The 72,089-nt window shown below is 41.5% G+C and overlaps 1 protein-coding gene and 1 non-coding gene across 2 annotated transcripts; both read left to right on the top strand.

Moving 5' to 3' along the window:
• Positions 1-17,831: 17,831 nt before the first annotated feature.
• LOC126176373 (venom carboxylesterase-6-like) lies at positions 17,832-55,884 on the top strand. The gene is made up of 5 exons (XM_049923529.1): positions 17,832-17,900; positions 26,923-27,172; positions 46,031-46,230; positions 49,260-49,410; positions 55,679-55,884. The coding sequence occupies exons 1-5, from the start codon at positions 17,832-17,834 to the stop codon at positions 55,882-55,884; spliced, it is 876 nt and encodes a 291-aa protein (XP_049779486.1).
• Trnas-cga (transfer RNA serine (anticodon CGA)) lies at positions 35,707-35,781 on the top strand. Its single transcript has one exon. It is a non-coding gene; the product is annotated as a tRNA-Ser (tRNA).
• Positions 55,885-72,089: the final 16,205 nt, after the last annotated feature.

Raw genomic sequence — 72,089 nt, forward strand, 5'->3', positions numbered from 1 at the left:
CCAGTTGTATTGTGTTGAAACTTTGTTGGTAAAGGCTCAGTGGATAAAGTTGAGTGTTGGGACAAAAAACACCATAAATATGTGACAGTAGAAAGACCTGAAATAGTGAGAAGATATAATCACGCAATGGACGGACTGAAAAGAAAAGGGATCGTCTGTCTGATGAAGAACTGGCATCAGACATGAGAGTCATACCAAGAAGAAGAGAAGAATTATGAGCAGCTACAGAGATACAGTTTGATTCCATTGATCATTTGCCTTTGCTGCAAATTTCCAAAACGTACAGGGCGTTCTAGAATTCAGTGCAGAAAATGTAAAGTACATTTATGTCTCCAAAAGGACAAATTTTTTTGCAGTTTCATGCGAAACTTTAAAATCAGTGTTTTGACCATTGTTGTTTAAATAAGAACTGTAATTTGGAATTGTTTTTATTGTTTCTTTTGTTTTAAAGGGAAATAAAGAGTGGCATACTTGATCCATAGTGTTAACTTCCGTAATGTATGACATGAAGCTCGAGACCTGATGAACACAATTGTGTACATTAAATATCTAGAAAACTAGAGATCAGGTGAAATTTTTTCTTACAAAAATATTGTCAGGAGAGTCACTTGAATGTAAAAATGATGTCAGATATTTTTTTAATAATTAAATAAAAATCAGGTCTGAAAGGGTTAAATGACGATTGCATCAGTAGTAGTATAGGCTGCTATTTGATCTCTGCCTTTGAGGGAGAGCATTAACGCGTGATACGATGTAGTGGAACTTACAACTTGTGAAACGTATTTATGGACATTATCTTCCTCACATGTCCACCCCCTACATGCATACTTTGCACCATGCATCTATGACAGTAAAATTGAGACATATAGGTCGCACATACTTAAGTATCTCACGAAAATGTTGTCTTTTACCTGTAGGTAGATCCCAAAATGGATCAGAAATAGCTTCGTTATTCATTTTACATTAGATAAAAGAACTAATCAGCAACAGAATACAACAGTAACTATGTAATGGCTGTATACTGCTGTAGGCCCTACACTGTATTATTATTATTATTAGTGGCTGGGGTCAGACACAAAATATTGCTAACCAAACGTCTTCGAATCCCTATCATTTTATATATAATGAGACATTTTAGCTTGGTGGATGCTAAACGAAGGTGCAAAGAATGGATGAAACAAATGTCGCTAGGGAGAGGAGTGGTGCAGAGGAAGCATGCTTTTTAACAAGTTTCTAGCTTGAATATGGATAGTTAGCTTTCTTACCTGAGAAGGAATTGTAGATAGCTTACACGATGCACAGACAATTGTTTCATCATTATGTAACAAAAGGTTGTTACAAATAAGCAGCCAATCGTCTCATTCAATCACTAGTTTCTCGTTTAATAAAATCCTATACTAAGTAATATCATTTACCTTTCGTCAATTTAAAAATAAAACAGTGCGAAGAAAATCCTTTTTCATTCTAAAGTTCAGTTAGGTGACAATGTTGACGATGGTGATAGGCGTTGGTGGTGGGAGTGGGAGTGGGGGGGGGGGGGAGAAGGGAGACACAAGCTACTATCTGATGGGTGGGAACCACTGTTCTAAACTGGTAATTTTAATTCAGTTTATGCTACTTTCTTTCTGCAGGCCGAGGGCGTGCTGGTGACTGTCCAGCAAGGAAGCCTGCTGGGAAGTACGGCCACGAGCGTCTACAACACGTCCTACACGGCCTTCCTGGGAATCCCGTACGCCGAGCCTCCCGTTGGAGAACTGCGCTTCCAGGTGAGTTCTGTACTGACAGTCGTATCCCAGCTTGTAACCGGGGGTGCTCATTCTGAATGATCTCTATTTAGCAACCTGAATTCACGTGCTTGGCGATTTACAATAGTCATTCAGGAGGAGAATGGGTGTAATCGCTGTTAGACTGGTCAAGATTTAGTTTTCCATGATTTCCGTACTTTAGGTGAAAGACGCGTTGGTTCTTTCATTGATGCCACATCCTGCTCTGTTCTTGTCAAGTAGCTTCAGTCTGCCATATCAATGTCGATATAATGTTCCGTTTCACACTAACTACGTGTGATGTTGTAACTTTTTCTGCCTAAAACCTTTATGATAAACAGATAAATAATGTTCGCAGACAGGAATACCGCTCCGGCAAATGGAAGAAGACAGCATTTCAAGTGTACCCTCGGGGCGGTCGGAAAGTTTCTAGCCCGAGATAGTTACCGTAATGTCTCGCACAAACAACACCACCTAGTTTTATGGTGGCCTTTTGTGAGTATGCAAGTCAAATTTCGAGACTGCAGCTTCGTTAGTTTTGCCGCTAGGATGCGTTTTATATTGTAGTGTAAGCAAAATGGCGAATATTGAGTATCTTCACTTGAAGGGAAAGACCCCCAAGAAAACTGCGAAGGACATACGGAATAAACTTAAGGACAGTGCTCCGTCTTATCCAACAATGAAGAGTGGAAGATGAGCCAAGGAGCTGAATGGCTGTCACCATTGTCACTGATGAAACAGTGACCGCATTCACAATACGATTTTGCAGGATAGTCGAACAACGTTGCAGCACATTGAAACCACATTTGGAATCTTCCATGGGCATGCCCATGACATTGTTGTGGATATTTTGGAAATGCGGAAAATTTCATCTCGGTGGGTCCCGAAAGACTTGAATACAGAACAGAGATGGGAACGTGGGCAGTGTTGTGAAGAAAACGTCCGCCAATTTCAAGCGTATGAAGACGGCTTTTTTGCAAGGTATGTGAGATTGATGAAACGTGGGCTCACCACTTTCATCCTGAGACAAAACAAGGGTCACAATAATGGAAATATCCTTTATCACCTAAAAAAAAAAAAAAGATCCGGGTGCAAAAATCAGCCGGTAAGGTGACGGCATCGGTTTCTGGGATGCAGAAGGGGTAATTATGGTGGATTATTTGCAAAACAGCGTAACTATCAATGCATCATACTACTGCACCTTCCTGTGCCGTTTAAAAGAGGAGAGATAGAAAAAAAGGCACGGAAAATTGGCGCGCGGAGTTCTTTTGCGTCAGGACAACGAACCTGCGCACAAAGCCCTCGCAACACTGGAAGATCTGTGTGATTGCGGGTTCGAATTGTTACGTCATCCGTCACATTCTCCAGATTTGACTCCAACAAATTTTTCCTTCTCCCAAACCTAAAAAACGATCTCAAAGGACGACGATTTGCCAATGATGATGCAGTGATTGATGGTGTGAATGCTTGGTTGGACTCGAAATCGAAGGCCTTTTCTTTGAATGGTTTGCAGAAGTTATCCTTCAGAAAGTGTCATCACTTCTGTCTCTAAGCTGGTCGTAGGTTGTGTTCCAAAAATGAACAGCATAGAGACAGACGTGATGACACTTTCTGCTGGACCTGTTCATCATTTTGCAGGACAATGCTCAGCGCAAGCTGTTACTGATTTGTTTGACTGATGGGGCTGCTAGGTGCTATACCACCTACTACACTCCACTGACTGAAGCCCTCGTAAGTTCAACTCGATTTCTAAACTGAAGGAAACACTCTACGGCATTCGCTTCAGAACTGCTACAAATTCGTCAGGCAATAGACAGAGCCCAGCTCGAACTGTCAACACAACTGGCACTGCTAAGAGTATCCTTCGACTTCCAGATTACTGGCAACGGTTTATGCAAAATGCTAGTGTCTTCTTTGAAGGTCAGTAAAACTTTAAAACACGATTCTATTTTGTACGAGCTGTAAATAAATATTCGACACTATTAAGGTCCCAACCCACGTATGTGTTGTTGGGACGACTCTAACGGATGCAGCAGTACTGCGCTGCGCGAAATAACGAGAAACTATTACGTCATACTTCTGTACTATATGCGGATCTATGCGAAGAATGTCTTGCTGTCTTCTTCCTACCTAAAATATTCCGAGGGGATGGCTCAAAAAGAACAGAGGGAAAAAATCAGATGAAAAGAGAATGTTAATTAGAACGACCACGGGGAAATATTAAACGCTAAAGTAAATAAGATATACACAACTGCAACCAGTCACTTTTTTCAATAATAATGCTTTATTACATTAACCGGTTTTCGAACCCTGTCAGGTTCATCTTCAGATGATTTCGGGAGGATCCGGGAAGTTACATCATTACTGGCAGTAGCATAATGCTGGGTGCTGGTTCTATGGCAGAAAGATGGGTCACAGTTTAACGTATCGCCATGACTATGGCTTATCTGTCGATATGGATGTAAATTTAGTTTTTACTTACTCCCACAGTATAGGCGGCTTTTTTCGTAACTGTCAGCCTCCATTTTGATGTCCAGAACACTTTCACACGAACTATATTAGTTCACACTTTAGCAGTGACACTTTACCAGCATCCAGCATGCGCTTTACAACTGTTGCTTATAACAAAGATCTTGACAGAGAGATATGGCATAAGCCTACTTTGTACAGAGATGTAATTTGTTGTTCTTTACATGTGTTAAAGTCGATATAAGGGCAAGTTTTTTATCAGAATGGCGATAACATGAGAGAACTAGACAAAATAATAATAAATTACTACAAGAACAAATTTCAGGTGATCTGATATGTTATTTCCACTTGTATGTTACAGGCACTATTTTTTTTTTGTAGCAATTATCATGTTTGGCATTAACATGAATCCCAAGGAATCAATAATACGGAGTTATTGTATCTGCAGTGAGGTGCAGCTGTCTGTATGACTAGAACCTGTATATTTAAATTAATAACAAATCTTCAGATGAACTGTTGGCTTGTTTCTGTTGTTACGTTAACGTGATCTGGAGTATTATCAAGAGCAGATTCTGTTTATTTTAGCTAAAGGTATATGTATAAGAGTTAAAGTGATTGTAATGGATTAAAGCTGATTGAATAGCTGTACATTTAATATTTTAAAAAATCGTGAACAAAAATTCTTTAACTGTTGACTTATTTTTATTCTAACATTAGAGTGATCTGGGATATTCTGTTAGTTCCAGCTAGAATTAATATGTATAAAGTACCGATTTATGTTAGCAATGGAAGGGCTTTAACATTTAGAGATATGGTACATGTCTTATTCTGTGGTAGTATATTAAATTGACACCGGTGTGGTTAGGATGTAAGGAAAGGGGGGGAATGGGTCATTGGGAGGGGGGGGGGGGGGTTGGGGAGCCAGTGTAGGGTTCGTTGGGTGGTTACTTGTTTTGAACTAGTAGATCTTCAAAGTTCTGAAGGAAAAATTTGTTTCTCAGTTCAGTTTGATCATTGAGTAGGTAGTCAGGTGCTGTATTTGCGTAGATAAATATTTCAGTTTCTTCAAGAAGGTCAAGTATTGTGCCTTTGTTGGCAAAATGTAGTTCGGAGATTCTGTTCTATGTTGTTTGCAGAATGATTGTGTTGGGCAAGATGTGTGGCAAAGCTGGACTTGTTCAGGTTGTTAAGACGGTGTGCATCCATGTGTTCTTTAAATCGTGTTGTGAAGCTTCTACCAGTTTGTCCAATGTAGAAGCTTGGACATGAGTTGCAAGTGAGCTTGTATCCACCTGACTTTTGATATTTTTGTATAGTGGTTTTGGTGCTGTGTATGATTTTATATTGCACTTTTTTGTTGGTGAAGAAACTTATTTTTATGTTGTATGTCTTGAAGAGGTTGGCAATTTGGTGAGAAATCTTCCCTAGGAAAGGCAGGCTTACAAATGTGGTTTTCTTGTTTGTGGGTGGTTGTTCAGCAGTTGGTTGATTTAGTTTTGCTGTATGGATTAGTTTATCTATTATTGCAGAGTTGTACCCATTGGTGGAGGCAATTGATTTAATAATTTCAGTTTCTTTTTGTCTTTCATTTGTGTCCATTGGGATTTTAAGCATGCAATTCACCATTGTTCTGAAGAATGCTTTTTTATGTTGGTCTGGATGGCAAGAGGATTTGTGTATGGTAACATTGGTGGTTGTGGCTTTCTGAAAATTTGGAATTTATGCTTCTGATTTTTATTTGAGATTGTTAGATCAAGATAGTTAATGCCTTCTGGTGTTTCATGTTCTACTGTGAATTGGATTTTATTGTGTATTTTATTAAGTGCTTTGGCTAGATTATCTATTTCTTCTGTTGCTCCATTGAACAGAATGTGTGTGTCATCAACATAGCGTTTGTAATAAAGCAGCTTATCTTTTAGTTGGGTTTGGGACCTGAAAAAGTTATTTTCAAGGTTATTGATATATATGTCTGCTAGCAAGCCTGCAAGACTACTACCCATTGCCAATCCATCTTCCTGAATGTAAAACTTGTTGTTGAACAGGAAGTAGTTGTGTGACAATATGAGTTCCAGGATCTCTATGAGTTCATAGATTTAAGCTCTACTCATTGTCCCATGTTTCAGTAAGTTATTCCTTATTAAACTAATTGTTTCCTTGATGGTTATGTTTGTATATAGGTTCACTATGTCAAGAGATGCAAATTTAGCTGTGACTGGGATGGGGATATCTTTTATACTATTGATGAGCACATAACTGTTTTTAATGGAGTAGTTATTTTCAAATACATATGCCTTGCGGATAATATCATTAAGTTTTTTGGTGATTTTATAGCTTGGGCTATTGATAGGGTTCACAAAGGGACATATCGGACATTCTGGTTTGTGGATCTTAGGCTGTGATCTCAGTTTTGTTGCTGAAGGGTTCATCACTATACAGTGCTTTGCTTCTAATGGTGTCAACAAGAATTTGCAGTTTTTAAGTAACTTTTTAATTTTATCATGGAATTTGAGAGTAGGGTCATATGCTATTTCCTTTATATTATTCTTTCTGAAGAATTCACAAGTTTTGCTAATATAGTCTGATTCATACATGACAACAGCTGTGTTACCTTTGTCTGCTCTGACAATGAGGGCATTTTCAACTGAAAGTTTCTTATTTATGTCACATAATATCTTATGTTCGGTATTCATCTTATGGTACATTTTGTTCTGGTGAATGTTTCTCATAATGATGTTGTTTGCCTTATGCGCTACAGCATTTTGTTCATTGTGTTTTTGTTTAGCTGCTGTACATGCAGTTTTTGTGTTAACTATGAGGTCTTTAATGTTGCTTTTATTAAGTGGGGGGGGGGGCAATGTTGTGCTTAAGGCCTTTGTTTAACAGCTTTAATTCATTACTACTGAAGCATATTTCTGTAGTATTTAGCACTTTATCAAAAAACTTATGTTCCGTTTCAGAAGAGATACTCGAGGACCTCACTGCACTCTTTGAAATTAGAGCATTTATCTTTTTCTCATGTCTATGTAAGACGATAATACATTCTTTGTTTACATATATATTGACATAGTCTAAGAAAACCATGAAGACATGAGCAACAAGTTTATAGCTAAGTTCTAAGTGCATATTATAGAGCTTTGAATTGAGCAGATATTTCTTTTTGTAAAGAGACTTGATTTCAGTTTTTGACCAAATAATTTCACATCTTGCTTTTGCTATCTTGGCTGACATACTTTGACTCGTTATTTTTATTCTGATATAATTTGGAGTCACGTTTTCTGAGAGGCATTTTTTGTTAAATCTTATTGCAAGGATTGTTTTCGTTAGTTTAAGTTTACATTGCCGAAATTCGCGCATTGTTCTAATTACCTGGGGTGGTATCAACAGATTATGCTTATCCATTACGGATATTTTAGAAGCGTGATTGTATATTAATGTAAATAAGATATACACAACTGCAACCATTCAGTTTCTTCAATAATAATGCTTTATTACATTAACCGGTTTTTGAACCCTGTCAGGTTCATCTTCAGATGATTTCGGGAGGATCCAGGAAGTTACATCATTACTGGTAGTACCACAATGCTGGGTGCTGGTTCTATGGCAGAAAGATGGGTCACACTTTAATGCATCGCCATGAGTATGGCTTATCTGGCGATATGGATGTAAATTTAGTTTATACTTACTTCGACAGTATAGGCGGCTTTTTTCGTATCTGTCTGCCTCCATTTTGATGTCCAGAACACTTTTACACGAACTGTATTAGTTCACACTTTAACAGTGACACTTTACCAGCATCCAGAATGCGCTTTACAACTGTTGCTTATAACAAAGATCTTGACAGAGAGATATGGCATAAGCCTACTTTGTACAGAGATGTAATTTGTTGTTCTTTACATGTGTTAAAGTCGATATAAGGGCAAGTTTTTGATCAGAATGGCGATAACATGAGAGCACTGGGCAAAATAATAATAAATTACTACAAGAACATATTTCAGGTGATCTGATATGTTATTTCTACTTGTATGTTACAGGCAGTATTTTTTTTATAGCAATTATCATGTTTGGCATTAACATGAATCCCAAGGAATCAATAATACGGAGCTATTGTATCTGCAGTGAGGTGCAGCTGTCTGAATGACTAGGATCTGTATATTTTAAATTAATAACAAACCTTCAGATGAACTGTTGGCTTGTCTCTGTTGTTATGTTAACGTGATCTGGAGTATTATCAAGAGCAGATTCTGTTTATTTTAGCTAAAGGTATATGTATAAGAGTTAAAGTGATTGTAATGGATTAAAGCTGTTTGAATGGCTGTACATTTAATATTTTAAAAAATCGTGAACAAAAATTCTTTAACTGTTGACTTATTTTTATTCTAACATTAGAGTGATCTGGGATATTGGTAAAGGCAGCTTCTGTTAGTTCCAGCTAGAATTAATATGTATAAAGTACTGATTTATGTTAGCAATGGAAGGGCTTTAACATTTAGAGATATGGTACATGTCTTATTCTGTGGTAGTAAATTACGTTGACACTGGCGTGGTTAGGATGTAAGGAGAGAGGGGGCTGGGTCATTGGGAGGGGACGGGGTTGGGGCGTCGTTGTATGGTTCGTTGGGTGGTTACTTGTTTTGAACTAGTAGATCTTCAAAGTTCTGAAGGAAAAATTTGTTTCTCAGTTCAGTTTGATCATTGAGTAGGTAGTCAGGTGCTGTATTTGTGTAGATAAATATTTCAGTTTCTTCAAGAAGGTCAAGTAATGTGCCTTTGTTGGCAAAATGTAGTATTCGGAGATTCTGTTTTATGGTGTTTGCAGAATGATTGTGTTGGGCAAGATGTGAGGCAAAGCTGGACTTGTTCAGGTTGTTAAGACGGTGTGCATCCATGTGTTCTTTAAATCTTGTTGTGAAGCTTCTACCAGTTTGTCCAATGTAGAAGCTTAGACATGAGCAGCAAGTGAGCTTGTACACACCTGACTTTTAATATTTTTGTATAGTGGTTTTGGTGCTGTGTATGATTTTATATTGTACTTTTTTGTTGGTGAAGAAACTTATTTTTATGTTGTATGTCTTGAAGAGGTTGGCAATTTGGTGAGAAATCTTCCCTAGGAAAGGCAGGCTTACAAATGTGGTTTTCTTGTTTGTGGGTGGTTGTTCAGCAGTTGGTTGATTTAGTTTTGCTGTATGGATTAGTTTATCTATTATTGCAGGGTTGTACCCATTGGTGAAGGCAATTGATTTAATAATTTCAGTTTCTTTTTGTCTTTCATTTGTGTCCATTGGGATTTTAAGCATGCAATTCACCATTGTTCTGAAGAATGCTTTTTTATGTTGGTCTGGATGGCAAGAGGATTTGTGTATGGTAACATTGGTGGTTGTGGCTTTCTGAAAATTTGGAATTTATGCTTCTGATTTTTATTTGAGATTGTTAGATCAAGATAGTTAATGCCTTCTGGTGTTTCATGTTCTACTGTGAATTGGATTTTATTGTGTATTTTATTAAGTGCTTTGGCTAGATTATCTATTTCTTCTGTTGCTCCATTGAACAGAATGTGTGTGTCATCAACATAGCGTTTGTAATAAAGCAGCTTATCTTTTAGTTGGGTTTGGGACCTGAAAAAGTTATTTTCAAGGTTATTGATATATATGTCTGCTAGGAAGCCTGCAAGACTACTACCCATTGCAAGTCCATCTTCCTGAATGTAAAACTTGTTGTTGAACAGGAAGTAGTTGTGTGACAATATGAGTTCCAGGATCTCTATGAGTTCATAGATTTCAGCTCTACTCATTGTCCCATGTTTCAGTAAGTTATTCCTTATTAAACTAATTGTTTCCTTGATGGTTATGTTTGTATATAGGTTCACTATGTCAAGAGATGCAAATTTAGCTGTGACTGGGATGGGGATATCTTTTATACTATTGATGAGCACATAACTGTTTTTAATGGAGTAGTTATTTTCAAATACATATGCCTTGCGGATAATATCATTAAGTTTTTTGGTGATTTTATAGCTTGGGCTATTGATAGGGTTCACAATGGGACGTATTGGACATTCTGGTTTTGTGGATCTTAGGCTGTGATCTAAGTTTTGTTGCTGAAGGGTTCATCACTATACAGTGCTTTGCTTCTAATGGTGTCAACAAGAAGTTACAGTTTTTAAGTAACTTTTTAATTTTATCATGGAATTTGGGAGTAGGGTCATACGCTATTTCTTTATATTATTCTTTCTGAAGAATTCACAAGTTTTGCTAATATAGTCTGATTCATACATGACAACAGCTGTGTTACTTTTGTCTGCTCTGACAATGAGGGCATTTTCAACTGAAAGTTTCTTATTTATGCCACATATTATCTTATGTTCGGTATTCATCTTATGGTACATTTTGTTCTGGTGAATGTTTCTCATAACGATGTTGTTTGCCTTATGAGCTACAGCAATTTGTTCATTGTGTTTTAGTTTAGCTGCTATACATGCAATTTTTGTGTTAACTATAAGGTCTTTAATGTTGCTTTTATTAGGTGGGGGGGGCAATGTTGTGCTTAAGGCTTTTGTTTAACAGCTTTAATTCATTACTACTGAAGCATATTTCTGTAGTATTTATCACTTTATCAAAAAACTTATATTCCGTTTCAGAAGAGATACTCGAGGACCTCACTGCACTCTTTGAAATTAGAGCATTTATCTTTTTCTCGTGTCTATGTAACACGATAATACATTCATAAAAATAAGTTTCTTCACCAACAAAAAAGTACAATATAAAATCATACACAGCACCAAAACCACTATACAAAAATATCAAAAGTCAGGTGTGTACAAGCTCACTTACAACTCATGTCCAAGCTTCGACATTGGACAAACTGGTAGAAGCTTCACAACAAGATTTAAGGAACACATGGATGCACTCCGTCTTAACAACCTGAACAAGTCCAGCTTTGCCTCACATCTTGCCCAACACAATCATTCTGCAAACAACATAGAACAGAATCTCCGAATACTACATTTTGCCAACAAAGGCACAATACTTGACCTTCTTGAAGAAACTGAAATATTTATCTACACAAATACAGCGCCTGACTACCTACTCAATGATCAAACTGAACTGAGAAACAAATTTTTCCTTCAGAACTTTGAAGATCTACTAGTTCAAAACAAGTAACCACCCAACGAACTCTACACCGGCTCCCCAATCCCCCCTCCCAATGACCCAGCCCCCCCTCTCCTTACATCCTAACCACACCAGTGTCAATGTAATATACTACCACAGAATAAGACATGTACCATATCTCTAAATGTTTAAGTCCTCCATTGCTAACATAAATCAGTACTTTATACATATTAATTCTAGCTGGAACCAACAGAAGATGCCATTACTAATATCCCAGATCACTCTAATGTTAGAATAAAAATAAGTCAACAGTTAAAGAATTTTTGTTCATGATTTTTTAAAATATTAAATGTACAGCCATTCAATCAGCTTTAATCCATTACAATCACTTTAACTCTTATACATATACCTTTAGCTAAAATAACAGAATCTGCTCTTGATAATACTCCAGATCACGTTAACGTAACAACAGAAACAAGCCAACAGTTCATCTGAAAATTTGTTATTAATTTAAATATACAGGTCCTAGTCATACAGACAGCTGCACCCCACTGCAGATACAATAACTCCATATTATTGATTCCTTGGGATTCATGTTAATGCCAAACATGATAATTGCTATAAAAAAAATACTGCCTGTAACATACAAGTAGAAATAACATATCAGATCACCTGAAATTTGTTCTTGTAGTAATTTATTATTATTTTGTCGAGTGCTCTCATGTTATCGCCATTCTGATAAAAAACTTGAGCTTATATCGACTTTAACATATGTAAAGAACAACAAATTACATCTCTGTACAAAGTAGGCTGATGCCATATCTCTCTGTCAAGATGTTTGTTATAAGCAACAGTTGTAAAGCGCATGCTGGATGCTGGTAAAGTGTCACTGTTAAAGTGTGAACTAATATAGTTCGTGTAAAAGTGTTCTGGACATCAAAATGAAGGCAGACAGATACGAAAAAAGCCGCCTATACTGTCGGAGTAAGTAAAAACTAAATTTACATCCATATCGCCAGATAAGCCATAGTCATGGCGATACCTTAAAGTGTGACCCATCTTTCTGCCATAGAACCAGCACCCAGCATTGTGGTACTACCAGTAATGATGTAACTTCCCGGATCCTCCCGAAATCATCTGAAGATGAACCTGACAGGGTTCGAAAACCGGTTAATGTAATAAAGCATTATTATTATAAAAATTGACTGGTAGCAGTTGTGTATATCTTATTTACAATAATATACAGTCACGGTTCTAAAATATCCGTAATGGATAAGCATAATCTGTTGATACCACGCCAGGTAATTAGAACAATGCGCGAATTTCGGCAATGTAAACTTAAACTATCGAAAACAATCATTGCAATAAGATTTAACAAAAAATGCCTCTTAGAAAACGTGACTCCAAATTATATCAGAATGAAAATAACGAGTCAAAGTATGTCAGCCAAGATAGCAAAAGCAAGATGTGAAATTATTTGGTTAAAATCTGAAATCAAGTCTCTTTACAAAAAGAAATATCTGCTCAATTCAAAGCTCTATAATATGCACTTAGAACTTAGCTATAAACTTGTTGCTCATTTCTTCATGGTTTTCTTAGACTATGTCAATATATATGTAAACAAAGAACGTATTATCGTCTTACATAGACACGAGAAAAAGATAAATGCTCTAATTTCAAAGAGTGCAGTGAGGTCCCTGAGTATCTCTTCTGAAACGGAACATAAGTTTTTTGATAAAGTGCTAAATACTACAGAAATATGCTTCAGTAGTAATGAATTAAAGCTGTTAAACAAAGGCCTTAAGCACAACATTGCCCCCCCCCCCACTTAATAAAAGCAACATTAAAGACCTCATAGTTAACACAAAAACTGCATGTACAGCAGCTAAACAAAAACACAATGAACAAAATGCTGTAGCGCATAAGGCAAACAACATCATTATGAGAAACATTCACCAGAACAAAATGTACCATAAGATGAATACCGAACATAAGATATTATGTGACATAAATAAGAAACTTTCAGTTGAAAATGCCCTCATTGTCAAAAAAATGGCTCTGAGCACTATGGGACTCAACATCTTAGGTCATAAGTCCCCTCCTCATTGTCAGAGCAGACAAAGGTAACACAGCTGTTGTCATGTATGAATCAGACTATATTAGCAAAACTTGTGAATTCTTCAGAAAGAATAATATAAAGGAAATAGCATATGACCCTACTCTCAAATTCCATGATAAAATTAAAAAGTTACTTAAAAACTGCAAATTCTTGTTGACACCATTAGAAGCAAAGCACTGTATAGTGATGAACCCTTCAGCAACAAAACTGAGATCACAGCCTAAGATCCACAAACCAGAATGTCCGATACGTCCCATTGTGAACTCTATCAATAGACCAAGCTATAAAATCACCAAAAAACTTAGTGATATTATCCGCAAGGCATATGTATTTGAAAATAACTACTCCATTAAAAACAGTTATGAGCTCATCAATAGTATAAAAGATATCCCCATCCCAGTCACAGCTAAATTTGCATCTCTTGACATAGTGAACCTATATACAAACATAACCATCAAGGAAACAATTAGTTTAATAAGGAATAACTTACTGAAACATGGGACAATGAGTAGAGCTGAAATCTATGAACTCATAGAGATCCTGGAACTCATATTGTCACACAACTACTTCCTGTTCAACAACAAGTTTTACATTCAGGAAGATGGACTTGCAATGGGTAGTAGTCTTGCAGGCTTCCTAGCAGACATATATATCAATAACCTTGAAAATAACTTTTTCAGGTCCCAAACCCAACTAAAAGATAAGCTGCTTTATTACAAACGCTATGTTGATGACACACACATTCTGTTCAATGGAGCAACAGAAGAAATAGATAATCTAGCCAAAGCATTTAATAAAATACACAATAAAATCCAATTCACAGTAGAACATGAAACACCAGAAGGCATTAACTATCTTGATCTAACAATCTCAAATAAAAATCAGAAGCATAAATTCCTAATTTTCAGAAAGCCAACAACCACCAATGTTACCATACACAAATCCTCTTGCCATCCAGACCAACATAAAAAAGCATTCTTCAGAACAATGGTGAATCGCATGCTTAAAATCCCAATGGACACAAATGAAAGACAAAAAGAAACAGAAGTTATTAAATCAATTGCCTCCACCAATGGGTACAACCCTGCAATAATAGATAAACTAATCCATACAGCAAAAATAAATCAACCAACATCTGAACAACCACCCACAAACAAGAAAACCACATTTGTTAGCCAGCCTTTCCTAGGGAAGATTTCTCACCAAATTGCCAACCTCTTCAAGACATACAACATAAAAATAAGTTTCTTCACCAACAAAAAAGTACAAAATAAAAGCATACACAGCACCAAAACCACCATACAAAAATATCAAAAGTCAGGTGTGTACAAGATCACTTGCAGCACATGTCCATCCTTCTACATTGGACAAACTGGTAGAAGCTTCACAACACGATTTAAAGAACACATGGATGCACACCGTCTTAACAACCTGAACAAGTCCAGCTTTGCCTCACATCTTGCCCAACACAATCATTCTGCAAACAACATAGAACAGAATCTCCAAATACTACATTTTGCCAACAAAGGCACAATACTTGACCTTCTTGAAGAAACTGAAATATTTATCTACACAAATACAGCACCTGACTACCTACTCAATGATCAAACTGAACTGAGAAACAAATTTTTCCTTCAGAACTTTGAAGATCTACTAGTTCAAAACAAGTAACCACCCAACGAACCCTACACTGGCTCCCCAACCCCCCCCCCCCCTCCCAATGACCCACTCCCCCCCTTTCCTTACATCCTAACCACATCGGTGTCAATTTAATATACTACCACAGAATAAGACATGTACCATATCTCTAAATGTTAAAGCCCTTCCATTGCTAACATAAATCGGTACTTTATACATATTAATTCTAGCTGGAACTAACAGAATATCCCAGATCACTCTAATGTTAGAATAAAAATAAGTCAACAGTTAAAGAATTTTTGTTCACGATTTTTTTAAATATTAAATGTACAGCTATTCAATCAGCTTTAATCCATTACAATCACTTTAACTCTTATACATATACCTTTAGCTAAAATAAACAGAATCTGCTCTTGATAATACTCCAGATCACGTTAACGTAACAACAGAAACAAGCCAACAGTTCATCTGAAGGTTTGTTATTAATTTAAAATATACAGATCCTAGTCATTCAGACAGCTGCACCTCACTGCAGATACAATAACTCCGTATTATTGATTCCTTGGGATTCATGTTAATGCCAAACATGATAATTGCTATAAAAAATACTGCCTGTAACATACAAGTAGAAATAACATATCAGATCACCTGAAATTTGTTCTTGTAGTAATTTATTATTATTTTGCCCAGTGCTCTCATGTTATCGCCATTCTGATCAAAAACTTGCCCTCATATCGACTTTAACACAAGTAAAGAACAACAAATTACATCTCTGTACAAAGTAGGCTTATGCCATATCTCTCTGTCAAGATGTTTGTTATAAGCAACAGTTGTAAAGCGCATGCTGGATGCTGGTAAGGTGTCACTGTTAAAGTGTGAACTAATATAGTTCGTGTGAAAGTGTTCTGGACATCAAAATGGAGGCAGACAGATACGAAAAAAGCCGCCTATACTGTGGGAGTAAGTAAAAACTAAATTTACATCCATATCGACAGATAAGCCATAGTCATGGCGATACATTAAAATGTGACCCATCGTTTTGCCATAGAACCAGCACCCAGCATTATGCTACTACCAGTAATGATGTAACTTCCCGGTCCTCCCAAAATCATCTGAAGATGATCCTGAAAGTGTTCGAAAACCGGATAATGTAATAAAGCATTATTATTGAAAAAAGTGACTGGTTGCAGTTGTGTATATCTTATTTACATTAATATACAGTCACGGTTCTAAAATATCCGCAATGGATAAGCATAAACGCTAAAGTAATGTGACAGTTATTAGTATTGGTTAAGATAATTGTGGGGGTGGGAACAATAACGAAGTGAGAATTTACAAATAAAGCATTATTTGCAACAAGTGAATCGGACCAGTACTGATTATGATTAATAGGGGATACAGAATGTATACAAAGAAGGAGGACACCGTGAGTTGAACCAGGCATGTTTGGTGCAAGGGAGAGCGTCACGGAAATGAAGAGGACCTGTTTGACAAACGCTCGAAGATAGCTACCAATTTACGAGTGAAAGCCTAGATACAAAGCTTCAAAAAAGCAGTATTAAGAGAAGAATCCTGAAATATACTTCAAACTCCTACTTATCGCTGTCTCAGGAACTACAAAGACTAAACTAATAACAACAGGCATGTAAGCAGTTTTTGTTCCAGCTCTCCATACTCGATTGTAGCAAGAACCAAGCATGTGGTAAGTGCTTAGTACCCTTGCTATTTGGTTTGCAGAATACGTATAGACTCTACAGATGTAGACAGCAACCAGTCTAATATCGGATGAATATATGAAGAGTGCTTTGTCGAAGAATGGAAGGTAAATTTATTGTAGATTCGAAAAGGACGGTCTCGGTTTTCGGGACAGCACCACCGGTAATATTAGTCGCAATTAGGAAAAATGAATTCGTTGATTTGAGGAAGGCGTTTGGTCGTATGGAGTGGAACAGGATGTTTTCTAGCCTTAGTCAAGATGGTATAGGCTACAGGCATAAAAAGATGATCCAATTTTCTTCATGCGAAGACGACTCAGGGCGCCCGCATAGACGGAGGAGGTGAAAATCTGGACAAAAGTAAGACAAGATGTACCATTGTCACTGCAGTTATCTAAGTCATCTATTGGAGAGAGTTTAAGAATTGAATGTTGAAACTGTTCGTCACGAATAGGAACTGAACCACAGTATCTACTAACGCAGTGCAGCAACAGGGTATACAAGCAGGTGTATATACCATTTCGATGACTAAGACGAACTGCGGGAAGATGAAGCCATAAATCGATTGCAAATAAAGTAAACAGTAAATAAAACAGAGTAGCAAATTATCATGAATCTAGAGTTTGTTCTCCGTAATAACGAATAGTAACTGAAGCCCTCAAATCTAGCTTCACGAAAGCAACAGTGAAACGCCCTGCACATTCATTCTTCTAAATGGTTTGCTATGTTCCAGCCACGATTTCCGCAAACAGTTCCTCCATTGAAAGAAGTAGGACCGACAATGTTCAGATAATACTGATGATCTCTTGACAGGATCCGCAGCCAGCTGGTAGCTGGGAGGGCGTGCGCAACACCACCTCGTACGGCAGCGACTGCGTGCAGAACACGGGTGACGGCTCCGAGGACTGCCTCTACCTGAACGTCTTCGTGCCGGGCGTACCAGAGGAGGGTGCAGGGCTGCCCGTGCTCTTCTGGGTGCACGGCGGAGGATTCGCATACGGCAGCGGCTCAGACCAGGAGCATGGGCCCGTCTTCCTTGTCTCCTACGGTGTCATACTCGTCACCATCAACTACCGCCTGGGGCCACTCGGTATGACCAACGGTTCCTAAGACGTCTGTATGTTTCGGTGTGGGTTTCGCAACATGTCTCTCACTGCACAAATTACACTCAGCCTTTAGCTTCCACTCATTTACGTGTCATATTGCAAAATCCATTGTTTTGCACGCCTATGCTATCTGATCAGAAGTATTCGGGCATTCCTGTGTAATGTGTAGTTGACCACAACATGTCACAAAAGGTCGACCCGACAGCATAAAATTTGGTAGGAAGTTTGGTAGGAAGTAGAGAAGCAATCAGAGGTAAATAGATGTGTCAGAAGAGCTCAGTAACTTCGAATGTGAACTAGTCATTGGATGTCATCTGAGTAATAAATCGCCCAGGTACATTTTAACCACTTTACAGTTTCCCAGGTTGACTGTCGGTGAAGTGACTGTGAAGTGGAAACGCGAAGGAACAACCACAGCTAAACCAAGACTACACAGACCTCATGTGAAGGGCTTATTTCAATAGTGGTACAAGTCCATTTTTGTTCATTTTGAGATACGGAGTCCTAGAGTTAAATGAGCGCTGAAAAATCTGCAGTTGAGATACCAGAAATATTCAAGCATATGGCTTCTTGCTAGAGATGAAACTTTCTTTCTGTTTCTTTGGATCATTAATTTCAGAATCATTATAGGCAGAAAAGTGGAGGTAATGGACTTGTACCACTATTGAAATAAGCCCTTTATGTATAGACCGTCGGGCATTTAGGAGGGTGATTGTAAAAAATTGCTTGGAATCGTCGGAAGAAATCATTCATGAGATCCAGAAGTGCTACTAGTAGCAGACCAACTAGCACAATGTGTTTAGGGATCTAAAAAAAGTGGAGTAAAATGGTCGAGCATCTCCTATTAAGCTACACATTTCTGTGTGCGATGCTTGAGGTGGGGTAAACGGAGACGCTACTGGACTTTGGATAACTAGCAACGAGTGATTTAGAGCGGTGAATAATGTACACCTGTGAGAATCCAATGGATGGGTTTGGTTTTGACGAATGTCTGGAGAACGTTACCTGCCATCATGTGTAACGGTAACAGTGAACCACAAGGTGGTGTTGTGGTGTGGGGCAAGGATAGGAAAATTCAGAGACAATAATTGTATCGGCACGACAATTACCCTATCATAAAGCAACATCAATGAGGCAATAGTTTGTGGACGATAACATTCCTGAGATGGAGTGGCCTTCCTTGATTCTAGATCTGAGATCAATGGAACACCTTTGGGATGAGTTAGAATGTGGACTTCGTTCCAGACACCAGTGTTCGACATTACTGCCTTCTGTGCTTTCGGTTCTTGGGAAAGAATGTGCTGCCATTCCTCCGCAGATATTTAAGTACCTTTTTGAAAGTCTCTCCAGCCGAGCTGAAGTTTTCATAAAGGCAGAGAGTGGACACACCTCGTCCACTAATAGGGTGTCCTGATACCTTTGCACATATAATGCATGTACCTTTCCACAAATGTCATGCTCACTCTGATCCATCAGAATCGAAGTTACTGAACTAATTTTGTCGGTAATTTGTGGTGAACAAATTGAACAGATATAATACTAAGAAGCGATATGAAATGAAACGGATGCATAAAAACAGTACGAGGGAAGGTGAATATATAACTTAAATTTGTTATAAGGGTTTTGTGAATGTTAATCTGCAAAGGAAATCGCATACAAGTGCTGCCAATGATAGTGTATAGTTTCAGAATTTGGTGTCCTTATCCAGTGGACGTGACAAAAGGTATCGAAAAAATTCAGGGATGCATTGATAAGACTGGAACAGATCGACATACCCCATACCATAGTTAACAGAGATGCATGAGGAACTTAAATGGGAATCTTTGGAAGAAAGGCGACTCGTCAAATTTAGAACTCCTGTATTCGAAGAAGACTGTGCAATCATTTTGCTGGCACCATAGCATATCCAGCGTAGAGAACATTAAATTAACATAAAGAGAGTTAGCAGGGCGCATGCAAGAGGACTTCTGCGAAGGATGGAAAGCAGGAGCACTATACTGGAGAAAGTTGAGTAGTATGAGTGGATTCTGAGCCGTAACTGGGACGTGCCCACATCGTCAATGTCGTAACGTAGAAGTAACGCCAGTTTAAGTGGCAGGCACTCGAGCACCCGTCCTATAGTCTTGGTATTTTCCCATGCGGTTATCACGCTTTCGGTTCCTTAAAAAAAGGCCTTGAAGGGTCGAAGATTCCTGTCAGACGAAAATGGGAGCAGGGAGTTAAGGAATTCTTCAAGGAGCAGGACACAGAATTTTACGAAATGATCAACGTGGTGAGTCGGTGGGATGATTGCCTCAATGCCCATGCCGATTTTGCCTGACTGGCGTACCGATTCTGATTTTTACAGCCTTCAAACGGATTGTTTTTGAATGCCCCTTATATAAAGTCCAGAGTAAGTCAAGATCCGACATTACTTGCATATTACAAAACTACTGTAGCATTTTAAAGGAATGTCATTAAAATGTTCAGAAGTATGCGCGTCCTGACAATAATAAGTAATGCAGACTATAAAAATAAAACTACATGGTTTATTGTCAAACGGGAGACACAGGAAACAGGTCAGTCAATGTACAAGATACCATAACAGTTAAATTAAATGACAAGTTGCAAGACTTCCAACAATTACTAGATTTAGAGAAAAATAAGATTAAATGGTTCAGCTGAAGAATTAAGAGAATGTATTCACAAAATGTGAGGCAACTAGAAATAGCTCTAACATTCATCACTGAAATTAGTAGAACTATAAAAATTCTAAAAAACAAAAGCTCTTGTGGTGTTAATGGAATATCACCCAGAATTCTGGGAAGTAATTCCAACTTAATTAATTAGTAATGCCCTTAGTGATATATGTAATGCCTCAGTGACACAGGAAATTTTTCCCGACAAGTTAAAATATGCAGTTGTTAAACCTCTACACAAGAATGGTGATAAGACAGACTTAAACAACTACACTCCTGGAAATGGAAAAAAGAACACATTGACACCGGTGTGTCAGACCCACCATACTTGCTCCGGACACTGCGAGAGGGCTGTACAAGCAATGATCACACGCACGGCACAGCGGACACACCAGGAACCGCGGTGTTGGCCGTCGAATGGCGCTAGCTGCGCAGCATTTGTGCACCGCCGCCGTCAGTGTCAGCCAGTTTGCCGTGGCATACGGAGCTCCATCGCAGTCTTTAACACTGGTAGCATGCCGCGACAGCGTGGACGTGAACCGTATGTGCAGTTGACGGACTTTGAGCGAGGGCGTATAGTGGGCATGCGGGAGGCCGGGTGGACGTACCGCCGAATTGCTCAACACGTGGGGCGTGAGGTCTCCACAGTACATCGATGTTGTCGCCAGTGGTCGGCGGAAGGTGCACGTGCCCGTCGACCTGGGACCGGACCGCAGCGACGCACGGATGCACGCCAAGACCGTAGGATCCTACGCAGTGCCGTAGGGGACCGCACCGCCACTTCCCAGCAAATTAGGGACACTGTTGCTCCTGGGGTATCGGCGAGGACCATTCGCAACCGTCTCCATGAAGCTGGGCTACGGTCCCGCACACCGTTAGGCCGTCTTCCGCTCACGCCCCAACATCGTGCAGCCCGCCTCCAGTGGTGTCGCGACAGGCGTGAATGGAGGGACGAATGGAGACGTGTCGTCTTCAGCGATGAGAGTCGCTTCTGACTTGGTGCCAATCATGGTCGTATGCGTGTTTGGCGCCGTGCAGGTGAGCGCCACAATCAGGACTGCATACAACCGAGGCACACAGGGCCAACAACCGGCATCATGGTGTGGGGAGCGATCTCCTACACTGGCCGTACACCACTGGTGATCGTCGAGGGGACACTGAATAGTGCACAGTACATCCAAACCGTCATCGAACCCATCGTTCTACCATTCCTAGACCGGCAAGGGAACTTGCTGTTCCAACAGGACAATGCACGTCCGCATGTATCCCGTGCCACCCAACGTACTCTAGAAGGTGTAAGTCAACTATCCTGGCCAGCAAGATCTCCGGATCTGTCCCCCATTGAGCATGTTTGGGACTGGATGAAGCGTCGTCTCACGCGGTCTGCACGTCCAGCACGAACGCTGGTCCAACTGAGGCGCCAGGTGGAAATGGCATGGCAAGCCATTCCACAGGACTACATCCAGCATCTCTACGATCGGCTCTATGGGCGAATAGCAGCCTGCATTGCTGCGAAAGGTGGATATACACTGTACTAGTGCCGACATTGTGCATGCTCCGTTGCCTGTGTCTATGTGCCTGTGGTTCTGTCTATGTGATCATGTGATGTATCTGACCCCAGGAATGTGTCAATAAAGGTTCCCCTTCCTGGGACAATGAATTCACGGTGTTCTTATTTCAATTTCCAGGAGTGTATTGTCCAATTACCTTATTGACATCTTTTTCCAAAATATTCGAAAAAGTAGTGTACTCAAGACTAGTCTGACACGTAGGGAGAAATAGTTTACATAGCATATCACAGTCTGGATTCCAGAAGGACTGCTCCACTGAGACGGCAATTTGCATATTAACTCATCAAACAGGACAATCCTTAAATAATAAAATATCGCCAGTTGGTATTTTTTGTTATTTTTCCAAGGCATTTGGTTGTGTAGATCATGTTACTGTGCTAGAAAAACAGAAGTTTTTGGGAATTGACAGTTTTATGCACATCTGTTTTGTCTCATACTTAACAAACAGAATTCAAAAAGTTGTACTGAATTATTCAAAAAGTGTTGAAAGGAGAGCAAATTTTACTGACTGGGGAGAAATCACAATGGGAGTCCCACAGGGTTTAATTTTGGGCCCATTCCTTTCCTTATACAGAGTCTGCCACAAAAACGATTACACACTTTAGGGAACGAAAAGTGTTATTTACGTGTTTATTTTACATTTAATAATTGAGCACACATCTAGTACAACCTTCAGTGTAGCATATGGCTACTTTAAATGTTCAAAATGTTCACTGTTGGCGGCTATACACATAACAGAACGACGAGCGGTTGCCGCAACTACGTCAGTCAGTGTTACAGTGGAGATCGCTGCACATGTCTCTGTAATCTCCTGGCGTGCGTCGCTTACGTCGATAGGCGTTGTCTCTCACAGTTCCCCACAAGTAAAAGTCCACAGGTGTTAGATCTGGTGACCAAGGAGGGAACTCAATAGGTCCTCTTCGTCCAATCCAGTGCCCCAGAAAATTGTCATCCAGGAAAGCTCGTACGGCTAGGTGGTAATGTGGTGGCGCCCCGTCCTGTTGGTAGAAGACCTCTTCATCAGCTCCATAAAGCGCACGTATACCTGGCAAAATTTATGTGCATAACATTTCCAGGTACACTTCTCCAGTGACAGCAGCATCAAAGAGAAAGGGTTCTACTAAACCCTTAGGTAATAGTCCACACCGCACATGAACCCCTGGTAGATCGACCGCTTCATCCACGTAAACATGTGGATTTTCCGGTGCCCAGTGCACACTGCTATGCCGATTCACGGTTTCATTAAGTTTAAATTGTGCCTCCTCACTCCACACTACCTTCGTCATAAACTGTCCGTCATCATTTACCATTTTCTGATACCATTCGCTAAATTGCATTTGGCGATCAGGATCGTCATCATTAATCGCGTGCAGTCATCGTGGAATGTGAACTTTCCACTTGACAGCTTTCAGTATTCTTCGTAGACTTGTACTGCTAATCCCCACTTCAAGTGCACATTGCGTAGCAGACTTCTGTGGAGAATTAACAAACGTTTCCAACACGAGAACCGGCAAAGAAGAACTTGTTGCTGTAGCTGTCTTCCTGATCTTCCTTTGTGAGTATCACAAATCGCTCCATGCAATTCAAGCTTGTCAATGATGCATTTAATTGTTAGGCGGGTTGGCGGTTCTGTTTCAGACTCCTACCTCCATTGACGTTGCACTTCATCGGCATTATCAAACTTCAAAAACCACTTCACAATACATTTTCGGTATTCAAATGTCAAGCGTGCTCTAGCCATCTTGTTTTCTCAATACAGACATGAAAGTACTGACAAAGAATGTATACATTCTTCTGGCCGACTCCGTACATTGGGTGAGCTTCTACTTACCATTCAACGAGCAGAAGAGATACTTTTTGCAAACTATACTACTATCATAATAAATCTCACTAGAGAGAGAAACTTACAAGATTGTAAATAATATTTTCCAAAGAATTTTGACGTGGTTTTCAGAAAATGGATTCTCTCTAAAATAAAAAAAACACACACACAATGTATTCAGTTCTGTACAATAAACAGAACCACACAAACAGCTGATATAGCACATGACAAGAGTAGATAAATAGGGTAGAATGCTCCAAATTTTTGGGTGTGTATATTGATGAAAACTTGAATTGGAAACAGCGTACTACAGAGCTTCTCAAAAATTAAAATCAGTTACTTGTATTCGTCGTATAGTTGTTGACCTTGGGAACAAACGAGTTAACATCCTGACATATTTTCTATATTTACATTCACTAATGTGTCATGGATTAATTCTCTGGGGTAAGTCGTCACTTAGAAAACAGTAATTATTGCACAAAATAGAGCAATAAGAATCATATGTAGTGTTCACCCCCAGACGTCATGCTGATACGTATTCAAGTAGCTGGGCATTTTAACTGCGCCATCACAATAAAATTATAGTCGCTAATGAAATTCGTCGTAAATAATCCACCGAAATTTGAGAAGAACAGTGATCTTCATATCTAAAACACAAGAGGGAAAAGCATCCTTTATTACTCATTATTAAAGTTGTCAGTGGCTCAGAAATGATTTCAATACGCAACAACAAAAACCTTTGATCACTTGCCCAATAACGTAAAATGTCTGGCAAGCAACTAAGCAAATTTTAAATTTAACTTAAAATCCTTTCGCCCGGCCAATTCCTTCTATTCCATTGACGAATTTCCACTTAAAAACCCGAGGCCAGTAAAAAAAAGTTGTTTTGAAATGTAGTTGCTTGAGTAGGACTAAAATAATAATGTACTCGTTGTGTTCATTAATGTTAACACTAACCATGTATACGTATCGTCTAAACTGAATCGTTATACATCATTTCGATGAAAGTATCATTCAAATGATCTATGAGACACGAAACTAACTACCTAATTAAATAACTATGTATGCTTTAGTGTCCATGACACATGCACAACTTTCTTATAATATAGGCCTACGTACGTAACTTTCGAAGCAACGTGGCAGCACCATGTACCTGCATGGCTGAGGAAACCTCCCCTTATGTCACAATAACGTAAACTTTCCCTTGTTTCGCTAAATAATTTCACCAAATGCCAGAAATCATACCTTTAAAACAATATATATATATATATATATATATATATATATATATATATATATATATATATATATATATACTCCTGGAAATTGAAATAAGAACACCGTGAATTCATTGTCCCAGGAAGGGGAACCTTTATTGACACATTCCTGGGGTCAGATACATCACATGATCACACTGACAGAACCACAGGCACATAGACACAGGCAACAGAGCATGCACAATGTCGGCACTAGTACAGTGTATATCCACCTTTCGCAGCAATGCAGGCTGCTATTCTCCCATGGAGACGATCGTAGAGATGCTGGATGTAGTCCTGTGGAATGGCTTGCCATGCCATTTCCACCTGGCGCCTCAGTTGGACCAGCGTTAGTGCTGGACGTGCAGACCGCGTGAGACGACGCTTCATCCAGTCCCAAACATGCTCAAAGGGGGACAGATCCGGAGATCTTGCTGGCCAGGATAGTTGACTTACACCTTCTAGAGCACTTTGGGTGGCACGGGATACATGCGGACGTGCATTGTCCTGTTGGAACAGCAAGTTCCCTTGCCGGTCTAGGAATGGTAGAACGATGGGTTCGATGACGGTTTGGATGTACCGTGCACTATTCAGTGTCCCCTCGACGATCACCAGTGGTGTACGGCCAGTGTAGGAGATCGCTCCCCACACCGTGATGCCGGGTGTTGGCCCTGTGTGCCACGGTCGTATGCAGTCCTGATTGTGGCGCTCACCTGCACGGCGCCAAACACGCATACGACCATCATTGGCACCAAGGCAGACGCGACTCTCATCGCTGAAGACGACACGTCTCCATTCGTCCCTCCATTCACGCCTGTCGCGACACCACTGGAGGCGGGCTGCACGATGTTGGGGCGTGAGCGGAAGACGGCCTAACGGTGTGCGGGACCGTAGCCCAGCTTCATGGAGACGGTTGCGAATGGTCCTCGCCGATACCCCAGGAGCAACAGTGTCCCTAATTTGCTGGGAAGTGGCGGTGCGGTCCCCTACGGCACTGCGTAGGATCCTACGGTCTTGGCGTGCATCCGTGCGTCGCTGCGGTCCGGTCCCAGGTCGACGTGCACGTGCACCTTCCGCCGACCACTGGCGACAACATCGATGTACTGTGGAGACCTCACGCCCCACGTGTTGAGCAATTCGGCGGTACGTCCACCCGGCCTCCCGCATGCCCACTATACGCCCTCGCTCGAAGTCCGTCAACTGCACATACGGTTCACGTCCACGCTGTCGCGGCATGCTACCAGTGTTAAAGACTGCGATGGAGCTCCGTATGCCACGGCAAACTGGCTGACACTGACGGCGGCGGTGTACAAATGCTGCGCAGCTAGCGCCATTCGACGGCCAACACCGCGGTTCCTGGTGTGTCCGCTGTGCCGTGCGTGTGACCATTGTTTGTACAGTCCTCTCGCAGTGTCCGGAGCAAGTATGGTGGGTCTGACACACCGGTGTCAATGTGTTCTTTTTTCCATCTCCAGGATTATATATATATATATATCGCTGTCCAGTTGCTTCAGTCTCCGCCTCTAATTTCGTCAGAATCGATGGGACAATATTCATTAACTTCTTTCTTCCTCTTTCTATCAACTGTACCTGTTATGTTTCGTTTAGAAATGAGCGTACTATGAAAGTGTTTGGATGAAGAAAGTAATGCCTACACTCTCGAAACATCTCTTTTTAAGCTACAGAACAGCCTCCATCAATGGAGTGTGGACACACGAGTAACAGTGCCAAATTCCACTGCACGCTTCCTGAGCACCGGAGATGATGTCGTTCCCGGCAACGCAGGTGTCAAGGATCAGCACCTGGCGCTGACCTGGGTGAAGCAGAACATCGCCAGCTTCGGTGGCGACCCAGACCTCGTCACCCTACAGGGGCAGAGTGCGGGAGGCATGGACGTCTCATTACATCTCGTCTCGCCTCTTTCCTCAGGTTGGTTCGTAATGTCATTTACGAGACATTCATATCGATCTGGTGGCTTCTGTAAATGAAAAAGGCTATTATAATTGGATTAGTTATTTCCCAGGTCTACCTTTTAATCACAAAGAACGTACGAGGAACAGTACCGTATTTCAAATGTCAAGATATACGGCGTGAACGCAGAGAATGTACGAGTATTTCAAATGTCAAGATATACGGCGTGAATCAGCTAAGCTGTTAACCTCAGATATTTCCAGAACCATTTAAGATATCGTAATTCTGTATTCGCCAAAATAAAATGTGAAACGGTTCTCATTGAAAGATGTATAGTTTCTTTTCATGTCTATATAAAGTACAGAGATATCGGTGTCAGCTTTCTCAAGTGGTAGTAACTGTTGCTTCTGGTATATACCACTAAAAGAGGCAAATTAAACGACATTTCAGGGCTTCACTTTTTAAAATCCGTGTAGTAGATTCGGCAAACTGCGATATTTGGAATTTAGGATTTACCTACCTATTTTGAGCATGAAAATGACTACTATTGTATGCTGAAGTTCGTGATGTTATTACTATTGCAGGGTATTCAGAATAAAGCTGAAAAATTTTTCAGTCTGTTATGCTGGGAAATAATTGTTAAGAAAAAATTCGACAAATTTTGCCGTTTCCAACTTAACTGACATTGAAGTCAGTCATACCTTTGCGTGCACAAATTCAAGTGACCAAACAAAGACGGTGTCGGCAAGTGCGGTCCTCGTTTGGTTTTCTATAACCGACCAAGAGAGCCATATAAAAACTGGAGATGGGACAGTAGAAAGGATCGGAACGCTTGACAGTAATCGTATCTAGCGAGCAGCCTGAATTTACTCGTACAGCGGTCTAGTTGGCTAACTTCAATTATAATTAACTCCGAAACAGCGAATGTATCGAATTTTGTTCTTAACACTTATTTGTCAGCCCAGCCTATCCTGTAGCATTCTTACAAGCTGTGTACCCACCAGGCTGGTGGGGCTCTCCAACTTCACGCATCTGAAAGAGTCTACAAAAGCGGAACAATGGAGGAAAGTTTAATTTAAAACTGGTACTAATCACACTTTATTACATTCGGTTCGACCGACTCACCATCTGGAATTCCAAGGGCGTGGCATCTACGTTAAAAATTGGATGGATTTGTAAAGTGGGAAATAGAGAGAGGGATAAAGACTAATGTGTGATGAGTTTAATGTGAAGATACACAGCGAAATTACAAAATTACATAAGCAATAGCTACAAAAAGAAAATAAAAAAGAATGTGATTGTAAACACTTCCTCAAAACTCCATTTAGGTCACCAATAGTTTGAAAAGCGCAGCGTCTACTGCAGTACACGTTTGCAACGTCCTGTGTCTGCAGTGCTTGAGGCTATTGTCTGCGGTAATTGTCTCGCAGAAGTGTTGTACGGAGGCTGGCGTCAGGCAAGGAATGTTCACTGTGCAATAAGATGCTTAAAGACCAAAGCGCCAGACCACAAGCGTTCCTCAGTTGAAGAAGGAACGAAAATGAATATGTCATAAAGTTACAATAAACACTGAAATTTTAAATAAGTATCTGACTCCCGCGATTAAACTGGCAATAGGATGGCATGGCCCTAGAGGGCAAACTCACTGCCTTATCACTGTCTCTCCTTTCTCTCCCTGGCTGCCTCAACGTCCTCTTTATCTCTCTCTGTCAGAGGGACTGAATCTTCTGCCAGAATGCATCTCCTGGTTGCTCACAGACTCTCCGACTGTTACGATATAGCAGCGTTCTCACTGGCGCTTCAGTCTGCAGTTCCATCCAATGGCTGACCGACATTTCGAGACCACGTCTCTGAGTCTTTGTGCAGGGTAAAAATTTCTCATCTTGTTGCGGCCGGTATGTGGTTCAGGAACTTCCATGTTGTTCTCACTTGTTCACGTTGTGAGAGCTCCCAGCACTGGCTGCCATTTCCCCAGCGAATTGTTCAAGTGTTTGGGTGATTTTTTGTGGTGTCCAGGAAACAACCACACAACAATAAAACCGCATGTTTGTTACGGGAAAGCCTGCGCTTCGTCAGTGTCTGCGAATTATCAGCATTCCTCTTGGTGCCCGCAGCACTTTACACAGGGTAGCACTTACCGAGCAAGGGAAACATTTCAGAATCCGACTACGCGCGGCCTTTCATTCACATGTCTTCACGCTTCTTGCATTCCATCAAACTTCATGCAGGGCATTACTTCTCAAGCAAGCCAGATACTTCAATACTGTCTCGCTTCTGAGAGTCTCATGCACCGTTTGCGACCTACGCATTCGTCGTGTCTTCAGTGCCCAACGACGAATGATTACAGCAGAACTGAGACAGTGTTGATCAGCTCTTGGTGCCAAGGAAATATAACGTAACATAAACGAAAAATCAACAGCTACATGGCAACAAATGAAATGTTATTTCAATAAATTTCTTTTGCCTCTATTATTGCACCATGATGTATTAAAACTACTGATGTTTCAACTGCTGTCATAAGCATCCTTTATCAGCACGATTACTTGCGTGTGGGGTTACAGCTTTATACAGGGTATTTCAAAGTCTTTGCATCAGACGTCTAGTGGTGATCGATAGGACAAGACTTTTGTTACATACAAAATGCTCGTTGACGCTAGGTGCCTTTTATTATTGGTTATGCCCCTGAAAGGCGACAGGGTGTAGACACTTTGCTGTGCGCGTATTCATTGTGTGTTGTCTGTAATATAGTCACCTGCTCCAAGTGAAAGTGGTCAGGTCAAGCAAAATTAAAGTTTCTGATTCGTTTCTAAATTATTTTTATCCGCTTACAGACGCTCATTCCTAAGGGTTTTTGTTGAAAGTCACTCCATCAAATTCCTGCTGTCGGTAGTATCCAGATGCAGCACACCTGGTTATCAGACCACGCTAGACTGGTGAAGTCTAACAGCTAACGTTGAACGATCATTTTGTCTCTAATAAAAGTTGTTCACCATTAAGTCTGACACAAAGACTTTGAAAAACCATGTATATTTTATAGTGGGAGCGGTTGGTTAGGGAGATAAACCTTTCGTAGTGCATGAGTACGATCATCAAAATGATCAGCGAAAGCTTATCATAAATTGAAAAAAAAAAAAAACACTTCCACTGGCGAAGGTGTATCATCACTGACAACTGTTAGAAGCTGTGAACAGTAGCAGATTATTAACGTTGCATCCAACAGTGATACCAGGCATCATCATGAATGTAAATGTCGTCAGTTGGTTATTGTTGTGTCATACTGCAGTGCGGCTATGGTTGACAGCAGTACAGCTATGGTTGAATCAGTTAAGTTCTACGAATGTCTTAGAGTGGAACGGGGAAACTCCAGTTATAATTGTGTCTTCGAGGACAGAGGAAAGTAGGAGTCACTTATCAGAAAGGTAAAATCACCAAAATCTGGACCTAAGAGGAACGGCCATGGCTACAAGTTTTTGGAGAGACATGACGTGCTCCAGGCGAATGGAATAACGAAATTAATACAATGTGCTACTGAAGAAGTTAGGATTAAGTAATATGTTTACGATGAAGAACTGTACGACATTCTACATGATACTCATGTAATGACTGGCCACAGTGGATGTGACCAAAAGATAAAATGATCAAAGTCAAGGTACTGTTATATTAAATTTATCTTAGCTTATATGAGCCTTGTTTACAAAAACATAAAGGTCAGAATAAAGGAATAGTAGTGAATCCCATGCTGTTCAGAGAGTTAAAATTCAAATTTCAAGTCGATTTCATAGACTTACAATCGCAAACAGATGGGGACTACGTATTCGTAACGGTTTTTCGTGACCGGCTCACTAAATTCGTTGTTCTCAGGCCACTGAAGTCCAAAACAACTGAGGAAGTATGTGACAGCATTACTGACATTTTTACAATGTTAGGCGCTCCTCCAGTGTTGCAGTCAGACACTGGTCGAGAGCTCGTTAGCAAAATAATGAGTAGTTTAACTGAACTAGTCCAGTTTTGAGATTGTGTGTGGTAAACCCAGACAAATCCAGGCCACTGGCAGCGTAGAACGAGCAAATCAAGGCATAGAAAATATGCTAAGCACATGGATGCAGAAATGCAACAACCCGGAATGGAACCATGCACTAAGGTTTGTGAAGTTACGAAGAGCTGTGCTGCACGTTTTGGAGTAAGAAGGTCCCCGTACGAAACGATGTTTGGATGCCCTCCTAAACGATGTTTGTCTTCATCAAGTGTACCTCCCGAAGCATTGGCGAACGTTCACTCTGAGGACGACCTCGAAAATATAATAAAATCAGATGAGGGGTGGAGGTCAGAAAGGGACTGAAACGTTGAAGGACAATGACCATAGCAAGTCCCTAGTGCAAAAGGATAACATACCAACAGGAACAGAAATTGAGATCAGAGAGGAAGACTGATTCCAGACAATAATATATACTTTCTAACTGGTTTAGATGGGTCATCTCGCGCTCTTACAAACACAGAACTTTTGCCTACAAGTGCTTAGAAGAACAAACACAAAGAATGCAACAGTGCTTAGGTCGTCGTTTGCTACCAGTGGAAAAGGGATCTACAGTGCGAGTTCCAGTTCCCGACTTCGACCAAAGAAGAGGAGATGCAAGTTGGATCTTGCGTGTCGTTCTGGAGACAACGGCTGATGGTTTCTACCTAACCTGGACGAGAGATAATGTGTTGAACCAGCTTTACGCAAGCTAGCAGGTTGTTTTCAAATATTTCGGGAAGGGAGGATACGATATGCGATTATGACTACGACTGCGACAACATTTTGTTTCACGTCCCGCTTCAGTACTGGCCCTCTCAGAATAATCTCAGAGGAGGAAGTTCCAGCAAAGAAAACTGTTGCTCTGAAGACAATTGGGACGTCTCAGCCGACGGGAAGCGGCCAGAGATCCTCCAGATGCCACTTTTACCACAAATGTCAGACTCTGAGAAGCTTTTGCAAAACGAAAAATGTGTTGTGTAGCTCTAAGTGCTATGGTGGACGTCAGTGCTGCAATAAAAGGATTTTCTATAATATGACAGTTTTAAAACTGCAGCTCATAAAATGCAACTTTCGAAATATGACTGTCCTTTGTTATTGCAACCATGGTTCACATTCCGTACCTCTTGGTAATGAAGGCTTATCTTCACAAGCCATGGTGCACTATCCCTAGTGAATGTATATTGTTTGGCAAAACTGGGATTAATAATCCACTTTCACTAAACAGGTCAATGAAGGTGCACAATTGCCAGTGATTTTATTCTTTCCCTCAAACTTTCACTTCCAGTTAACGTATATATTATTGGGTGCCTAGCCCCCCCCCCCCCCCCCCCCCCCCCGTGTCCGCAGCTCGTGGTTTCGCGGTAGCGTTCTCGCTTCCCGAGCATGGGGTCCCGAGTTCGGTTCCCGTCGGGGTCAGGGATTTTCACCTGCCTCCTCGAGATGACTGGGTGTTGTTGTGTCGTCTTCTTCATCATCATCATTCATCCCCATTACGGTTGGAGGAGGCAATAGCAAACAACCTACGCTAGGAGCAAGTACTAATTGTGACTGAGGGGGGCGCTCATGGCAGAGGCGCCAGCTGGGTCAGTCAGTAGGTCAGGTTCCACTGGGCATTACCTGCACCTTGATAAGTATGGGAAGGGGAGGCTGGCAAAGCTTATAGGGGACAGTGTAGTGGGTGGTGGTGGGATCGCTCATGGAAAAATTCCTGTAGTAGTTGGTGTTAGAGATGCACCTTTTTGTAGATTGAAGTCAGCTGATAGGAATACCTAATTAAAGGAAGTACCTCTAACTAAGAGCTCACATTCAGAGGACGTCATGCTTCCAAGTAGAGAAGCAATTAGCATATTTCATCAAAATATAAGACTAATTGGGATAAAATTAGTGAACTGCTCATAGATGTTGACTCTGAAATTATTGGTATGTCGGAACACCACTTAAATAATTTGACAATTCAGAGGCTTCCTTCGCCAAGATACAAATTACTTGGCTGTTTTTCAAGAAGTTCCTTGTGGGATGGTGGAATGGCTATGTATGTAAAAAAACAGTAATACGTTTGAGTCCATAGATGTATCACGGTACTGCACTGAACATATATTTGAATGTTGTGCAGGGACAGTTGAATTTAGTGAAACGAAAATTCTAATTGTTGTTGTTTATAGGTCCCCTAACTCTGACTTCAGAGCATTTCTGCTCAAGCTAGAGAGGGTTCTTGATTCACTTTATAGGAAGTACAAGAAATTAGTTTTATGTGGTGACTTCAATATAAATTTTGTATATGATGGTGCAATAAAAAGGATGTTGGTAGATCTCATAAATTCATTTGACCTGATTCAGATTATGTTTTTTTCCAACTAGGGTGCAGAGGAAGAGTAGCACAACCATAGACAATATTTTTATTCATTCCTCATTACTAGACGGGAATTCTGTTGGTAAAAGGATGAATGGTCTTTCAGACCATGATGCACAAATTTTAACGCTAAAAGGTTCAAACAAATGTCCCATGTAATCACGAACTATGTAAGAAATGTAATCCAACAGCAATAGAAAGTTTTTTAAACCTTGTCAAGGAACAAGAGTGGCAGCATGTTTATAGTGCCGATAACATAGATGATAAATATAATGGCTTTCCTTAACATATTTCTCATGCTCTTATAGAGTTGCTTTCCATTAGAACGTTCTAACCGGGTTACTAGCAACAAAAGGCAGCCTGGGTGGCTGACTAGTGGGATAAAGGACATCATGTAGAAAAAAGTGGGAATTATATCAAAATCTTAGAAGTGGTCACAATCAAGCGACAGTAGGCCATTACAAGCAGTACATTAAGGTGCTTAAAAATATTATTAGGAAGGCAAAGAGTATGAGGTACGCAAATAGAATAGCTAATTCACAGGATAAAATTAAAACCATATGGTCAGCAGCACAAGGTTGACAATATAAAGCCAGTTTGTAGTAAAAATATTTCTGTTACCGATAAATCTGAGTATGTACAGTATTTAACAACCTTTTCTGAGAATTGCTGGTGTATTAAATAAAAATTTAGTTTCTGCAGGGAATCATATAAGTTTCTTGGCAAATGCCTTTCCGAGATTGATATATGAAATACTCCTCTGTGATACAAACAAGGGGGAGATTGAGTCAATAATTAAATCACTGAAGACTAAGGACTCTCATGGTTATGATTGAGTGCCTAGCAGAATATTAAAGTACTGTGCTGCACCTGTTAGCCCTGTATTTAGCCATATTTGTAATTTTTCCTTTAGGAATGGTCAGTTTCCTGAACGATTAAAGAACTCAGTAGTAAAGCCGCCTTGTGAAAGGGATAATGTAGATAATTTTAGACCTATTTCTATGCCATTAGTGTTGGCTAAAATTATTGAAAAGGCTGTGTTTGTAAGGATAACTGATCATTTTATATCACACGATTTGCTATCAAATGTACAGTTCGGCTTTAGAAGTCGCTTAACAACTGAAAATGCTACATTCTCTTCTCTCTGTGAGGTACTGGATGGGTTAAACAAAAGGTTTCGAACGACCGGCCTATTTTTTGAGTTAACTAAGGCGTTTTATTGTGTTGATCACAAAATATTGCTCCAGTAATTGGACCATTACGAAATACTGGGAGTAGCTCACATTTGGTTCACCTCTTACTTTAGCGACAGACAGTAAAGGGTCATTATTAACGTTGTTGAGAATGGCTGTGATGTGGGGTCTGAGTGGGGTACAGTCAAGTGGAGGGAGCCCAGGTATCAATGTTGGGGCCACTCCTGTTCCTTATTTATGTAAATGATATGCCCTCTAGTATTACGAGTAACTCTAAAATATTTCTGTTTGCTGACGACACTAGCTTGGTAGTAAGCGATGTCGAGTGCAACATTGGCCCGGTTTCAAATAGTGCAGTTCATGACATAAGTTCATGGCTTGTAGAAAATAAACTGACGCTAAATCACTGTAAGGCTCAGTTTTTAGAATTTCTAACAAACAGTTCAAGAAAATCTGACGTTTTAGTTTCACAGAATGGGCATATTATCAGTGAAACTGAACAGTTCAAATTTATAGGTGTTCAGATAGATAGTGAACTGTCGTGGAAAGCCCACGATCAGGATCTTGTTCAAAGACTTACTGCTGCAATTTTTATTCATACGGTATCTAATGTGAGTGATCGTTCGACATGAAAATTAGTTTACTTTGCTTATTTTCATTCACTTATGTCGTATTGTATTATATTTTGGGGTAACTCTTCCCATTGTAAAAGGATATTTTTGGCTCAGAAGCGGGCGATTCGGGCAATAAGTGGTATAAGTTCACGAACTTCTTGTCGACTCCTATTCACGAATCTGGATATTTGGACGTTGGCCTCTCAATATATATATTCCTTTATGTCATTTCTTGTTAACAATATTAGCTTATTCCCAAGAATAAGCAGCTTTCACTCAGTTAATACTCTGCAGAAATCAAACCTGATTTTCAGAATGAGATTTTCACTCTGCAGCGGAGTGTGCGCTGAACTAAAGCTGTGAGGACGGGGCGTGAGTCGTGCTTGGGTGGCTCAGTTGGTAGAGCACTTGCCCGCGAAAGGCAAAGGTCCCGAGTTCGAGTCTCGGCCCGGCACACAGTTTTAATCTGCCAGGAAGTTTCAAACCTGATTTTGTTCGGGCTTCCTTAACTCTTGTGCAGAAAGGTGTGCAGTATACTGCTGCATTCATTATCAATAAGCTACCACTAGAATTCAAAAATCTTTGCAGTAATCCACGCACTTTCAAATCGAAACTGAAGAGTTTCCTCAGCCGGCCGTTGTGGCCGAGCGGTTCTAGGCGCTTTAGTCCGGAACCGCGCTGCTGCTACGGTCGCAGGTTCGAATCCTGCCTCGGGCATGGATGTGTGTGTCTAGGGGACTGATGACGTTAGATGTTAAGTCCCATAGTGCTCAGAGCCATTTGTACCATTTTTTGAAGTTTCCTCATGGGCCACTCCTATTCTGTCAAGGAGTTCCTTGAAAAATTAAGCTGATTCTTGTGGTATTGTTGATTGCGTTTACTTAAATTTATGGAATGACTTTTTCGGGTTCATAAACATTCTGTTTTTATCTGTTATTACTCTTTATGTTGTAATTTCATGTACTGACTCGTTCCATGACCTTGGATATTTGCGTCTCAATTTGGTCTTGCCGAACTTGACGTGTAAATAAATAAATAAATAAATAAATAATAAATACACGCTCCACGGAGTCTAAGCCACAACTACTACACTTACACACTGCACTGGCCAGAGCGGCGGCTGTAGATGTCCGTATGTGTGATAGGCAGCGATACTACAATATGCTTACATTCAAGCGCAGAAATGTTTTCGAATTCTGGAAGAATGCGAAAAACAGCAAACTAGGTCCCAACAGTCCTGATGATTGGAGTGGGGTTTGCCGTCCAACGAATACAGTCATAGCTAGATGATGACTTCATGATCGTACTATGAAAATTAGACAAAACAGGAGACAATACAAGAGTCTGATCCATGTGCTAGAAAACATATGTTGTTGTTGTTGTGGTCTTCTGTCCAAAGACTGGTTTGTTACCGTTGTCCATGCTACCCTATCCTGTGCAAGCTTTTTCATCTTCGAGTAACTAGTGCAACCTACATCCTTCTGAACGTGCTTAGTGTATTCATCTCTTGGTCTCCCTCGACGATTTTTACTCTCCTCGCTGTCCTCTGAAATTACATTGGTGACCCTTGATGCCTCAGAACATGTCCTACAACCGATCCCTTCTTCTAATCAAGTTGTGACACAAATTCTCTTCAATTCCATTCAGTACCTCCTCATTAGTTACGTGATCTATCCATCTAATCGTTAGCAGTCTTCTGTAGTACCACTTTTCGTAAGCCACTATTTTCTTCTTGTATAAACTATGTATCGTCCATGTTTCACTTCCATACATGTCTACACTCCATGCAAATAAGGGACCGATGACCAAACAGTTTGGTCCCTTCCCCCCTCTTTTAAACCAACCAATCCATCAAATACGTTCAGGAAAGACTTCCTGACACTTAAATCTATACTCCATGTTAACAATTTTCTTTTCTTCAGAAACGCATTCCCTACCATTGCCAGTCTACATTTTATATCCTCTCTACTTCGATCATCATCAGTTATTTTGCTCCTCCAACAGCAAAACTCATCTACTACTTTAAGTGTCTCATTTGCTAATCTAATTTCCTCGGCATCACCTGTTTTAATTCAACTACATTCCATTATCCTTGTTTTGGTTTTGTTGATGTTCATCTTATATCCTCCTTTCAAGACACTGTCCATTCCGTTCAACTACTCTTCCAGGTCGTTTTCCATCTCTGTCAGAATTACAATGTCATAGGCAAACCTCTGAGTTTTTATTTCTTCCCCATGGATTTTAATTCCTACTCCAAATTTTCTTTTGTTTTCCTTACTGCTTGTTCAGTATACAGATTGAATAATATCGGGGATAGACTACAACCCTGTCTCACTTCTTTTCCAACCATTGCTTCCCTTTCATGCCTCTCGACACTTATAACTGCCATCTAATTTCTATACAAATTGTAAATAGCATTTCGTTCCTTGTATTTGACCCCTGCCACCTTCAGAATTTGAAAGAGAATATTCCAGTCAACACTGTCAAACGCTTTCTCTAAGTCTACAAAGGCTATAAACATAGGTTTGCCTTTCCTTAATCTATCTTCTAAGATAAGTCGTAGTGTTAGTATTGCCTCACGTGTTCCAACATTTCTACGGAATCCAATCTGATCTTCCACGAGGTCAGCTTCTACCAGTTTTTCCATTCGTATGTAAAGAATTCGTGTTAGTATTTTGCAGCTGTGACTTGTTCAACTGATAGTTCGATAATTTTCACACCCACCAACACCTGCACTCTTTGAGATTGGAATTATTATATTCTTCTTGAAGTCTGAGGGTATGTCGCCTGTCGCCAGATGGAGAGTTCTTTCAGGGCTGGCTCTCCCAAGGCTATCAGTAGCTCTACTGGAATGTTGTCAACTCCTGGGGCCTAGTTTCAATTCAGGTCTTTCAGTGCTCTGTCAGACTCGTCACACAGTGTCATATCTCCAGTTTCACCTTCACCTACGTCCTCTTCCATTTCTATAATACTGCCCTGCAGTAATTCGCCCTTGTATAGACCTTCTATATACTCCTTACCCCCTTTTGCTTTCCCTTCTTTGCTTAGAACTGGTTTTCCTTCTGAGCTCATGGTATTCATACAACTGGTTCTCTTTTCTCCAAAGGTCTCTTTAATTTTCCTTCAGGCAGTATCTATCTTACCGCTAGTGATATATGCCTCCATATCCTTACAATTGTCCTCTGGCCATCCCTACTTGGCCATTTTGCACTTCCTGTCAATCTCATTTTTGTGAGGTTTGTATTCCTTTTTGTTTGCTTTATTTACTGCAGTTATAAGAGTTGAGGGGCATAAAAGGGAAGCAGTGGTTGGGAAGGGAGTGAGACAGGGTTGTAGCCTCTCCCCGATGTTATTCAATATGTATATTGAGCAAGCAGTGAAGGAAACAAAAGAAAAATTCGGTGTAGGTATTAAAATCCATGGAGAAGAAATAAAAACTTTGAGGTTCGCTGATGACATTGTAATTCTGTCAGAGACAGCAAAGGACTTGGAAGAGCAGTTGAACGGAATGGATGGTGTCTTGAAGGGAGGATATAAGATGAACATCAACAAAAGCAAAACGAGGATAATGGAATGTAGTCGAATTAAGTCAGGTGATGCTGAGGGAATTAGATTAGGAAATGAGACACTTAAAGTAGTAAAGGAGTTTTGCTATTTGGGGAGCAAAATAACTGATGATGGTCGAAGTAGAGAGGATATAAAATGTAGACTGGCAATGGCAAGGAAAGCGTTTCTGAAGAAGAGAAATTTGTTGACATCGAGTATTGATTTAAGTGTTAGGAAGTCGTTTCTGAAAGTATTTGTATGGAGTGTAGCCATGTATGGAAGTGAAACGTGGACGATAAACAGTTTAGACAAGAAGAAAATAGAAGCTTTCGAAATGTGGTGCTACAGAAGAATGCTGAAGATTAGATGGGTAGATCACATAACTAATGAGGAGGTGTTGAATAGGTTTGGGGAGAAGAGAAGTTTGTGGCACAACTTGACTAGAAGAAGGGATCGGTTGGTAGGGCATGTTCTGAGGCATCAAGGGATCACAAATTTAGTATTGGAGGGCAGCGTGGAGGGTAGAAATCGTAGAGGAAGACCAAGAGATGAATACACCAAGCAGATTCAGAAGGATGTAGGTTGCAGTAGGTACTGGGGGATGAAGAAGCTTGCACAGGATAGAGTAGCATGGAGAGCTGCATCAAAGCAGTCTCAGGACTGAAGACCACAACAACAACATTTACTGCATTTTTATATTTTCTCCTTTCATCAATTAAATGCAATATATCTTCTATTACCCAACGATTTCTACTAGCCCTCGTCTTTTTACCTACTTGATCCTCTGTTGCCTTCACTATTTCATCTCTCAGTGCGACCCATCCTTCTTCTACTGTATTTCTTTCCCCAGTTCTTGTCAATCTTTCTCTAATGCTCCCTCTGAAACTCTCTACAGCCTCTGGTTCTTTCAGTTCATCCAGGTATCATCTCCTTAAATTCCCACCTTTTTGCAGCAGTTTCTTCAGTTTTAGTCTACAGTTCATAACCAATAAATTGGTCAGAGTCCACATCTGCCCCTTGAAATGTCTTACAATGAAAACCTGGTTCCTAAATCTCTGTCTTACCATTATAGAACCTATCTGAAACCTTCGAGTATCTCCAGGCCTCTTCCAAGTATATAGCCTTCTTTCTTGATTCTTTAACCAAGAGTCAGCTATGATCAGGTTATGTTCTGTGCTAAACTCTACCAGGCGGCTTCCTCTTTCATTCCTTACCCCCATTCCATATTCACCTACTACTTTTCATTTTCTTCCTTTTCCTTCTATCTAATTCCAGTCCTCCATGACTATTAAATTTTCGTCTCCTTTTTCTATCTGAATAATTTCTTTTATTTCATCATACATGTCATCAATCTCTTCGTCATCTGCGGAGCTAGTTGGCGTACAGACTTGTACTACAGTGGTAGGCGTGGGCCTCGTGTTTATCTTGGCTACAATAATGCGTTCACTATACTGTTTGTAGTAGCTTACCTGTAATCCTATTTTTTTCTATTCATTACTAAACCTCCTCCTGCATTGCCCCTATTCGATTTTGTATTTACAACCCTGTGTTCACCTGACCAGAAGTCTTGTTCCTCCTGCCACTGAGCTTCATTAACGCCCACTATATCTAACTTTAACCTATCAATTTCCCTTTTAAAACTTTCTAGTCTACCTGCCAGATTAAGAGATCTGACGTTCCACACTCCAATCCGTGGAACGCGTTTCCTTTCTCCTGATAACGACGTCCCACTGAGTAATCCCCGTCTGGAGATCCGAATGGGGGACTATTTTACTTCCGGAATATTTTACTCAAGAGGACGCCATCATCATGTAACCATACATTAAAGCTGCATGTCCTCAGGAAAATTTATGGCTGTAGTTTCCACTTTCTTTCAGCCGTTCGCAGTACCAACACAGCAAGGCCGTTTTGGTGAATGTTATAAGGCCAGATCAGTCAATCATCCAGAATGTTGCCTCTGAAACTACTGAAAAGGCTGCTGCCCCTCTTCAGGAACCACACGTTTGTCTGGCCTCTCAACAGATACCCCTCCGTTGTGGTTGCACCTACGGTACGGCAATCAGTATCGCTGAGGCACGCAAGCCTCCCCACCAACGGCAAGGTCCATGGTTCATTATACATATAGAAATCTACCTACAGTGCAGCCCATTACGAGAAAATACAATTGTAATGGTAATCAATTTTGTCATTTTGTATGCCCAATAATGTTGCCTCCTGTTACGCTCCCAACGTGTGGTAATGATTTGACTTCATTTTTCACTTGTTGCGCAATATTCTGTTTAACATTTCCAACACGGGATCGCGTTTTGGTTACCTCACTGCATATCTGCTCCACACGGCGTGCATAAGCAGCTTGGTTTAGTATAATGGCCTGCACCCTATGTTTACACTTCTGCATTTCCCCATCTTGTCTCTCCAAAAGCTAATCATAGATAACAGTTTTTCCAATGATTTCTTTTTGCACTTCATCTATTTCAGATTCGAACGTCTTAAAACTTTTCATATTCTCTTCGAAGTGCTGCTCTGACCGAGTCGTGAGCACGTTTGTCTTTTTATTTGTAGCCTTACTGGTTTCACCAGTCTTTGCAGAAATATCCATACTAGTCTGTTCTATTTTCTTATCAGTTTCTTCTAGCCTTCTAGCGCTCTCTTCAGATCCCTTGTTGAGGTTTTTCTCTAATCTTTGGTATTAATAAATTTTTAAAGTCTTTTAAAAACTTTTACATAAGAGTACTAAAATACTTGTACTCACATAAATGAAACATTGGAGTCAAATTGCTCCCATCCACCAGTTTCGATTGGAATCCCTGAATCCGCCTGTTTCTATTCAGTGACATACCGCATTTTAGCTGTGTTTTATTCTAACGGACAATAAATGTTGAGTCCAAAGTTCTGAGCTTTTTAGCTATAATTTTTTAGTTACGTGAGTACACAAATTTTAATATCCTTATGCAAAAGATTTTAAATTATTTTCTAAATTTTAAAATAATGTTAGAAAATTATTATATCAGTGGATTAGAAAATTATTACGTCAGTGGATGTCTCAGGGTGGTTCTTCCTTCTTGATTTACTGTTATGCATATGTTCATTTGAAGATGTGGCTCTCAGTGCCCGGAAACCGGTAGTGATCTAAAAATAAAGGACTAAATACCCACGATGATAAATCACAGCTGTGGTTGCCCTATCTGCAAGATTTCCGTTTATGTTATGTACACATCAGACTGAGACATTCATTCTTCCCGTTTGGGTGTATCCTGGATAGTTGACGACTCAGCCTCTGGGCTTCCCATATCTACTGACGAACCGCAGTCCCCTACACTGGAATATTTCGACGTCTCACTGCTGCCTGCTTAATATTTCATCTCTCTGTGGTTATTTTCGCCTCAGCTGCATTGATCTTCATCTGACGTGAACTAAAATATGTCACACGGCCATAAAAGAATATGACTGGTAATCTGCATCACAATAACTCTCTTCTATAGTAAATATAACGGAACAGTAATTCAAATTGTGACGCTCTCTTCAATTCAAAGATGTATTCAGTGCTAAGAGGCACACTGAACTTACATACAATGCAATAGCTCGGGAATGAACTTTTATACGGTAGATTTAATTCTGATGTAGCATTGCATTAACAAATTAGCGTGGGTTACTATGGCAAGACTGGGCAATGACATGTACGTTACTGATTATTGTCAAAGTATTATACCAGTATTATAATTCGCCGTCAGTGTATTCACCGATAACTGTTTGCATCTACAGAACCTGTCAGTGATTTGTGTGTCTTACTGGATACGTGTGTCTTATAGAGGACCTGTCTAGAAACCTTCCTGAAAAACACGTTCTTCCCTTAGATTTAGTATTAAGTGATGGAATCAACCTCTTTCCTAACTAGCGTTCATCGAGAATCTCTCACGCCGGAAAATGGCGCAATTTATTCCTGTTTATAAAAAGGGTAAGAGAACAGAGGAGCATCCATCTGTTGCGGGATCCTAGGGCATATTCTTGATACTATTCTAAACTCGAACTTCATGACGTTCATAGAAGATATTTACTATAATTAGACAAATGATTCAAAAAAGTTATCTGCAGAAAACGTCATCATCTGCAGTGTCACTTCTCATCTGTGCACTTGGGCACTGGAAGGTATTTTGATAGTCTATGAAGAACCTGCGTTTTATGTTCAGATATTTTCTTCACACCCTCCAATATTTTATATTCACTAGAAAAGCAAAACAACATTGAGAGCTTGGAAGCATGATACCTGGAGATTGATATTGCCTTTTTTGTTTGAATGATCGTGCGGGACAATATGGTAAATGTGGGTATATAAGCCAAAACATGCAAAAGAGAAAATATTTTGACTAGTGTATTGCCATGTGTTTAAAAACGGACTCCTGTGTCTGGAACAACTCTTGGGAATAATGTAAGGAGTCAAAAACATAGTCCACTGATGACGCTTTTAAATAACGTGAAACGTTTTTGGTTTAAACAAGATATTTCACATTCGCAAAAGACTGTATAACGCTCATATTTTTCATATATGCATTTTATTGCCTTCTTTCTTCGCTTCTGCTTCATAAAACAAAAAGATCTCAGACGTTTTCATCTTTAATTTGTTGATACCAATACATTTGACCCATAAGTGATGTAAGTACTTTGAACAAGAACGTGCGATGACGGAACGGTCTGCATGAAGCCAAACATTTTCAGTTTGCCATGAAAATTGTGTGGTGACCTTGCAGTTCCTTTTCGCTTACTTTTCTCACAGAGAATGGTAGTGGAAGTTATGCACATTTCATAAGCTGTTCCAATGATTTAATGTATGCATTAACTTGAGTTTCAGCAAACCGGATATTAAACTTTTACCGAAAAATAACAAACTAGGCAAAACTCATACACTATGCGATCAAAAGTATCCTGACACCCCCGAAAACATACGTTTTCATACTAGGTGCATTGTGCTGCCATCTACTGCCAGGCACTCCATATCAGCGACCTCAGCTGTCATTCATTAGACATCATGAGAGAGTAGAATTGGGCGCTCCGCGGAACTCACATAGTTAGGTGACTGGGTGTCACTTGCGTCATACGTCTGTACGCGAGAGTTCCTCTCTCCTAAACATCCCTAGGCCCAATGCTTCCGATGTGACAGTGAAGTGGAAACGTAAAGGGACACGTACAGCACAAAAGCGTACAGGCCGACCTCGTTTGTTGACTGACAAAGACCGTCGACAGTTTAAGAGGGTCGTAATGTGTAACAGGCAGACATCTATCCAGACCATCACACAGGAATTACAAACTGCATCAGGGTCCACTGCAACTACTATGACAGTTAGGCGGGAGGTGAGAAAACTTGGATTTCATGGTCGAGCGGCCGGTAAATGCCAAACGACGCCTCGCTTGTTACAAGGAGCGTAAACATTGGACGTTTGAACAGTGGAAAAACGTTGTGTGGAGTGAAGAATCACGGTACACAATGTGGCGTTCCGATGGCAGGATGTGGGTTTGGCGAATGCCTGGTGAACGTCATCTGCCAGCGTGTGTAGTGCAAACAGTAAAATTCGGAGGGTGCTTGCACCCCTTGTTGTTTTGTGTGGCACTATCACAGCACAGACCTACATTGATGTTTTAGGCACCTTCTTGCTTCCCACTGTTGAAGAGCAATTCGGGGATGGCAATTGCATCTTTCAACACGATCGAGCACCTGTTCATAATGCACGGCTTGTGGCGGAGTGGTTACACGACAGTAAAATCCCTGTAATGGAGTGGCTTGCACAGATTCCTGCCCTGAATCCTACAGAACTCCTTTGGGATGTTTTGGAACGGCGACTTCGTGCCAGGCCGCACCGACCGACATCGATACCTCTCCTCAGTGCAGCACTCCTTGAAGAATGGGCTGCCGTTCCACAAGAAACCTTCCAGCAACTGATTGAACGTATGCCTGCGAGAGTGGAAGCTGTCATCAAGGCTAAGGGTGGGCCAACACCATACTGAATTCCAGCATTACCGGTGGAGGATGCCACGAACTTGTAAGTCATTTTCAGCCAGGTGTCCAGGTACGTTTGATCACATAGTGTATATCCCATCTGAGTTCGAATGTAAGCGAAGAAACAAGAAATGCAGTTTATTGCCATGTAGTCTAGGAACTACATGTTTTATTTCCAGGAATTGATGATGGCTGAGCTTTGTTATATGTAGACCTCAGAAACGGCCATTAAACCATAAAAAGTGTTACGAAAAATTCGGGACTGACACGATTTCTCCAACCATCTTTTCAACTGGATGGAGGAAAATGATGGTTTCATGTATACACTAACCCGTATTGTTCATGTGGAAGGGAAATCCCGTGATGGTGACGAGGTCCCACACTCGGAGGACCGTAGGGAACGATGCGGGAGACTCGCACCGCCGACTAGGCAAGGTCGTAGCGCAGGTGGTTTGCCATTGCCTTCCTCCGACCATAATGGGGATGAATGATGATGATGAAGACAACACAACAACACCCAATCATCTCGAGGCAGAGAAAATCCGTGACCCCGCCGGGAATCCAACCCGGGACCCCGTACTCGGGAAGCGAGACTGCTACCGCAAGATCGCGAGATACGCACGAAATCCGCGATGAGGCCTTGAAAACCAAACATAGTCGACCGACTGCCATGTCGTTCTGAGTTATTCATCATCGAATGCGGTATGGAGGGGCATGGGATCGGCACACGACACTTCCGGCCGTTGTGGACATTACGAATTTGGAGCCGCTCCCTCTCAGTCAGATAACTCCTCAGTTGGCATTACGAGGCTGAGTACATCCCAGTCCAGTCCTCTCATAAAGGAGAAATCCCTGGCAGTAACGGGAATCGAACCTGGACCCCCCGCATGAAAGTCTGTCGCGTTGGCCACAGGGCTACGGAGGAAGACATTGTTCATACTGCCTTTAAAGTTTTCCATGCAGCAGAACCAAATGAACAGCGACGACCATCGGACAAACAAATGAATTTAGCCTCCTACGAAATACAAGACCTAGTGCGATGAAATATAAGGAAAAACATTGTGATAATGACACGTTACTGGTCAATTCGAAATACATACGAAGTAAATATCTCATTCATATCATGTTTCAAGGAACCTATTTCTTTCGATTGTTTGTCATTCTGACAGGCCTGTTCTCGCGGCTGATTATCCAGAGCGGTAACTTCATCGTGACCTCAGCTCCCCTGGAAGCGGCTCGTAGGAACGCCTTCAGACTGGGGGCTGCCCTCGGCTTCGAGACGGATGTCTCCCAGCAGCTGGTGGACTTCCTGCGCTCTGTCAACGCTACAGACCTGCTGGTGAACAGCTCACTCATACTGACAGGCGAGGTTTGTTGTATGATTTTGGCAGTCATAGCATCTTCTAATGCAGCATTTTCGGCAAATCCACATTCACATAATGACTAACGAGATTAATGTTCTGAAGTATATGTAAATTATATGTTTAATTTGGATAACTCCAGCAGCAGAGCACAGTATCCTTATCATATGTATGTATGTATGCGTCGGTTCCAGCAGCATACTGCAGGATCGCCTGGAACAATTTCACGCAAATTTGTAACACATATGATTGACTATCAGTAAAAATACGCTGTTGGGGTAAAACTACCGTTGCATCCTTATCGATGGTGTAGGATATCGAGGGGAAGATACGTAAAAGTAATCGTACACGAACTGACGTGTGACGAATCCATGGTTTTCAATGGTGCTCATCTGACTGGTGGAATTTCTATGGCATTTCACTCCTAGGTGTTAGGCGGGAGTGGGGGAGGTTGGAATTTGGGGTCTGACGAGTTGACGCAAGGTAGTCTAAAACGGCGAATATCCGTGTCACATCCATAGTATTCATTGTTGCCTGGCTGAGTGGTAACAGTTCTGTAGCCAACTGGCTCATGGCGGAGGTGTAGTGTCGGATTGGGATGGGGGTCACGTCTAAACCATAAGTTTGGAATGTGTGGAACAGTTTAAACTGAAAGTGGTTCTCATATCGATGAGCTTATGTCTGGATGTAAATCTGGGATAAGAAATGCATAGCATCCCTGCGTGTAGAAGTGGGTATGATAAGTTGTTATAGAGAGAAGGAATATGAATGATATGTGTTTGTTTCATATCCAAAAGTTTTTGTGGTCATTCGTTCATTGGTGCCGTTCCCTACACATTTCACCTCTCCTGTGGAGGAGGAGGACGTGAGAGTGGCTGGAGTGGCAGAATTAGAATTAGGGTGAAATAAAAATAATCAATTAGCAGAATATACACTTAGGTGACAAAAGTCATGGGACACCTCATAATATCGTGTCGGACGTCCTACTGCCCGGCGAGTGCAGCAACTCGACATGTTGTGGACTCAACAAGTCGTTGGAAGTCCCCTGCAGAAACATTGAGCCAACCAATGTGCCTCTACAGCCGACCACAACTGCGGAAGCGTTACCGCTGCAGGATTTGTGCACGAACTGATCCCTCGATTATGTCCCATAAATGTTCGTTGGGATTCATGCAAGGCGCTCTAGAATTGCCCACAATGTTCTTCAAACCAATCACGAACAGCTGTTGACCAGTGGCATGTTTGGGAACATGAAGTGCATGAATGGCTGCAAATGGTCTCCAAGCAGCCGAACATAATCATTTCCAGTCACTTGGACCAGAGGACCCATTTCATTTGATATAAACACAGCCAACTCTATTACGGAGGAACCACCAGCTTGCACAATGCCTTGTTGACAACTTGGCGTCGTGGGCTCTGCGCCACCGCCACACTCGAACCCTAAGATCAGCTCTTACCGGCTGAAAGCGGGACTCATCTGACCGGGTCACGATTTTCTCGTCGCCTAGGGTCCAACCGATATGTTCACGAGCCCGGGAGAGGCGCAGGGGCGATAATGTGCTGCTAGCAATGGCACTCACGTCGGTCGTCCGGTGCCATAGCCCACTAACGACAAATTTCGCCACATTAACACATACGTTCGTCGCACGTCCCACATTGATTTCTGCAGTTATTTCACGAGGTGTTGCTTGTATGTTAGCACTGACAACTGTATGCAAAAGCTACTGCTCTCCGTTCGGTAAACGAAGGCTGTCGGCCACTGCCTTGTCAGTGGTGAGAGGTTACGACTGAAATGCGATATTCTCGGCACGGTATTGACACTGTGGATCTCGGAATATTGAATTCCCTAACGATTTCCGAAATGGAATGTAGCATGCTTCTACCCTCAACTGCCATTCTGCGTTCAGAGTCTGCTAATTTCCGTCGTGAGAGCATCATCAAGTCGGAAGGCTTTTCACGTGAATCACTTGAGTATAAATTGCACCGCCTTTTTATACCTTGTGTACGTGATACTTCCGCAATCTGTATATGTGCTATCCCTTGACTTCGTCACTTCATTGTGTGTAGTGGAAACGTACATATCATTCGACGACCTCCGCTTGCTGACACTTGGCGGTTCAGGCCCTTATCTAACGTGTAAACTCACATTGGGCTGTTTGAGAGCTGAACAGGTGACACTGTGGAGCTTAAGAGGACGACAGTATTTAGCGGCAGAGGGATAGCACGTTCCATCTCTGAAACTGAATATACATTTAGCATCGTGATGCTCATAGAGCGAAATGGGATCTACAAGACGAGCAAATGGTCTGCCCATATACTTGATTTTATTTCAAATTAATTATAATAGTCTATATAGTAAGGCACATTTATTAAAAAGTGACCAGTTCTGATCATCACATGATCATCTTCAGACCTACAATTATAATATTATTCGGGACACAAATCTGACGGATACATCAAAATAAAGACGTAAATTAAAGGAAACTTGTTACATTAAAATAACTTAAAATTACAAAACGTAGTTATAACAATACTGAGGGATTAATTTGTGAAAGATAAAGGTATAATTTGGTAACATACCCAGTCCTCAGTTCCCAGTGGAGTACGACGTACGCCCAGTCATGTATCCCTAATTCTTTTGACCAGTGCACCAATTTCTTGCAGTCTTTGCTGTAGTCAAACGAAAATGGTATGTGAGTCATAATTAGAATGGTGACTGACTCTTCCCAATTGATGTGCATACCTTGAAGTGCGAAATTTAAAAGTGATCCGATCTTCAAACTAATTTTGTATTCAAACGTTACATTAATGTGCACGGTTTCTAATTATAACTTTCTCTATTAAGTCTGCTCTATAACGGCTAGAAGCCTGTAACAGAAATCCTGTGTAAGTATATCCACTCGTGGTAGCAAATATAATGCAAGGTTTTCATGAGATTGGCAATAAAGAGCCCGGTGGACAGATATTTTGTTGATGTACTGTTTACAATGTGGAAGTAACAAATGTAACTTTCACGAGAACAAGTTTTTGGTTTCAGGAGAAGCTGCTGTACTCGTATGCTCTCTGGTCACCGCATATCGAAGCAGAGCATGAGGGTGCTTTCATCTCGGAACCTCCAATCCAGCCGCTCATCGATGGCCGTTTCCTGCGAGTGCCCATCATGACAGGCGTCACTTCCGGTGAAAATAGTACGTATCTACAAATTATACACCAGAGAAGTGTAACACATCCCTAAAACGATGTAATAATATTAGTATAAACTTCTGGGACATACCGTAATAACCGACAAAATATTAATAGTTTCAGTTTAATCTACTATGTAATTATAACTACAGGTTAAGGAGGCATACAGATGTAATCTCACGTTGCCAAATAAATGAGTAAATGTAAATGCGTCCTATTTCGGCTATAATGGTACATGGTGCTGGTTCAGCCCACCCTGCTCTTTTCTTGCGGCCTAGCCCGCACGGTACAGAGGGTCACCGGACGGTTTGAATCTCGCTAGCGAGTGATACGACGTCAATCCGAACTCTGTCTCAGTGTGCTCCTAGATTCGACATGTGAGTCGTCGCCGCTGCCCACCTGTCACTGTTGTCGGGTACAAGTGGACTTTGACTCGCTCAGAAAGGAGAGCGAGTACACGAGTTCGCAAGTACGGGGCGTTCAAAAAGTTTCTCCGCAGTGCCGTATGATAGCCGCGCGTGCCGTATGCTGCAGTGAATATACCGAAATGAAACTCAGTGAAATACAAGTTATTAATTCATGGAATATTCATTTTTAGTTGGAAGTTTTCACATTATATGTTGAAAGTGTCCCCCCTGTTGTTGGATACACAATTCAATTCGTCTAATCATGTTTCCAAACACAAGCTGTAACATTTCTTCTGTAACAAATGGTTCAAATGGCTCTGAGCACTATGGGACTCAATTTCGGAGGTCATTAGTCCCCTAGAACTTAGAAATAGTTAAACCTAACTAACCTAAGGACATCACACACATCCATGTCCGAGGCAGGATTCGAACCTGCAACCGTAGCGGTCTCGCGGTTCCAGACTGCAGCGCCTAGAACCGCACGGCCACTTCGGCCGGCTCTTCTGTAACAGAGGCAGTGAAAGTGGAGATTGCAGTTTTCAATCCATCGATGGATTTGGACGGTTTTTATGGACAGTTGGTTTCGCTGCACCCCAGAAGAAAAAGTCAGGTGGTGTCAGGTCAGGCGATCGTGGAGGCCAAAGTCCCTGTGAAATTATGCGATCACCAAAAACAGAAGCAAGCAGTGACACTGAAACGCGAGCTGTATGGGTGGTTGCACCATCTTGTTGAAAATAACCGTTCAGTATTTCACTCAACACAAGTTCTCCTATGAATGGGTACAGAATATCATTGCAGTATTGTTGTGCGCTTATTGTTTCGTTGAAAAATATGGGACCCACAATCCGACGTCTTGAAATTGCAATCCAAACTCCTATTTTCACGGAATGAAGTGGTTCCTCACGAATACACAGTGGATTTGCAGTACTCCACATTCGAGATTCTTGCGGGTTCATGTACCCGGATAAATTAAACCACGCCTCATCAGTGAAAAACGTTTCATTAAGAATATCCCTTCCATTTTGTTGAACGAAATTTTTGAATCATTGACAATAATGCAGTCTCTTGCCATGATCAGTGCTTCTCAGTTCTTGCACGACAGTCACTTTGTATGGGAAAAGTTCTAATTTTTTCCTTGAGCTGTGTGGGCCGTTCCGACACTAACATCGATTTGCTTACTGACTTGTTCGGAATCATGGACATTTTTCGGAAATATCGAGTAGTTTATCCTCAGACAAAACGCTAGGACTAACACTTCTCAGTGCATCTGTCACTGAACCCGTACTTCGAAATTTGTTAGTCAAATCTCGTACAGTATCACGATGTGGGAGTGTTGCCTCCGGGAAAACTGAATTAAATGTTTGACGAACTGTATTTACCACCAGATTTGAACACTTGTTCGACTAAGAACACACGTTGTTCAATGGTTAGCATTTTAACAGTGACAAAAACGAAACAAACGAACAGAGGAACTAAACTTAAACGTTCACGTCAACACGTAACGACACACACCAACGATACTACTGACGCTGGCTGACATAAACGAAACAGTGGAATGTTGTGAGAGTCCACTTGAAGGGAAGTAACCCAGGCAGGCGAACAATCATACGGCACGCGCGGCTAAATCATACGGCACTGCGGAGAGACTTTATGAACACCCCGTATAACCGCGAACTCGTGGCATTGCCGCTACATACACAACTTTTTTCTGAAAGAAATTTCCGTCAGTAGTATGTAGATTATGATCATTTATTTCACAGAATCATGATTTTTGGCTTTATATCCATTTGCAAGAGCAAGTTTCAGTGTCCAACCTGTCCAGATGACATAAGCACCCATTAGGGCTGACGATCATTGTGTACCAATATAATGACTGATCAGTTAGAAGCGATACCGGGTGTTACAAAAAAGTACGGCCAAACTTTCAGGAAACATTCCTCTCACACAAATAAAGAAAAGATGTTATGTGGACATGTGTTCGGAAACGCTTAATTTTCATGTTAGAGCTGATTTTAGTTTGTTCTTCCACCTACGCTCAATTGAGCACGTTATCATGATTTCATACGGGATACTCTACCTGTGCTGCTAGAACATGTGCCTTTACAAGTATAACACAACATGTGGTTCATGCACGATGGAGCTCCTGCACATTTCAGTCGAAGTGTTCGTACGCTTCTCGTTGACCGATGGATTGGTAGAGGCGGACCAATTTCATGGTCTCCACGCTCTCCTGACCAGAACCCTCTTGACTTTCATTTATGGGGACATTTGAAAGCTCTTGTCTACGCAACCCCGGTACCAAATGTAGAGACTCTTCGTGCTCGTATTGTGGACGGCTGTGATACAATACGCCATTCTCCAGGGCTGCATCAGCGCATCAGGGATTCCATGCGACGGAGGGTGGATGCATGTATGTATCCTCGCTAACGGAGGACGTTTTGAACATTTCCTATAACAAAGTGTTTGAAGTCACGCTGGTACGTTCTGTTGCTGTGTGTTTCCATTCCATGATTAATGTGATTTCAAGAGAAGTAATAAAATGAGCTGTAACATGAAAAGTAAGCGTTTCCGGACACATGTCCACATCACATATTTTCTTTCTTTGTGTGTGAGGAATGTTTTCTGAAAGTTTGGCCGTACCTTTTTGTAACACCCTATATATATATATATATATATATATATATATATATATATATATATATATATATATATAGTGTGTATGTGTGAATATTTCCTTACCTATTCCAGACATCACTCCCCTAATGGAACACATTTGGAACTACGTACATTGCATCAACCAAGTTTCGTCTTACCACTGTACAGTGTAACAAAGAACAGCTTCGTTAGGCCATCTGATCCCGATAATTGGTCTTAACGCCTTGTCAATGCTACTTCATAGCAGCAAAATCGTTTACTCATCTTCCATGCTAGTGGTAGGTCACGACTAGCCTTGAACTCCAACATGCTTCAGTAAAAGAGAAAAAGTCGAGCATGAAGCGACCGCAGTGCCACAATTACCAGACACGTCATACTCGTGGAACTAGAGTGGGAACAAAGGAAGCCTGTTTGCACTACTGTAACAGTAGCGCCTTGATTTGTAAAGTATACCACCCACAACATTAGGACTCTCTCCGTTTCTGATCTCTAGTGCTGACCCCTCACCTCTACATACTGTATCCAATGACGCCACTGGTGAAGGACGACACGGCGGTCGTTCGGTACCGAAGGCACTCGCCAGTGTCTGTAGACAGAGGCTCAATAAATAATCAGATTCTGGAACGGAAAAAATAAAAAAAATAGTGTACTAGGGTCTACTGCAACTAAAGAACATTGTAAAGGTGGCAGACCGAAAAATATACTGATCTATACATAGCAACGCTTTGCGTTAATTTTGTTAACAACAGCCGCTCATACAGTTGCGGGTGACATGCTGTAAGCCAAAGAAACGGCAATGAAACACAGGAAATATGCCGGAAGAATGTCAACAAACGTAGAAATTACGTTGTGACTTAAAAGTAAATTAGGTATTATAAAACTGTGCAAACAAATATCTGGAACCAGACAGAACACGTATAATAACTGAGACGCAGGGCAGAACAGGTGATTAGGATAGTGGAAAGGGCCAAATACTGTGTCGGTCAGGTTCACTCAAAATTGTAATTTATCGTAATTTAATAACAGCTTAAAACCAAAACGGCACATAGCCGAACCCTTAGAACTATGAGTTTCCAAAAGGCAATTATTTCACGGCTGAAGGCCTCCAACAAGAAATCTTAAAAATCAACAAAATGAAAATGCAGTTGCAATAGCAAATAAAATAATTAAAATATACATGGTATCACAGCTAGGCTGGAAAATCTCAAGGCAAAAGTAGATAGAAGAAGCATATGCAAGGTGCAATACAGCGCCTGAGAGCCACAATTAAATTTGAAAATATATTACCAAAATCTTTCAAGGCAGAAGGCCGCAATGTTTTTGTTTAAAGGGTATTTTCAAGAATAAGGTTTTAAGCGGCTTAAGGCCCACAATTGATTTTCCAAAATTCAAAATACATGAAGTCCAGTAAAAACAAGAATTTTTTAAATCATTCGCTATGATGGATTATAAACAGGCAATTAAACACCGGTGAGAAGGACAATAAAGAAAACGGCACTCAGAAGCCACCAGGGAGGTCGGTCTGCCCTCGTTCACTTAGGTGAGACAGATGGTGAGCCCAACTACACTTGATTCGTCGGAATCCAACCAGGGGACAGCCACGGACCGACCGACATAACGACTTGCTTGCCACCAATCGATACATGAGAACTCTAACACAAGAAGTTATCCACAATGAAATATGTATAAGTTGTCAAAACTAGACACCATGTTGGACAGCGGCAACAGGTAAGGAAAGGACACTGCCTGAATTTTCGTCAGTGGCCAGGACAGGTAACCAGAACACTAACGGTCACAAATAGAAAATTCCGCTGGTGCACTTGAATTGTAGTCAACCAATGTAGTTAATTGAACCGCATGGCGGCTATATTTCAGCAATAGAAATACTCGATGTTGCTCACAGGAAAACCTCCCCAACAGCGAACCACCGAAACGAACCACAAAACATGAATGGACGTGGCTTGTGTAGTTGAAACAACTACTCAACTTTGACGTCCTGGGTTGGTGAACCACGAAGCTCGTAACGATCGGACAGCTCCACACACGCTCCGCCACTGCGCAGGACCGCCAGCGGAACCAGCCGGATATGCACCGCTCGGATATAACTTCCTGGTCCGCAGCAACCGACCGACTCCCGCAGAATACCGAAAATATTTGAAATAGTCGTCAGTGCAAATAAGGCCAACTACACACACAACACTTGCACGAAGACCTGAGCGATAGCCAACAGTAACTAAGCACACACGAAAACCAATCGGGAGTCGATGCGCACGCACGCACGCACGCACGCACGCACACACACACACACACACACATACACACACACAAAGCCGACTCATGAACGATCGGCGAGCCAAAATGCGTCTTCCAGCTCAATAACGTTTTGCAATATTTGTAACGATGCTAATTTTACATGTTTTCAAATAAAGAAAAACCGACTGATTATGGCGATATTGTCGAAGAAAACAGTTTCGGAAAGAACATTAAACAATAGAGTTTTGAATCAAGAAGGACCCACAATCCCATATTGTTCTTTTTCAAACATAGACCAAACGGAAGAGTCTCAAGATACAAATTAGCTTCCATTTTTAACAAAGCCTCTTCAATGAATGCCGCAGCGATAATGCGAGGGCTGCAATTCCCGATAATGTGCACCACGTGCGCCACAGCAACTAGAGTTAACAAGGGTATCACTTTCGAAGTTGGCACGCGTCAAGCCAGGAAATACAAGTTTGCACAACTTTCTCTTAAGTAAATTACAGTGTGTACTGGCAGCTGAAATTTGTGTTATGTATTTCTAGTGGCGTTAACTATGAGTGCTAAAAAACGTTGCTGACGATTGCGACATGACAGTTCAAATGCGTGTGAATTCCTAAGGGACCTAACTACTGAGGTCATCGGTCTCTAGACGAACACACTACTTATACCAACTTATGCTAAGAACAACACACACACACACACACACACAGGAATTGAATCTCCGGTGGGAGGGGCCGCACAATCCGTGACATGACGCCTCTAACCACGCGGCCACTCCTCGCGGCGACTTGAGAGTTGAGATCACTCCCTTGTCAGCTCGCCAGCTAGACGGCTCAGGAGGGCTAGCAGGTCGCCCTTAACAACCCGGCTATGAGACACGGGCAGAGTGTGCGGAAACCTGCATCGTGCACGAATCTAGTTTCGCTACTTACTGCTGTATGTTTTTGTTCAGATTTTGGGATACTTAACGATACCGATAAGATCAACACTCTCAACAACCAGTTCGTGGAGTCGGTGGGGCCCTGTCTGCACCTGTCAACAGTAGAGGAACAACAAGCTGCAGCAGCCAAAGTGAGGGAGTTCTACTTCAGCAAAGACACTATCTCTGCAGATAATCCTGACGCTCTGGTGTATGTGAGTAATTGTTACGTCTACTAGCGTGCAGTGGAAGAACTAAAGAATTAATGATCACGAATGGCTGAACTTCTGCACCATTCCTCACATTGTCAATTGAGCATTCTTTATGGGCGGCAAGCCGTCACTATTATTTACTAACAGAGAAATACAATGTTAATTCATGTTTGTGAAAAGATCTTCTATCAGAGCAGTCAAATGAGAATTGACCACAAACGACAACAGGACCTTGGAATGGTTCCATTGAAAAGTAATGATCAGACATGTTAAGGCATTATCCCACTAGGAGACGGGACGTTCAATGCTTGTTTCGTTAAACGCGGTCGGCAGCTTATGGATTCACAACCACAACCAGTCTTGCACTTCCTCATGCGACTGAAATCGACGTCCACGCATGTCCTTCTTCCTTCTTCATGGTGCCACTGATATGAAAATCGCATTGTGAAAGATCTGGTCCGTACAGAGGACGTTGTAGTGTTTCACAACCAAATCGTCAAAGAGTAGCCTTTGTCTGACGGGCAGTGTGCTTGCGTGGAAGCGCTCGTCCGTATGTGTGTGAGTGTGTGTGTGTGAGTGTGTGTGTGTGTGTGTGTTTGGAGGGACGTGGGCGTCACCATGTAACATGATACTTCCTCTGCTTGTCGACTTCCTCGAGCATGGAACCACAATCAGAGCACAGTTTTATGAAGCCACTTTGCAGAAAATGTGACTCGCCGTAATGTCAAAACGTCCAGGAATGCTGTCGGACGGAATCATCCTGATGTACGATAACGCTCGCCCCCACACTGACAATCGGGTGAAGACTACGTTTCAACGATTTGGCTGGGAAACACTGCATTATCCTACGTACAGCCCGGATCTTTCACCGTGTGATTTGCACATCTTTGGCGACCTGAAGAAAGATACACGTGGACGTCGGTTCCAGTCGGTCGAAGAAGTGCAGGAGTGGGTGCGGTTGTGGACCCGCCAGCGTCCGACCGCGTTTAACGAAACAGGCATTGATCGCCCCGTCTCTCAGTCGTCTAAATGTCTTAACAGGTGTGGTGATTACGTTTCAATGGAACCATTCCGTGGTCCTGTTGTGGCGAGTGCATGGTTTTCATTTGACGGCCTCTCTTATTTATCATGTCACCTGGTGATGTCTCGATTCTCAACATAGTACATTCAAGTTAAAACAGTTTTTATATAGCTAATAGAACATGATTTCTATTAGCATATTCTGACGTAATGTATCCTCTCTGATAACAGGTCTAATCAATAAGCTTACTGGTTCAAAAGATGACCCATATTCGGGAGTACCGAGATTCAAGCCCGTATTCGTCGCTATGGTTTCGGTTTTCCGTAACTCCTCTTACATACTTCTGGCACGTGACTGAGTATTCTCCTAATAGAACCGCGGCAAGTCATTACATTATTATAGTCGACATCGAAACCAAAGCAAAGCGAACAATTATATTTTTTATATGAACATATCCGAAAGAACATATACCATCTTAATATAGATAAGACTTACCGGCCAATGATCTTCAGTGTGGATGCACTCACATTGCTCAAACTCTAATGGGAATCGGTAGATTGACTTCCGCAAGTCGCATTCGGGAGGACGACGGTTCAATCCCGCGTCCGGCCATCCTGATTTAGGTTTTCCGTGATTTCCCTAAATCGCTCCAGGCAAAAGCCGGGATGGTTCCCTTGAAAGGGCACGGCCGACTTCCTTCCCCGTCCTTCCCTAATCCGATGAGACCCATGAGCTCGCTGTTTGGTCTCTTCCCTCAAACAACCAACCCAACCCAATTTCCGCAAGTAATGACTGTAGTGGGCAGGGGCACTATAAATGTAGTGTGTGGACAGTAAGTTGGAAATGTGGGTCTCAGAGGGAGAGTGCGAGAGATAATTCCCTGCAGTCGCACTATCCTCTGTGTCCTCGATGGGTCAGTCGGGCGGAGCATGTGCCATGTAAGCAGGAGATCCCGAGTTCAAGTCCCAGTCGGGCACACATTTTTGCTGTCCCCGTGGATTTCATTGCAATTTCACTTTATTTTCTAGTGTTAAAGCAAGTAAAGTAGCGTAGCAATATGAAATTGACCATGTAGCTGAGTAAATTATACATACATGTTGCTCCAATCCCACTGTACTGACTATAGTCTTGGGGGTCAGCTGACAGGCAAATGACGGAACTGGAAATCCCCGCCTAGGTATTCCCAATTGGAATCCCCTCATCTCCACTAACAGCTCGCCAGGTATTTTGTTGATAAAAAATATGTTCTACAATGGGCTGGATTTTAGCATCCGACCATGGGATGGACAATGAAAAATATTTAAGAAATCTACATAGTAGAAAGGGTGTCGTAAAAATAATAAAGTATGCTGAGGCATTCTTTTGTCACTAACAGTTTGCCAAATGAACTTTCACTCTGCGGCGGGATGTGTGCTGAATTGGAACTTCCTGGCAGATTAAAACTGTGTGACGGACCGGGAGTCGAGCCTAGGACCTTTGCATTTCGCGGGCAAGTCTGCCGACTGAGCTACACTAGTACGACTGACAACCAGCCTATGTTTCGAATGTAGGGGAGAAGTACAGGCAGAAGTGAAGCTGTGGGGGCGGGTCGTGAGTCGTGCAAGGGTAGCCCATCGGGTAGAGCACTTGCTCACGAAATGTAAAGGTCCTAGGGTCGACTCTCGGTCCGTCAAACAGATTTACACCAGTTATAGCTTCTATTAGCTGAAGAGGAAACTGGTTGTGACAATCAGGAGCGTTCGTACTTCGTTCGCACTTATGGGCACAGGACTGCCGCGGAAAATGGATGGAAGGTTCAGAGTCACAGTTACAGAAAAAGCCCGTGCGTGACGAGAGCTTGTGATGCGCCATTTCTGTGGCTTGCTAACAAAATGAGGTGTAACACCAGATGGAAACACACGAGGAATTAAAAAAAAAAACTAGTACGTCTCATGTTCGAAATTCGATATGATGACTAAATACATGAGGTCCGTGAACATAGGAATATGACCTAGAAATCATGCAGCAATTGCGACCATGGACCTAGGTGGAAGATGCTAGAGGGTAAATTGCAAAACGATTTCGTTATCTGTATGGAGCGAAAATTAGCAATTGACCCTAAATAATGAAAAGTGTGAAAAGTGAGTGCTAAAAGGAATCCGTTAAACTTCGGTTACACGATAAATCAAACAAATCTGACGGCCGATTCAACTAAAAAACTAGGATTTACAATTACGAACAACTTAATTTGGAAAGAACATACAAAAATGTTGTAGGGAAGGCGAACCAAAGACTGCGTTTTATTGGCAGAACATTAGAAGATGCCAACAGATCTACTAAAGAGGCTGCCTGCACTACGCTTGTCCGTCTTCTTTCGGAGTACTGCTGCGCGGTGTGAGACCCTCGACAGACAGAATTAACGGAGTACATAAAGAAGGTTCAAAGAATGGCAGCACATTTTATATTATCAAGTAATAGGAGAGAGAGTGTCACGGACATGATACAGGATTTTGGGATGGAAATAAATTTAAAAAAAAGTCGTTTTTCATTGCGGCAGTATCTTCCCAGTAAATTCCGATCACCAACTTTCTCCTCAGAATGCGAATATATTTAGTTAACACCCACTTACATAGAGAGAAACGATCATCATCATAAAATAAGATAGATCATAGCTCTCATAGAATGATAAAGATGTTCGTTTTTTCCGCGCGCTGTTCGAGCATGGAATAATAGAGAATTAGTGTGAAGGTGGTTCCATGAACCTCTACCATGCAATTAAGTTATTGTGATGTTTTTCGATTTTAATTTAGAATAAAATCTCACGGGAGATTAATTTCTCTAATAATGTGTCACATCACCACTATTTGCAGAACAGCCACGTAGGTGTAGATGTAGATTCAAAGGCTCCAAAACTGCAATAAATCATCCTAGTATTATTAATAAATCAGGAGAAAAATCAGGACAGAAAATTTCAAAACGACAGATACTCAGTGTGTGAAACTGTTACTTTATTTATCTTTTTTTGAAAAAATAAAACATTATGCATTTTCACACTCATACAAGAATCCATGGCTACCACAAGAAGGAAAGCAGGATGGCCCATTAGGATTTAATGTGCCGTCGACTATGTGGTCGTGTAATAAGAAACCACTGACAGTTTAGAAAGAGTTTTGGTAGAATGTATGTCCTCGCAAACTTTACAAAATAAAATTCTTACTGGAGTAACTGTGATAACCCGAATTACCTTTAAATGTGAACCTGGGGTGGAGGAAATATTGACCTGAAAAAAAGACGAGATCTACACTGCTTGATATAACTGTACTGGGCACTGCACACTGAAGTTTGAATATTTTGGCTCGAGCCACAACTTTCTATGGCACGAATATGTATACATACACTCAGCTTAATTGAGCGGCCCAGAGATGTGGCTGGTCTCAATGTTTGGTCATAGGGTGCCAGCTCACACCTGTCGTAAATTCAATTTTTACGATGGAATAAAATACAAAAAAAACCTTCATCAGGTTACCTTCAGTTCAAAAGGCTATTGACTTGTAAATAATAGATTTCAGCTATCAGTCGTCCTTTTTAAATTTTGTTGGCAGATTTAGATTTCAGCTAGAAACTAGCCATTCTCAATGCACTATGTCTACTGCTGTAGTATTCAATGAACTGTGGATGAAGTCCGACCAACAGGCATTACATGCATTGGTCAACAATGATAGTGCATTGAGAATGGCTAGTTTCTAGCTGAAATTTGGATCTGCCAATAAAACTTAAAAAGGGCGACTGATAGCTGAAATCTATTATTTACAAGATAAAACAAAAAGCAATGGAGGCAGGTATTGCAGTGAAATTTAAAATATTGAGTCACTCACGTTGATTTATAATTTGATCAAGTGGTTTATTTTTCTTCAATGTATTTACTAAACACTTAAATGCAGTCTGAGAGGCTGTTATGTAAGAGCGGCCTTTAACAACCGATGCTACAAAACTTCACTATAAAATTCATTTGTCGCGATGATGGCACTCGACAGTCTGTTCACAATTCACAAAATACACTCTTGTCTGCTGTCCTAAAGCACTATATTGAGCTCCACATGATTGCTTTCGAACGTGGCTACCAACCCACTACTCGCCCCAGATGCGCCGCACGTCAGGCTCTTAGCGTCGCCTAGATCCAACTGTCCAGTCATCAAAGATGGCCGTCCTATGCACCCTCGAAACGACTGTCTAACTCAATACAATGTTTGACAAAGATTGTGAATATTCTAAAACTAAACACAAAAACATATATGATATATTGAAAAATATGGAAATTTTCCGGGCAATAACAATTTAAGGTCCAGTTTTCTGTATCTGCCACCCGTTGTTCCACAAATAATGTTCTTGTGGCGTGATATTGCTTTTCCCGGATTTTTGATACTTAACCTAAACAAACAAATAAAAATACATACTTAATTACTCATCTACCTCTTTAAACTTTAGAATTCTGCCGCCAGTTTTGTGTCTTCAAATTTATTAATTACTAAAAACACAGTTTCTCTCAGTCGAATCCCACATTCCGACCTCTTATTCAAAAATGTTACAGATTATGCTAAATCGGCTATGATTTCTCGATGCAGCTCTACTAGCCGCATCCGTAGACACTATATTTATATTAATCGGCCAAAATATTGCCGAGATATTAGCTTTTGAACTTTCATAAATTTACAGTTATTTAGACAACAATAACTTTTAAACTATTACATACTTTTGTAGTGTGGCTAGATAATTTAGCTTTACATATTTTTGTGTCCATGAGTGCCAACTGGCAACTCCGTATCACTCTTAGTTTTGTTTCTGTCAATTTTTCTGTGGCATATAAATTTCTCTAAAAGCGCCAATACGGCCGTATGCGCCCCTGCTGAGCGTCCACTCGGGTTTTTCCAACGCCGCGTACACGCTAGCCAGTCGCCACGGGCCCGTAGCAACCGCCAGCCGCGTGGTCTGAGGCGGGAAACTGCCGCTCTGATCTTGTGCCATAGTTTGTACGCTCACATTGACAAAAAAGTGAAACACCCAGGAACCACGATAGGATCTCAGTGGAACTTCGAAAACGAACATACAATGAGCTGGTGTGTAAATGATCAGAGTTGCAATTCTCTGTAATAGGTAGAACAACCACCAGAGTGCTGTAATGTTGCTAATGTTTCATTTTGTTTGTTTTTCTGGTAACAAGGTGCGTGAACAGTGTCAGATGTTGGATTATAGCTGTCAGGAACACGAAGAAGCTGAATACTCATTTGAGACAGCGTTATCAGTACCTGAATGAGTTTGAAAGGGATCCCATTGAGGCTCTCTATTTGGCCGGCTGGTCGAATCACGCAATATCCAATTCTTTGGGGAGCATTCGAGTGCGACAGTGGCCTCATATTGGAATGTGAAAGTTGGTCTACTCGTCGATAAGATTCTGGTAGACCACCACAAAGAAGCCCCACAATTTTGTACGCCAAGCACATCATAACCCCTTTACATCTTCGTTTGCCTTGCGAAAAAATTAATGCACTCCGTGCAAGATGGTTGCAGACTAGCAACAACCGGACTAAGGAATTACCATCCAGCGCGTAGGCTCCTGTCAGCACCACAACTCAAAGAGCTTCCTAAGGAGTTGCAACAGCATGACCAGAAAAAATGGACTGCTGGTGAATGGCGTTGTATTTTGTTCAGCAGGGACTCGTCGCTGAATATGGCGGTGACCTTGTGAAACGTCCCATTCTTCCAATGTTCTAGAGAGACACAGCGTTATGCTATGGGGACCCATCGGCTATGACATCAGTGCACGAATGGTTGTGGTAGAAGCAGCTCTCTCGGCACAGTAGTAGGTCACGGACATCCTGTGTCCTCATGGTTGACCTCTCATGTGACAGCACCGCAGTGCCATTTTTCAACAGGACCATGCTCATCGTCACATGGTACGTAGCTTTATGTATTGTCTGAAAGATGTTGTGGAGCTCCAGTGGTCAGCAAGATCCTCAGATCTGTTCCTGATAGAACTTTTGTGGGACCACCTCGGACATAAACTCAGTCCCAGTGCCAGTACCCAATATATCAAGAAGCAATTACAACAGTTATGAGCAAGTTTTATGATACTCTCCTCAACAGAATCGGTGCATCACCCACGCCAAAGGAGGAGTAACGTCATAGTCATAAGTGGGCTAATGTTACCAAGTTCTTTCTGATTCTGATCCGATTTTCTAATCGCTAAAACCTCGCGTTCCCTTTTAAACCATGAATTTTGTTTTCGTATCCTCCTCTCCTTCTGGGCGAGTCACTTTTTTGTCAGGCAGTGTATATATTTTAAAGAATTTTGATGGTTCTGAATCTGCGACTATCTGCCACATTCGTGTGTTATATACGACAACACAAAATGAATATATGTAATACCAAGTGCTATAACTATATAATTCCTTGCGATGTATAGCTAAGAATTTTATAGGATGTAAAAAGCCGTTCAAAATTTTGATTTTTATGGGTGTGATAATGACATGGATGTTCGCACATTTTTAGATCAACATCTTCCAAATTTTAGGACTGGTCGCACTGGACATGCCGACGCTGTGTTCTGCTCTTAACACTATGATCTCTGGACGTGAAATCCGTGGATTTCTTTTTATGGGGTCATATGAAACATCTGTATGTGACTTTGTTGTTGTGGTCATCAGTCCAAAGACTGGTTTGACGCAGATCTCCATGTTTCTCTATCCTGTGCCAGCCTCTTTGTCTCCGAGTAACTAGTGGAACCTACATCCCTCTGAATCAGCTTACATATTCATTCCTTCGTCTCCCTCTACGATCCCCCCCCCCCTTCCCTCCAGTATTAAACTGGTAATCCCTTGATGCCTCAGAATGTGTCCTACCAACCGATCCCTTCTTTTAGTCAGGCTGTACCACAAATTTCTCTTCTCCCCAATTCTATTCAGTACCTCCTGGTTAGTTACGTGATCTACCCATCTAATGTTCAGCATTCTTCTGTAGCATCACATTTCAAAAGCTTCTATTCTCTTCTTGTCTAAACTGTTTATCGTCCATTTTTCACTTTCATATGTGGATACACTCCATATAACTACTTTCAGAAACGACTTCTTGACAATTAAATCTATACTCGGTATTAACAAATTTCTCTTCTTCAAAAACGCTTTTCTTGCCATTACCAGTCTAAATTTTATATCCACCCTCCTCAGACCATCATCCGATATTTTGCTTCCCTAATAGCAAAACTCATTTACTACATTAAGTGTCTCATTTCCTAATCTAATTCGGTCAGCATCACCTGATTTAATTCGCCTACATTCCATTACCCTCGTTTTGCTTTTGTTCCTGTTCATCTTATATCCTCCTTTCAAGACATTGTCCATTCCGTTCAACTGCCCTTCAAAGCCCTTTGCAATCACTGACGGAATTCTAATGTCATCGGCAAACCTCAAAGTTTTTATTTCTTCTCCCTCGACCTTTATTCCTAGTCCAAATTTTTCTTTTGTTTCCTTTACTGCTTGCTCAGTATACAGGTTGAATAACATCGGTTACGGGCTACAATCCTGTCTCACTACCTTCTCAACAATTGCTTCCCTTTCGTGCCCCTCGATTCTTATGTGTCTATTTTAACGAATTCTTTACAGACGAATGGAAAAACTAGTAGAAGCCGATCTCGGCGAAGATCAGTTTGGATACCGTAAAAATATTGGAACACGTGAGGCAATACTGAACCTACGACTTATCTTAGAATCTAGACTAAGGAAAGACAAACCTTCGTTTCTAGCATTTGTAGACTTAGAGAAAGCTTTTGACAATGTTGACTGGAATACTCTCTTTCAAATTCTGAAGGTGGCAGGGGTAAAATACAGGAAGCGAAAGGCTATTTAAAATTTGTGCAGAAATAAGATGGCAGTTATAAGAGTCGAGGGACATGAAAGGGAAGCAGTGGTTGGGAAGAGGGTGAGACAGGGTTGTAGCCTCTCCCCGATGTTATTCAATCTGTATATTGAGCAATCAGTAAAGGAAACAAAAGAAAAATTCGGAGTAGGAATTAAAACCCATGGAGAAGAAATAAAAACTTTGAGGTTCGCCGATGACATTGTAATTCTGTCAGAGACAGCAAAGGACTTGGAAGAGCAGTTGAACGGAATGGATAGTGTTTTGAAGGGGGGATATAAGATGAACATCAACAAAAGCAAAACGAGGATAATGGAATGTAGTCGAATTAAGTTGGGCGATGCTGAGGGAATTAGATTAGGGAATGAGACACTTAAAGTAGTATAGGAGTTTTGCTATTTGGGGAGCAAAATAACTGATGATGGTCGAAGTAGAGAGGTTATAAAATGTAGACTGGCAATGGCAAGGAAAGCCTTTCTGAAGAAGAGAAATTTGTTAACATCGAGTATAGATTTAAGTGTCAGGAAGTCGTTTCTGAAAGTATTTGTATGGAGTGTAGTCATGTATGGAAGTGAAACATGGTCGATAAATAGTTTAGACAAGAAGAGAATAGAAGCTTTCGAAATGTGGTGCTACAGAAGAATGCTGAAGATTAGATGGGTCGATCACCTAACTAATTGAATTGGATTTGGGAGAAGAGAAGTTTGTGGCACATATTGACTAGAAGAAGGGATCGGTTGGTAGGACATGTTCTGAGGCATCAAGGAATCACCAATTTAATATTGGAGGGCAGCGTGGAGGGTAAAAATCGTAGTGGGAGACCAAGAGATGAATACACCAAGCAGATTCAGAAAGATGTAGGTTGCAGTAGGTACTGGGAGATGAAGGAGCTTCCACAGGATAGAGTAGCATGGAGAGCTGCATCAAACCAGTCTCAGGACTGAAGACCACAACAACAACAGTTTCATTTGGTACATGTGAAGCTAAATGTCATTTAGACTCGGTACATTTAAGGTAGCAGTTTTTATAGTTTTATTAGGTAACTTTCGGGTGTACGTAAACGCTTGTTTAAATCACCTACGCTATGGGGTGGAAGATTGTAGGACGTCCCTCGATAAATCAGGGGTGTACTACACACAGGAAGCAGCTACACGGGTAGCACAGTACTTGTGGCGTGCACATGGGGGTTCTTTAGATTAGGTTCCTCCCCACGGGAAACAAACCGTTGGCCTGAAAAATTACCAGTTCATGTCACCGATGTGGGTGTGCCAACTGTAAAAATTGTTAGTTCGCCTAAACAGGACATTCCAAAGGATTTAAATATGCTTGATCTCATGTTAGTAAATTGTCGAAGTGTCTGTATCAAGATCCCCACGTTACTCTCCGAAATAAACAGTAGCAATGCCAATATTGTATTACGACCGAAAGCTGGTTGAAACCAGACATAAAAAGCATTGCAATTTTGAACTCGGTTTGAACAAATTGTGTCGAGCAGATGGACATGTACGGGTATGTAGACAACCTCATGAAACCATGGACCTTGCATGTCAGCAGGGGACTGTTCAAGCTGGTGGAAGTTCTGTAATGGTATGGGGCGTGCGTAGTTGGAGTGATATGGGGCCGCTGGAACATCATACGACTCTTGACAGGTGACACGTACATAAGCATCCTGTATGATCACCTGCATCCATTCGTGTCCATTGTGCACTCCGACGGACTTCGGCAATTCCAGCAGGACAATGCGACGCGCCACACGTCTGGAATAGCTACAGATTAGCTCCAGGGACACTTTCTGAGTTTAAATACTTCCACTGGCCACCAAACTCCCCAGACATGAACATTATTGAACATATCTATGATGCCTTGCAACGTGCTGTTCAATAGAAATCTCCACCTCCTCGTCCTCTTACGGATTTATCGAGAGCCCTGCAGGATTCATGATGTCAGTTCTCTCCAGCACTACTTCAGACATTAGTCGAGTCCATGCCACGTCGTGCTGCGGCAATTCCGCATGCTCAAGGGAGCCTCACACGGTATTAGGGAGGTGTACCAGTTTCTTTGGCTCTTCAGTGAATAAACTCGTTAACGAGCAGGAAAGGTGTGTCTCCGTGGAGACGCTAGTACAGCATGTAGATCGGTACAGGTAAACCAGTACCGGAAAGAAACATTATTTACCATTCTCAGACCAAGTACTGTAGCAAAACTTACTCTGCTAAGCATAGTCCTTGTTTACATGTACAAGAAGCGGAATATAAGACGAAGTATAGACCCGGATAATGTTCAGATCACGGTGAACTGTATTACAAGGGCCTAAGAGGCAGCAGGGAGAACTACAACGGTAAGTTAAGTTATTCGAAAAAGCAACCGTCGGGGAATGTGATAAGTAGTGCACAACAGAACGTAGTGGTTAAAGCAATTTTAAGTAGAGAGCAGGTTAGAGACATTTGGGTCAGGTGCAGAGGAACTTGTACTCTAGTTTGCTTATGGGTGATCTACTATAAGGCGATCTGAGGGACTTTGCCTTGTTAATGGAGAGGTCATTGTAATATGCACCAGCCGTACTTGGTCCAAAGTTGGAAATGAATTATAGACAAGTATGGGTTTCATGCTTCATAAACTATAACACAGCCATCACAGTGTTGCGAGGAGAGCCTGCCTGGCATGGTGTGGAGACAATTGATACAGCACTACCCCAGTGGTAGATACAATAAGCCTCTCCACATTGGTGACCATCAAAATATTACGTATACGTGCCACAAGACAGGAAAGCCCAAACAAATGCAGCTCAGAAGCATAAAAATACCTAGCCATTTTGCACTTCTGTTAGTATTGTAGCTCTATCACCATGGGATTGTATCGCTTGTGCGTCATTTGGAAAGCTGTTTCTGGGCCACAGTTCAACTCTGCATCAAGGAAGGGCAGTGCACCCTGAGAATGCAGGATCTGGAGCTACTGACAAAACATGCAAGCACCAACCCTGGTAAGTAGCTCGCTGTGCATTGGTTTGGGTGCAGTAGGTCACTGCTATTAAGTCACCGGCCTGCCACGTTCTAGAGAGTGCATGGTGGGCTAGCCATGCCACAACACGTATGGTCACAGCCAGCGGAGATCACCAGAGCTGGAGTCACCACTGATGGCAGCAGTCGTGTCACAGGCCTGTGACTGCCTGAACGACGCAGTGCTCTGTCAACATTGTGTGACGCCAACATGCAGAAGGCCACTTAATGCCGCTGCCAAGCTGCCGCTTCCTGTACTGAGCTATGGTCGGATGCCATAATAGAGCATATGAAATCACGGGCTGTTTAATTGGCGTAGCACGGCAGCCCCCAACCCATCTCCACTAAGCACCTGCATAAGATTCAGTTATCACTAGAGTGCTCCTTAAGAGTTTCAGTATGTGTGTGCATGTACCTGTTTGACAATAACAAAGATTATGTTCTGTGCAATACTACTAAAGGATTGTTCTTTTATTCAACCATGGTCTTCTTCTTGCTCTGACTGGACCAGACATTGTAATCGGCATACAAATTTAAGAACCACAACACATAAATTTTCCAAGGTGAGGAGTAATCATGACAACTTTCTTCAGCCTGATTTAGTTAACACATTCCAACTACCCACGAGTCAGTTCTCTGAAGGCTAAAGCTCGTATTGAGGAGATAGGTGAACTTACAAAAATTATATGGAGGAAAAATGAGATTCCATGTTACAAGCAGGCTGGAAAAGGAATTGTACGACAATACCACTCTCTGGGGCCTTTTCTTGCCGATTCTGATCGGTGGCGTGTCTTGAATGTTTTCCATAACCACTCATAAGAAAACCGCGCGATTTCAACGCTGGGTATCACAGCGCTAACGTCTGTCGCAGGGGAGTCAAAAGAAGGGGTGAAATGTGTGTAGGAGGGGCTGTGACGATTCTCCCATTGTGTGACAAGTCCACGGTGGCGTTGGAAATAATTGTGGTGGAGTTTAGTGTTAATGATATCATTAACCTATCTTATACGTCACGTGAACTTCTGAACCATGGCGTTTTTATCGCATGTGTAGACATCTTGTTATTTGAAGTGTCGTCCAGGTCAAGGATGACGTTGCAGGGCACCATTACAGAGGAAGGTTGTAGGCACCTTTGAGTCAAATTTCAAGCTTATGCATCGCAATGGGTGAGAATTACGGGGTTTCAAAAATGTAATCCTTTAACTCTGTTGTGCAGGGTATATCCTCCTGACACAAAGTGTCAGACAAACTTTGGAGTGATGCCTGTACAAATCTAAAATCTATAGTATAATATTACTTATTAACCTCCTTCGAAAATAAAACATACCACTCAGTGCACGCCAGCAGACCAGTAATCGATTAATTTTCATCAAGTATTCATGTACAACATACGTGTTCAAGTTGTGGAATACGAGTAAGTACACTGGGAATGTGTAAGATGGATTGCAAGTTCCGTATGCCACCAGTCAGGAAGCGATGTCAAACTAGGCACTTATCAGATTCCTTCTATTGCAATTCATTTTCATCTGACATGTCTACATAGCTGTAGTCCTGTCCTAGAATTAGGTTACCAACAAACATGTGCCACATTCCAAACTGATAACACGCTGCCGGCCTGTTCAGATTCGTAGCATGTAGATAAAAGCTGTCGCTGACATGGGACCGTGTGACGACATGTGTCCACTCTGAGTGATACTTGCGCTGAGTTTGATGTGGTTAGCCAGCCGGGGCTGATTATCTGACATGGCGTGCTCAGGACAGGGCAGCACATTGTGCGATGATCAGGAGTTGGCGCAAGCTAGTGCCTGCGGTACGACTTTCGTATTGGTATGGCGCAGTTCGGGGCGCAGGCGTTTCAGTGGAGACACGAGTGAATACCTCTCCTATCCTTTTCCCCACAACACATGACAGTAACTGGTGTCTGACAATTATACAGGCTGCATCAGTGTGTTATATAGTTTTAAATTTAGGAGAAGTGCTTTATTGTTCTGACACCTAATGGGGTTCTCATCAAGTGCTGCTCTATAGTTCAGACAATTAGTGGACTTCCCATCATTTTAAACTTAGGGTGAGTAGATTTTGAATTTATCGCCATTTTTAAATTTAAGACAAGCGAATTTTGTGAATTTTCCCGCCATTTTACACTTAGAAGTGAGTTCTCGGGGTTGAAACTTAAGGTAGCTGGTTGGGGGGGGGGGGGGGGGAGGTTAAATTATTTTAACTGCTATGTCAGAGTAGTGAGGGGAAAATGGTCTTACGAATTTTGAATTTGAATAACTCGATGCTGTATGACTTATGTGTTGGCCATTTTGTATTTTCTGTCAAACTTAAACTTTATAGATGGTGACAACAGAGGGAAAACTCAGAAATTCTTTAAGCGACTTGACTGTTATAAACAGAACTGGAGGTCTCTACAGGGCTGAGCACTTTCTAACAAATATGGTAGGCAGGTCAGCAGACTGATTACTTCCATTTTCCGTATCCAGACTGGCACCTTTTGTCTGACAGACAGGCTTGGACATGGAGGAGAAATAAATGTGAGTGAAACCAAAGGGACAAAACCCAAAAGGCATCTTGAATTCTATAATTACCACAAGTGAACTACTTCCATTAACATGAGATCTTCGATTTCCTGCCAATTTTTGATTAGGACAATAGTCCTACTTCCACAGTCACATCACAGGAATGGGCGAAAACTCACTAGCACAACTGGTCTATTTTTGAATTTCCCTTCAGTTTTGAATTTCTTTCTATTTTCTACATAGGACAATTGACTTGCATCAGATGGTGTCAGAGGAGGGAGAGGGCAAATATCTGGCAACAACACATGATGTCTTAGGGGAGGAGTGGGAAATTCGGTTGACTCATCGACGATGTCAGCAACGAGCCACTTTGCACCAGAACTCTCAGGCCTATCTACTCACAATATCTGAAAAGCTAGTTCCTTCTGAACTAAGTTATTTTCCCTGGTGAATAATCCCTCCCACAAAAGTAACACTTAGACACACACACTCACTATATATATATATATATATATATATACAGGGTGAGTCACCTAACGTTACCCCTGGATATATTTCGTAAACCACATCAAATACTGTCGAATCGATTCCACAGACCGAACGTGAGGAGAGGGGCTAGTGTATGTAATTGGTTAATACAAACCATAAAAAAAATGCACGGAAGTATGTTTTTTAACACAAACCTACGTTTTTTTTAAATGGAACCCCGTTAGTTTTGTTAGCACATCTGAACATATAAACAAATACGTCATCAGTGCCGTTTGTTGCATTGTACAATGTTAATTACATCCGGAGATATTGTAACCTAAAGTTGACGCTTGAGTACCACTCCTCCGCTGTTCGATCGTGTGTATCGGAGAGCACCGAATTACGTAGGGATCCAAAGGGAACGGTGATGGACCTTAGGTACAGAAGAGACTGGAACAGCACATTACGTCCACATGCTAACACCTTTTTATTGGTCTTTTTCACGGACGCACATGTACATTACCATGAGGGGTGAGGTAAACGTACACACGTGGTTTCCGTTTTCAATTACGAAGTGGAATAGAGTGTGTCCCACTGGAAACGCGTTGACGTTTGTGGTATCAGCATGATGGTGTACCTCCATATTCCTCAATTAACACTAGGCTGACCCTTGACAGGATGTTCGACGGGCGTTTCATAGGACGTGGAGGACGCATAAATTGGCCAGCCCGTTCTCCTGATCTTACACCTCTGGACATCTTTCTGTGGGGTACGTTAAAGGAGAATGTGTACCGTGATGTGCCTACAACCCCAGAGGATATGAAACAACGTATTGTGGCAGCCTACGGCGACATTACACCGGATGTACTGCGGCGTGTACGACATTCATTACGCCAGAGATTGCAATTGTGTGCAGCAGATGATGGCCACCACATTGAACATCTATTGGCCTCACATGTCGGGACACACGCTATTCCGTCGTAGAGGATGCTGCTGCAGTGGGCCTCAAAATCTTGTCATCTCAGGAGCAGCTGATATAGCAGATAATTTTATGGATTTCAGGTCCTCATTAATACGCTTTAGATGTACCGCGTGCTTTGTTCAGTGGATGCATTCCAGTGTGTGCACGCGACGTACAGTGAGAAATTGTAATTTTGTCAATGTAGTGGGGATACCTTCTGGATTCTGGACAGACACATCCAAACACGAACGTAACAGCTCCACTGGACCGGCCAACCTCTCCGTCAATGGCACTGGCGGCAGCTACGCTGGTCACGCTTGTGGATGTTGCGCGCCAGGCTACGCAAGCCATTGCCCAGCATTTGTCTTAAAACACCTTTA

The sequence above is a fragment of the Schistocerca cancellata genome, chromosome 3 (assembly GCF_023864275.1).
Source record: "Schistocerca cancellata isolate TAMUIC-IGC-003103 chromosome 3, iqSchCanc2.1, whole genome shotgun sequence".
NCBI classification, from domain to species: Eukaryota; Metazoa; Arthropoda; class Insecta; order Orthoptera; family Acrididae; genus Schistocerca; species Schistocerca cancellata.

Bases quoted from the DNA above. Each gene is read 5' to 3' on its own strand.
- LOC126176373 (XM_049923529.1), top strand. From the start codon at position 17,832: ATGGGCCCGTCTTCCTTGTCTCCTACGGTGTCATACTCGTCACCATCA. The intron at 17,901-26,922 runs GTATGACCAACG...TCTCTTTTTAAG, and splicing joins CTACCGCCTGGGGCCACTCG to CTACAGAACAGCCTCCATCA. The intron at 49,411-55,678 runs GTACGTATCTAC...GTTTTTGTTCAG, and splicing joins CGTCACTTCCGGTGAAAATA to ATTTTGGGATACTTAACGAT.